This window comes from Lacerta agilis, chromosome 12 (genome assembly GCF_009819535.1).
Source record: "Lacerta agilis isolate rLacAgi1 chromosome 12, rLacAgi1.pri, whole genome shotgun sequence".
In the NCBI taxonomy this organism is placed as follows: Eukaryota; Metazoa; Chordata; class Lepidosauria; order Squamata; family Lacertidae; genus Lacerta; species Lacerta agilis.
The window spans coordinates 46,307,107-46,368,054 of NC_046323.1; the positions used below are offsets into that span (position 1 = coordinate 46,307,107).

General features: G+C 43.7%; 1 protein-coding gene across 3 annotated transcripts; it reads right to left on the bottom strand.

Annotated features, from left to right (window-relative positions):
- Positions 1-36,229: 36,229 nt before the first annotated feature.
- ACTR3B (actin related protein 3B) lies at positions 36,230-60,524 on the bottom strand. Of its 3 annotated transcripts, none has more exons than XM_033165340.1 (12): positions 60,418-60,524; positions 52,751-52,806; positions 52,150-52,274; positions 50,913-51,023; positions 50,487-50,582; positions 48,931-49,038; positions 47,281-47,424; positions 45,952-46,125; positions 44,303-44,395; positions 39,877-40,002; positions 38,439-38,522; positions 36,230-37,220 (listed from the first exon to the last, which is right to left on the bottom strand). In XM_033165340.1, exons 1-12 carry the CDS (start codon positions 60,459-60,461, stop codon positions 36,915-36,917), a joined length of 1,467 nt encoding a protein of 488 aa, XP_033021231.1. In that variant the 5' UTR covers positions 60,462-60,524; the 3' UTR covers positions 36,230-36,914. The 3 variants fall into 3 exon arrangements, 2 of the variants coding, with proteins under 2 accessions (XP_033021231.1, XP_033021230.1); XM_033165339.1 differs by having other exon boundaries at positions 36,230-37,224; XR_004427663.1 differs by lacking the exon at positions 36,230-37,220 and having other exon boundaries at positions 39,877-39,986.
- Between the last annotated feature and the right edge of the window lie 424 nt (positions 60,525-60,948).

Below are 60,948 nucleotides of genomic sequence, written 5' to 3' on the forward strand. Positions count from 1 at the left end.
GAAAATTTGGAAATAATTTAGAAGGGGATATTTTTAAAGGTCTAACACCGTATATTGCCACGCTTTACTTTGCTGCATGTTTTTTGGTTTTAATTTTCTTCTGGGGCTCTCTCATCAAAAAGTACTTGCCCCAAACCTGGATCTAGGCATCCAGGAAATTATCATTTTATTCTTTAGTCAAATTATCAAAACACCAACAAACATCGTTGGGGGCTTATCCACACTTACCTTTTGCCCTGTTCTTTCCAGACACGGGTCTGCACTTAGAAAGCTCTGTCTCCGAATATTTGGGGGGTTTTCACCCTGGAGCTCTCACCATATAAACCTGCTCTTTAGTCCTCAATCAGAGCAAACATCAATTTGGGTTTCCTGCAGATTCCCATTTGCTCTGACTGAGCAAAAGAAAGTGTGCTTTAACACAGAGCTTTAAAGCTCAGACTGTGCCTGGAAAGAGTGGTGGAAAGGCAAAGAAGAGCTGTCTTCTTTTTGATTGAAAAACAGGCAAAATTAAGACACCTGCAACTTCAAAAGAGTTTGTTAAAAGCTTTGCTGCTGGCCTTGTAGATGCCCTTTCCATAACCACCCACATTTACATTCCCCGAGAGAAAGGCACAGCCTCTTTGAGTGAATTCTGTGATTTTCTGTCTGATGGGCTTTCATTTCACACTCCTTTGTTTTAATTACATTTTAAGATTAAGTGTGTGGATTGCAGTTAGTTATATCCAGCGGATATTGTACTGATTAGAAGGGTCATCGCAAAGAGGACTGGAGGAGAAGAGAAAAGGGCCAATTTTGATGTAATTGTTGGAAACAGCCACTGGAGCATGAGCAGTCAAGCATAGAGAGGGATTTAATAGAAATCTGGTTTGATTGTGATGAAGGGGAGAATTTGCTGAATGAATTCCTCAGCTCAGAAGTTTGGCTTCCTTTCCCGTCACTTTAAAAGTATGGTGTTGGACCAAAGAAAAGCTGAATCTGCAAGGCTTCCCCTGACCTTCCCGATTTCAATAACGAAAGGCTGACATTGCAATGTTGCCGCAAGTCCCTGTATTTAAAAGAAGTTGTAACCAAGGCTGCAAGTTTGCAGATGTGTGCATTATGCAGCATTGCATTTAAAAAAATGTGTAAATTGGGAGACAGTCACACTAAAATGCTGGCAAATTTTCACAAGCACTTCTTTTGGGTGGGGAAAGAAAATCAGAGTCTGGTACTGAACAGGTGTGATACTAATGCTAGTCAAGTACTGGGAGTCCAGGTCAGGTGATTTGATGTTAGATTGGTACCAGCAATTGTGGTTTGTCACATTGATGGAGAAACTCAATAATAAAATTAAAGCACACAGAATCAATAAGCAATCAGGTGACTTTTATGATATGTGGAATGGCTTTATTTTATGTGCAAGAGCTAAGGAACACAGTTATCAACTCCCCCCCCCCCACGCACATATTCCTGCAGAGAGGCACTCTTGGATAATGGCACACAAACTGGACACTAATGTGAGAGCTCTACGTTGTGTTGTGTTGTATTGAATCTCTTTTGCACAGAAGAAATCCAATAAAGATATCCAAACAGTTGTGTTTGGCACTTCTGTTTTCTTTGTTGAGTTTTCTCATAGACTTTTTTTTAAAAGTACAAAGAAATGGCATACAGAAAGAGAAGTAGAAGAAGCAGCCAACATCAGCAGTGAACACTGAGGCACTTAGGAGGTTTCAACCATCTTGTACAGGTGTGTGCCCTCCTATGTGCTGCATCGCCACGCTGCCCAGAGAGAGGAGACAGATGTGTTTGACGCTTCTGCTGCCCAGAGAGAGAAGACAGGTGCACAAGCAAGTGCCCCTCACAGCTGGGAGAGAGAGAAGGACAGGGACACCCCAAAACCTGGGGGGAAGGATGTGGGGTGTTTTGGTTGCAAATGAGGCCAGGTGGTTTGTTGAAAGAAAGTGGGGTGGTTTTAGGTCTGGCTAAAAAGGCCTAGGATGTCATCCTAGATCAGGCATAGGCAACCTTCGGCTCTCCAGATGTTTTGGCCTACAACTCCCATGACCCCTAGCTAACAGGACCAGTGGTCAGGGATGATGGGAATTGTAGTCCGAAACATCTGGAGAGCCGAAGGTTGCCTATGCCTGTCCTAGATGGAGAGCCAGTGTGGTGTAGTGGTTAAGAGCGGTAGACTCGTTATCTGGGGAACCGGGTTCGCGTCTCCGCTCCTCCACATGCAGCTGCTGGGTGACCTTGGGCTAGTTACACTTCTCTGAAGTCTCTCAGCCCCACTCACCTCACAGAGTGTTTGTTGTGGGGGAGGAAGGGAAAGGAGAATGTTAGCCGCTTTGAGACTCCTTTGGGTAGTGAAAAGCGGGATATCAAATCCAAACTCTTCTTCTTCTTCTTACCTTGGCCCATCCCACACCGAGCACCATCGGTCCCAGGCAATGAAGACTCTCATGTCCTCATATCCTAGTGACCGAAGTTCCTGTCCATCACCCACTCTATTATATAATGTTGATCCAGCAAAATCAACCAACCAGGCCCTTGTCAAGTATTTCTTCTTTGAGGCAAGTCCATGCGTAGCCCTGTAATGTCAAAATAAAAAGAGTCTGAGGAATAGTGTTGCTCAAGGCTGCACAAATTCCACTGCAATGGGAAGTAGAATGAACATGGTAAAAGGCCACTTATTTGCAGGAGTTAATTATTAATTGTGTGCCGGAGCCATGACATTAGCTTGTAACAGATGGGAGAATAAAAGACCGAGTAGCTCAGATCTGCGTAAGATTTGTCAATGATGATCAATTGGATACTTTTATATTTGGAATAAATGCAAAAGGGAGGGCACGCCAATGCTTGAGAACAATCCCTGGGAATCGCTGGCTACGTGCCCTTGCAGTTTGAACCCAGGTGCACAGAAGGTAGTGTTTTGAGCATACCCTCGATCATTCTCACATGATCCAACATGGCGGGAATAAGTGGAATGGGACTGTGTAAATGCGGAGCCCAACCAGTAATTTGAATTATAGCCAGAAGACTATAGTATAGAGAACTACTTCCAAAGGTCCAAATGGTTCTGTTAACGTGAGTTGAATGGAGGACATGGATATGCATATCTGCAGCCACACCCACCCATGAACATTGTGCATGAACTGGTAGCATAAGAGGGAGAATTGTATATTGCCCTTTCAATGCAACCCTGTAAACGCAGGGATGGGGAATCTGCTGCCCTCCAGGTCTTGTTGGACTACAGTTCTCAACATACCTGACCATAGACTAGGCTGGCTGGGGCTGACAGGAGTTGGAATCCAGCAACATTTAGAGCAGGCTTCCTCAAACTCGGCCCTCCAGATGTTTTGAGACTACAGTTCCCATCACCCCTGACCACTGGTCCCGCTAGCTAGGGATCATGGGAGTTGTAGGCCAAAAACATCTGGAGGGCCGAATTTGAGGAAGCCTGATTTAGAGGGTCACAGGTTCCCCATCCCTGTTGTAAAGGAGTCTGAGTCTGAGAGAGAGTGGATTGCCTCCTGAGTTAAAGGCAGTGATTTGAACTAGGCGCTTTCTGAGTTATCGCCTCTTACTTAGGAAGCTGCCTTGTACTAAATCAAACCATTGGTCCATCCAGCTCGGCATGGTCTGCTGAGTTACAGACAAGGAGTATTTCCTAGCCCTTACCTGAAGATGTCAGGGGTGGGGGATAGAACCTGGGACCTTCTGCAAGCAAACACAGAGCGACAGCCCTTCCCTTTTACAGTGCAACTCTGCGTTTGCCTACTCAAAAATAAACCTTATTGACTTCATAGAAAATTCTTTCCAGTAGCACCTTAGAGACCAACTGAGTTTGTTCTTGGTATGAGCTTTCGTGTGCATGCACACTTCTTCAGATTTCATGCACACGAAAGCTCATACCAAGAACAAACTCAGTTGGTCTCTAAGGTGCTACTGGAAAGAATTTTCTATTTTGTTTCGACTATGGCAGACCAGCACGGCTACCCACCTGTAACTGGACTTATTGACTTCAATGAGACTTACTCATGTGTAAGTGTAGATAGGATTGCAATCTCAGGCTTCATAGCCAGGGTTCTAAATTGCATGGATCCTACAATAGTACGGCACACTCCTCACTGGAAAAGTTCATCCTGCAATATGGTTCATCCCTGCATTCCCGATGCATGCATTCTTTTGCCTTGTTTCCTAAATAACTGAACAGAGCTTAGCCATCAGTCTCTAGCAAGCACAGTATTGTCGTAAGACTGGAAGGTTGGACTGGACCAGGCTAGTGGGCCAAAAGTGCTGCTTACCTTTGTTCCAGCCTGGTGGCCAGTCACACCCTGGAACTACAGTAGTTGTACAATTGCTTCTTGATCTAGAAACATTTGGGAAATGGTTTTGTTAAGTTGTGGGTGGACACAGCAGACGACACAGTGATTTCCAAACAGCTCTTGTTTATTCTCAGGCTGGAACAGAAGTGAGCTGAAGGCCTCAGCAGCCTGCTTATATAGAACTCAGCTACAAAGCAACAGTAACAACTTTCCGCAGTTAACCAATCCCTGAACATCACTTTACAATCCTTCTTTTGCATATGCGGACCTGAGTGAAAACTGCAGCAGAATGAACTATATACACACACCCCTAGTGGCCTAGGGTGAGAACTTCAATACATAACAGGTTTGGCATAGGAAAAACTCGTCAAAGAAGAGGGAATACCTTCTCTCCCCAGCTAAGCATGAGATTATGCAGGTGTCTGTGCATGAAGAGAGATTGAGGGTTTTGAGACAAAGACTAAGAAGGATGCAAGCAGAGAGCTGTGTTTGTCTTCTGAAACCACTTTAAGATGTTAAGGTGTTGCCCCTAGAGACCTGGAGTGGAAGCATTCTCAGCTGCCTGCTGAGAATGTTTAAGCTGGCCTCCACCTATACCCTGCTGGCTTGCAAATAAATTCTGATGTTGCAAAATGCCAGTAAGCCTCTAGTGACTTTCCAAAACCAGAACCAAAGCTGGGTCGGCGCTGCAATTGTGGAGCTTCTCACTGGTTTGGAAAGTGTTATGAGCAAACGGTATTCTGGTGTCTGCTGCAGCAAGATCATTTTCTTCAAAAGATACGACAACAGTGGGTTGATGAGCATAATAAAAAGCAGTGGGGGCTGCTTGAAAACAGGGGGCCGAGTGCAAAGCCCCCCAAGAAGACCGGTCCTGCCTGGACCCAGCCATGGCAACTTGTGCAGGCTCACTTTTTTGGAAGTTCTACTTTTTGCATTTGAAGCACCACGGCTGGCGATAAAAACAAATAGACTTGCGCTAATTAAATCAATAGCCCAAGCAAATGAGTTTTTCAAGTGGAAGTTTTATTAAGCCTTATTTTATTTTAGTGGGAGTCTATTACGAGAATAAGGGGCGAGGTGTGGGTTGCTGCCGACCCGGTGTTATTAGGCTTCTCACCCAATTAAGGGTTTTATAAAGTATGAGCGCCTAGTTAGACACCAAAGGAAAAGCAATAATGTTTTAAAGCGAGAGAGAGAGACTATTGAGATTGTCAGCATGATGTCCCAGCAACATCCACAGCAGCCACTTTCAGCAGGAGGAAACAGATGTGGCATTGAAAGCGAATGAATGGGTCCAGCGCAACCAAACATGGTGCAGCCATTTCCCACATTTCCCTGTTTTGGATGGGAAAGGATTTGCGACAACCAGTGCCATAGACCTTACCCATTGAGCCACTCCCTGTTTGTTTGTTTGTTTGTTTGTTTGTTTGTTTGTTTGTTTGTTTGTGTTTCATTTATATCCCACCTTTTTCTCCAAGAAGCGCAAGGTGGTGAACGTAGTTCTTCTCCTAATTTAATCCCCACAACAGAACATATGCGAACAGAAGGAGGAATGCGGAGAACTGAATTTAAGACAGGGGAAAAGAAAAACTGAGAGAAATTAGAATCGGCAGGTCCATCCATCCTGCACCTTCGTGTGGGGGTGGTTTAAAGGCCTGGTGGCATGAGGTATTGGAGAGAGAGAGCTTTTGCTACTGTGGTGCAGCATAACTCTGACCCCCCCTCAAAATGGGAGGGAGGTGTCCATTTTGCAAGGCAGATGAGAGAATCAACTGTCTCTCCGAGGCATTGCCCCCTCGGCCATCACAAGGTCGCCTTTGTCGCTTTATATTACGTTTAATAAAAGCCCTCCATTTCCCGGGAAGGTGGTTTTTTTTTTTTTACGACAGAGGCTAATACTCCTTCAGAAAATCACCTGCTTGTGTTTTATCTGTTTAAATTTAGCAGCCACAAATTCCTGCTCAGAAGATAAAGCAAGGAAAATAGACCCCCTTTAAAAAGGCAATTGCTTTTTGGACATAATAGATGGCGAAAGAGCGACCAAGTCCTTTGTCACCCAACTTTTGACATCCCTCCGTCCAGTTCTTAAGGTCCTTGTTTGTAATTCAACTTGGGTGGCGTGGGGTTATGTCTCGTGTTTCCTATTTTGCCTGTCCCTTGGTGATACAGTGGCTTTTAGATTTGAAAAAGTAAATCAGAGACCCCACTGAGTTGCCCACTGGGGTGGGGGCAAAATGTGTCCTGTCCTGTAGATGCTGACCTCCAAATCTGTGGAAGTTTCACAGTCCTGGGAAATTTCACACACATTTTGATAGAATATGCACCCCAGTCTGCATGGGATTGTGGTCCCTTCATAACTAAAGCTCTTATGAAGGCTGTTATCTATCCATTCGTTCCATTTTCAGCCCACTCTTCCTCTAAAAAAAACTAGCATATGTGAATCTGTCTCCCACTGTTTTCTCTCAAAACAATCCTGTAAGGTCGCTCAGGCTGCAAGAGGGCAATTGGTCCACAGCCACCCAGTAAGCTTTGTGACTAAGGATTTGAACCCAAGTCTCCCAGGGTTGGCCAGCATGTTAACCATCAAACCACACCCCTACAACTGTCCTTCTTCAGATATTTCACTTCTGTCGTGTCTACCTTCCAGAGTGCTTCAGAATACCTTCTCTGCTAAATCATCATCACCTTTCCCTCATAAACATCAGAAATTAATTTGAGCCAAATTTCACCCTTGAATTCTTTCTCCAGCATCAAAGATCAGCCCAGGGCCATATGCAGTCATAAATAATGATGTGCCACTGAGCATGCGCAAAGGGCGTTTTCCTCATTAGCGAGTTTCTAGCAATCAGCCTTGCATATCTGGAATCAGAAGAAAGGGGTCTCATGTGTGAAAGGGTGTGATCTGAGCCACTTCCCCCTACTGTATTATGGTTGCAAATGTCCATTTACTCCAAGATGCTGCCTCTTAAACCTCCTGGTCAATGATCTCTGGTAGGCTAGGGACAGAGGTGAGAGCTGTTTCCTGGTCCTGCTGGATCTCTCAGCAGCCTTTGATACCATTGACCATGACATCCTTCTGGACCATCTAAACGAGTTGGAAGCTGGGAGCACTGTTATGCAGTGGTTCCACTCCTTTCTCCTGGACCATGTCCAGAAATTGGTGTTGGGGGATGAGTGTTCAGACCTCTGGGCTCTCACTTGTGGGGTGCCTCAGGGCTCCGTCCTCCCCAAATGCTTTTCAACATCTACATGAAGCCGCTGGGAGAGATCATCAGGGGGTTTGGGCTGCGTGTTCACCAGTATGCAGAAGACACCCAGCTCTACCTCTCCTTCAAACTGGAGTGTCTGGAGGTGGTTGGAGGATGGATAGAGGCTAACAGATTGAGGTTGAATCCTGACAAAACAGAATTACTGTTTTGGGGGAACAAGGGGCAGGCGGGTGTGGAGGACTCCCTGGTCCTGAATGGCGTAACTGTGCCCCTGAAGGCCAGATGTGCAGCCTAGGAGTCATTTAGGATTCACAATTGTCCATGGAGACACAGGTCAATTCTGTGTCCAGAGCAGCTGTATACCAGCTCCACCCTACCTGCCTGCATACTGTCTCGCCAGAGTGGCGCATGCTCTGATTATCTCCCTCTTGGACTACTGCAATGCGCTCTACGTGGGGCTACCTTTGAAGGTGACTCAGAAACTACAATTAATCCAGAATGTGGCACCTAGACTGGTGACTGGGAGTGGCTGCCGGCACCATATAACACTGGTCCTAAAAAATCTTCATTGGCTCTCAGTGCGTTTTGGAGCACAGTTAAAAGTGTTGGTGCTGACCTTTAAGCCCTAAACAGCCTCGGTCCAGTAGACCTGAAGGAGCGTCTCCACCCCATCGCTCAGCCTGGGCACTGAGGTCCACTTCTGAGAGTCTTCTGCTGGTTCCCTCAATGCGAGAAGCGAAGTTACAGGAACCAGGCAGAGGGCCTTCTCAGTAGTGGCGCCCTCCATGTGGAACACCCTGCCATCAGATGTCAAGGAGATAAAGAACTACACAATTTTTAGAAGGCATCTGAAGGCAGCCCTGTATTGGGACGTTTTAAAGTTTGATGCTTTATTATGTTTTATATATTCCGTAAGCCAACCTGAGTGACTAGAGAAACCCAGCCAGATGGGTAGGGTATAAATAATAACATTGTTGTTGTTGTTGTTGTTGTTGTTGTTGTTGTTGTTGCCGCCACTAGATGAATATCCACACATATTTCCTAACTGAATCCAACTTCCTTTAGACCTGAGCTGGCCAGCTTTGCCAACTCAGCATCTGCAATATTCCTCAGCTGCTCCCTGGACAGCTAAAATACAATATATTGACTGGATCTAACAAATGCAGCGACTTAATCAGATTAGCTAAGAAGACTGCGGTGAGTTCCTCCAGAGTAGCTCCATTGGCTTTGGCAGGATTGCTCCCAGATAATTAAGTGGTTTGATGGCATCGGCCTAAACATTTCAACTCAAGTTAAGACATGCTTTCTGACAGCAAATCCAGTAGAGAGAGAGAAATAGAGTCATTCGTTTTTGCATCAGTTCAACAGACTGGCTTGGAGGTAAAGTTGCCACTAAGGAAGATATTTTCTGGTTTGGATGGCAATGTGTGCAAAGAGGCCTTCTCTGAAAGAGCTTCAGCCATAGGTGAAAACCCAGATTCCAGCATGCCAGGGGAGGGGAGGGGGGCTTAGGCAAGGCAGAGGTGCGCCATTGCCATGGATCATTGAATATTCCTGTAGAAAACCAACACAAACTGTAATTATTTACACAGCAAAGCATATTCAGCTGTTGAAAAGGGGATGAGGGAATAACACACACACACTTAATTTTTTATTTAAAAATAATACTTAAAATGTAGCATTTTAAAGATTATATATGTGCATTACTGGGAGCCTGCCTCAGATGTGCCCTTTTTGGCCCAAATTTGGAATCAGGTTTTGCAATATGTGGGCAAACTAAGGACCAAACTACTCACTAAGGCCCTCATCTGCACTATACAGTGGTACCTCGGGTTAAGAACTTAATTCGTTCCGGAGGTCCGTTCTTAACCTGAAACTGTTCTTAACCTGAAGCACCACTTTAGCTAATGGGACCTCCCTTTGCCGCTGTGCCGCCAGAGCACAATTTCTGTTATTATCCTGAAGCAAAGTTCTTAACCTGAAGCATTATTTCTGGGTTAGCGGAGTCTGTAACGTGAAGCGTCTGTAACCTGAGGTACCACTGTACATTTAAAGCAGTATCGTACTGCGTTAAACAGTCATGCCTTCCCCCCCCCACCCCCAGGAATCCTGAAAACCATAGTTTGTTAGAGGGGCTAAGAGTTGTCAAGAGACCCCTGTTCCCCTCACAGAGCTATAATTTCCAGAGGTACCTGCAAAGAGGAATCAACAGTTAAACCACTCTGAACATTGTATCTCTGTGAGGACAATAGGGGTCTCCTTAGCATCCCTAACAAACTGCATTTTCCCAGATTTTGGGGGGAGAAGTCAATGTTGTTTGAAGTGGCTGGATGCTGCTTTAAATTTATAGTGCAGGTGGGGCCTAGGTTAGGTGTGTGATTTGTTGGTGGCAAGGAAAAATAGGTTAAGAAAATGAGAATTCCTGGATGCCAGGATCCAAGTTTGGGGCAAGTAGGCCTACTCTTTGGTGAAAGAAAGAACCCCAGAAGAGATTTAAAATCATAAGATATGCAGCAAAGTAAAGCATGGAACTATAGGCTGTTAGAACATAAAAATATACCCAAAACTTCCTTCCTCCCTTAGCATAGAGAAAATCACAAAGTTTAAAATGGTTTACTTACAAACTGTGCAAAGGTCAGATTCATGTGCTTTTCCGTCAGAGATCAGTCAGATATCATAGGCAGTGTTAGCTTAGTTACAGTGGTGAAAGTTCCTAAATGATTGGTATAGGAACACAAGAGTGGCTTGTAAGAGCCATGCAGTTTGAGCTTGGAACAACCAGATCAGATCTCTTTACACACTGAGCTTGACTGGGGGTTAGAACAATAGGGTTGATTACCTATTTCCTCTCAGAGTAAGGGGAAATGACTTTGCTAAGCCTGGCAGGACAGCTTACTCTATCATATTAACCCCTTTGTGCATTAATTAGACTTAAGCACGTTGGTTGCATGAGGCTGTTTATCCCACATAGTTTGGCATTGCTAGTTAACATGGGATGGAAGCTGCTGTTGGCTAGCAGCAGTGGCAGCTCTTCTCCCATGCTGAACAGAAGAACCAGAGACCACAGTCTGCAAAGAAAGGGTTAAGCCCTGCTCCTTGCACGCCATTTTCCCTGTAGTGATTGGGAGATCTTGCAGCTGTTCCTTACATTTAAAAAAAACAAACCACACACATCATAGTACAGTAAAATTATTTATCATAATGCTGTGTCTGGCTGGAAGTCTAAATTAGGAGAAAGAGGATCAAAAATTAGGCAGTGTGTTATTTTCTACTCAAATAGCACTAAAACTTGCAGAGTGTTGTTTATTGTGAGAAGTTTGCAATTGCACAAAAGTGCTGGCAAGAACAGAATACAGCTGTTCAGCCTCTCCCAAAATGTAATCTCTGCTCTTCTTACTTGCTGTCAACAAGAGCTACTCCCCTCAGGCGCAGCCAACATAGCAAACAATCAGGGATCCTAGTTCAGCAATGTCTGAAGGGCCACCAGTATCCTGCCCCTGTTGCAATGTGTCATCTTAAAGCAAAGGAAGCCAATCTGGCAGCCTCCGAGTGCTCTTTCACTACAGCTCCCATCTTTCCTGACTGAGCCATGCTGGCTGAGGTTGATGGGAATTGCTGTCCAAAATATCTAGAGGGCATCAGGTCAGGGTAGCCTGCCCTAGAGGGAAAGCCAATAGTTCAGAAGGGAGATATGCCATTACGAAGATCTGAATGGACGGCATTCCTTGGATCTCCTGATGGACAAATCCTTTCCCAGATGCAGCTGTTGAGCCACTGTGAGAACAGGATGCTGGACTAGACGAATCAATGAATGAATCAATGAATGAATCAATGAATGAATCAATGAATGAATCAATGAATGAATCTTTATTTGCGTCAGCCATCAGCCATAGCAATAAAACAACAATGTGATATACAAAGAATAGAAATAAAAAGTCAATTATATCAAATACATTTTAGGGTTTTGAATCAATAGTCAAATACAGTGGTGCCCCGCTAGACGAATGCCTCGCTAGACGAAAAACTCGCTAGACGAACGGCATTCGTCTAGCGGAAGCTGCCCCGCTAGACGAAAAAGTCTATGGGGCTGCTTCGCAAGACAAAAATTTTTTGACTTCTTTTTTTTTACGTTCAGCGGAGCACGGCTGTCACGGCTAGACGAAAAAACCGCTAGACGAAAAAATTCGTAGAACAAATTATTTTCGTCTAGCGGGGCACCACTGTAGTGGATCTTATTCTGATTGCCTCAGCTAAAAACCTTGCAACCTTTGCTGTCACCTGCTCATCTTGATCTGCCAAGAGAAAGGACACTGTGGCAGTGGTTGGGCGACCCAGAATAGACGATAAAAGAGGGTTGAGAATCTCTGTCCTCAAGTCTTTATGAAGAGTGCAAGCCAGAAGGGCATGCGCCACCAATTCGGGACTGCCATCTCCACAGGGACATAAGCATTTTTTGTGTGGAATCTGTTGGAATCGTCCCTCAAGTACAGCTGAGGGCAATACAGAACATTCAATCTTGCAAGAGTAAAAAGCACGTCTATATTTTAGATGCTGGACTAGATGGGCCACTGGCCTGATCCTGCAGGCTCTTCTTGTGCTCTTTACAGTCCGTCTTTTCCTGAGAGGGGGTTCTGTCCCAGCCACTAAGAGCACAGAAATGAATGCACACCATTACTTTTATGAGGAAGCAAGGAGGATCCTGATGCCTGTCGCTCAGTAATTAACATGCAGCATAAGAAAACAGCAGGGAAATTAGAACTTCTTGGTGCATTCAATCATGCTGCCAGGAGATTATTCTCTGGGTTTTTTTTTTTTCATTCTTGTTGAAGACTCAGCACATTAGAGATAGAGGCTCGATCACGTTAGAAGGAGAGAGAGCTGCCGCGCTCAAATGAATATGTGTGCAGGCATTACAAAGTTCGTATGAGAAGGAATTACTTTTGCATCTGCTTTGGTTCTTTGGAGGCTTCTGCAGCAAAGCCCCTCTCCAGGCACAGTCAATGGCACTCGTTCATTTAAGTCAGGGATCGCCAGCACCACTGCCATCCTACGACTCCCATCAGCCAAAGGCAGCATGGCAAGTGGTCGAGTATTATGGGAGTTGTGGTCCAACCATGTCTGGAAAGGTTACAGGTTCCCTTCTCTTGACCTATGCAGAAGGAAGCAAAGAAAGAAAGAAGGAAGCAAACATATAATTCACCGGCGTATTAACCAGAGGAAGCAATGCAATTGTGTGAAAATGGAAAATAATTTTCAGACCCCAAAGAACAGCCCAGTGAGGCTTGAGCATGCTCAGATGCTACAAAATACTGCGCGACTCTTGGGGACTTTGGAGGGCGCATGGAAACTAGGGAAGGGAGACTTGAATGGAATACAGTGGTGCCTCAGGTTACAAACACCTCAGGTTACAAATGCTTCAGGTTACAGACTCCGCTAACCCGGAAGTAGTACCTCAGGTTAATAACTTTACCTCAGGATGAGAACAGGCCCCATTAGCTAAAGTGGTACCTCAGGTTAAGAACGGTTTCAGGTTAAGAACGGACCTCCAGAACGAATTAAGTTCTTAACCCGAGGTACCACTGTATCTTAGAAAAGGGCCTGGTTGGCTGGAACCCAGAACAGGAGCCCTCCATGCTACATTTTGTAGGAGGCCCCCCCGAGGAGCAAGTGGCGTGGAGTGATTAAAGTGCTGGAATGGCTTCAGCGTTAAATTCCCACTCTGCCATGAAGCTTACTAGGTGACGTTGCATCGGACGCCATTTCTCAACTACCTTACAGGGTTATTGTGAAAATAAAATCAGGTGTGCATGTACACTACCCTCGTGGGAAGAGGAAGGATAGGATAAAAAAAAATTGTGAATTCCAAACAGGATTTGGTTGTGAGTACAAAAGTATATACATGTTTTTAACCTTCTTTACCATATACATGTTTATTAAATGAGTATAAATCAGGCATGCATTTATTGATGGCCCTTTGATCTGATCTGCAAGGACATTCTTATTTGCAAGTCTAGTGTAAAATAAAGTTACGTGGATGCACCTGTTTGCCCTTACCTTTCACAGTTGAAATGTATTTATTCAGAACTCACCTTATTCTTATGACTGTGATTTGTCTTGAGCTGTTTTTAATGTTGTATTTTAATTTTTGGGGACTTGCCTTGGGAACTTAGGATGAAGAGTGAGTAATAAATCAAATTAGTAGTAGTAGTAATTACAAGACAAAACACCCATACCCACATCTTTTTACATGTGCTGAGAATTTACACCTTCTTTCACCCTTCCTCAGAATTGCTCATCTTCTAATTGCTCAGCCCCTTTTCCCCCTGTCTGTGTTGACAATGCAAAAACACCCCCAGAAGGAAAGAATGTAAATGTTGTTCCATGTGGGCTGTTGTTTAATTCAGGTAACAGATTGGGAAAGGCATCTGTTCGCGGCCTCTCTCTCTTTTATTAATGTTACATAACTTGTCTGTCTCCCCAGCGTTATTTACACTCGAGTGTATGCGGTGTGTCTTGTAGATAAAGTGCAGGCATTCAGCTTTTAACTTTTCCCTATATATCATTCCCTCAAGCCTGTTATTAAGAGCGACTTCACCTCATCCAATTTTTAGTACCTCCCACAGGATGTCATAATATCCCAGCCCAAGGGATGCTGTGGCACAGTTTAAGCACTCTGTCCTCTTGGTATAAGAAAAAACACTTTGATCTCCTGGCTTAAGGAGATGTAAACTTTGGCTCAGCTCAGGGAGAGTCACTCTTCCATCTGGAAACACAGGTGAAAAGGATAATGAGGTGTGGCAACCACGTCCAAGAAATCAGGAGTGTTTCCACCATCACTCTCCCAACCCGTCTAGTAATGTTGCTTGTTGCCTTATGCTTATACAGAAACAGCTACTTTCATATCACGTTCTTAAAAGCAAGCTTGCATCCTATGTCCATTGATCTATGAAGCACTTGGAATACGATGTACAACTCTGGCCACCTGGAAAAGGATCTTTCAGAGCTGAAAAGGACATAGGTAAACTCTGGAAGTCACTGCCACAAGATGTAATCATGGCCACCAACTTGGACAGATTTAAAACGAGGTTAGACAAATCTGTTGGCGGTTACTAGCCATGGTGTGTATTTTCTCCCTCCATCGTTGGAGGCAATATGTTTCAGAGTACCAGATGCTACGCTCAGATCCTGCTTGCAAGCGCCACTGTGAGAATAGGATGCTAGACTAGATGGGCTTTCTGTCTGTTCTAGTTGGGCTGATGTTCTTCCCTAAATGTAAAACTCACTACTGTTTATTGATCTATAACAGGTACATCCAACTCCCAAGAGACTGTGATCTACTCTGAGTATAAAAAAAAACTGGCGGTGATCTACCCATTGTCATTGGAGGGAGGAGGAGTGTGCGTGTGTGGGGTGGGTAGAAGGGGAAGATTGCCCAGAGTTGTTGAGCTTTTGGGGGGTAGGATTGCCCAGAGTTGTAAGAAGCAGATGTAAATCTTGCATACTATCCTGAAGCAAGGTCAACTGGTAACTGGTATGTGTATGTGCTTAACTCAGAGGAACTAGAGACTCATTTGCTCACTCCCACCCAGGCACTCCAAACCATCCCTCCTTTCAGTCCAGCTGGGGGCTTGGATTGGGTCCCTCCACCCAGCCCTGCTGGCCTCCACCTGCCGAACATTCTGCTGGGCCCCAGCTGGCCAGCCTCCTTGCTGTGTCACGTGATGGCACCAGGCTGAATTCGGGCACTGGCACAAGTGGGCAGTGCTGTGAGTGCTTTGGTGACCCCACAGCTCTGCCAAGTAGCAACCAAGGTTTGGATGGCACCTGAAGTTCCTTTGTTCCAGGATGAAATGGGATAACCTTTCACTGAAGAAAGGTTGGGTAACAAATGTCTGTCCATAGCTATCGATAGACGTTTCATTACATGCAGAGGAAGAGAGTAGCGGAGCAGGGTTATTCCATTGCTGGAATGAGCAGCCAGCTGCCTTTGCTTCTTCCCCCTCATCAGTCAGCTAGCAGTAGCAATTACATCAGATCTGTTTCTATCCCTGCTTATCATGATAAGAACTGTAAATTTAGGAAGGGTGCCTGAATTTGCTTTGTTCCCTCCTCCCTCCCCATCTCCTTGGTTTAATTCCTTTTCAAATGCAGTTGTACCTTTGGATCCCGCAGGAATTGTATTGGTCTGTAAGCTGCTCTGAGAACCTTCTTGGCTAACAAGCAGGGTAAAAGTGCTTCAGATAATAAATAAAAAGTGTATCCCGTGCTTTTTTCTATAAAAAAAGTTTAGGGGTACTCTCAAAACAAAATAAAATAAAAAATTCCTTCCAGTAGCACCTTAGAGACCAACTAAGTTTGTTCTTGGTATGAGCTTTCGTGTGCATGCACACCATATCTGAAGAAGTGTGCATGCACACGAAAGCTCATACCAAGAGCAAACTTAGTTGGTCTCTTAGGTGCTACTGGAAGGAATTTTTTTTTTTTTTTTTTTTTTTTTTTGACTATGGCAGACCAACACGGCTACCTACCTGTAAGGGGTACTCTCATTTTGACTCAAGAAAATCACCATTTTATAGTTCAAATCGGGAAAAATAAATACAGTAAATGGACAAAAGTACAAAGATTCACAAAATGTTTAGGGGTATGCGTACCCCTGCAACCCCCCCCCCCAGAAAAAAAGCACTGGGTATATCCTTTCTCATCACAACAGTAAGGAGTTGTGCTTTCCCCATCCCAAAACCTCTACATGGAACTAAGCAGAACAATTTTATGTTAACTCCCAAATCCATTTCACGTTGCCAGGCTGTTTTTACAAAGCAGGGTCTTCTTGAATTACTAGGCCACAGTTGGGGAAACGGTTATTTATTATTTTAACATTTGCATCAAAAACCAAGCTGTACTTAACATTCACCAAGCCACCCAAGGTAATGTGAGAGCCCAGGGAATGATGAGATTCTCGCTTGGGTTGCAATTTATCCCCCTAAATCACATCAGTGGCACAATTTATAACCGGTTTTATTGTATTTACTGTTTTAATATGGCTAAGGTCAGGCATAATGGGGAGGGGGAAGTTTACTTTGGGCTTTAAATCAGCAATGAAGCAAAGATCGAGCTGTCACTGACCAAAATTTTCCTCCGCTTGGAGCAGCTCAGATTTATTGTGGCTGGGGAATTTGTAAATGTATGAAGAATCGGCAACTTTGTGCATGATTTAACGTGCATCAGTTTCATTATCAAGGAAAAAGCAAGCAAGCTATCAGACTGCAAGGTCTGTGTCTCCTTGCTGCTAGCGGAGCAATCCGCAGAGGCCAGGTTCTCTTTATATTCAAGGAAACGCTACGGCATTGAACTTTAATTAGTGGTGAAATATAATCCTGGCTAAGTCAAACAGGACTCCTGTTTATTCTTGCAGAATTCAAATCAATATCTCCCCAACTCCCCATGTGCCTGTAATTCCTATTTAGTGTTTAATTGTATCTATTTAATTTTAACTGCTGAAGGCCTCCCAAGTGGAAGGCAGCAATGACTCCTGCTGTTGCTAGGAAGCAGCTCGTAGACAACAGTGGCACATGCGTAAATGGGACAAACGTCTCTGGTGCCATTTCTGCCACTGTGAAAAAAAATCCACAAGCCTGGCACCAGAAGCAATCCCAAAGGACCAATTTGCACTGTGTTGTGTTTTCAGCATCAAGTCCTGATTAAGATTCCAGATCCTCCAAGTGTCCCTGTTTTCCAGGGACAGTCCCAGAATTACAGAAGGCATCCCAGTTTCTCAATTAATACAGGAACGTCTCGCTTTTCCTTAGGATGTCCCTATTTTCATCAGAGGAATGTTGGAGGGTAGGGAGTTATGTGACCCCAGAAGCCAATGAGATAAGTAACTGGACTTTAGAAGACATCTGAAGGCAGCCCTGTGTAGGGATTTTTTTTATGTTTAGTGTTTTATTATGTTTTTATATATTGGAAGCCACCCAGAGTGGTTGAGGCAACCCAGTCAGATGGATAGGGAAGAAATGTTGGAGGATATGAGATTCCACCCAGCTGTTTGTGATGCAAATGGGTTATCTATAGCCTGGTGGCAGGGTTCTTAACACACGTCTGCAATAGGGTTTCTCCAAGAGATGCGGGTGGCACTGTGGTCTAAACCACTGAGCCTCTTGGGCTTGCCGATCAGAAGGTCAGCAGTTCAAATCCCTGTGACGGGGTGAGCTCCCGTTGCTCTGTCCCTGCTCCTGCCAACCTAGCAGTTCGAAAGCACACCAGCGCAAGTAGATAAATAGGTACCGCTGTGGTGGGAAGGTAATCGGCATTTCCATGCACTCTTATTTCCGTCACGGTGTTCCGTTGCGCCAGTAGCGGTTTAGTCATGCTGGCCACATGACCCGGAAAACTGTCTGTGGACAAACGCTGGCTCCCTCGGCCTGAAAGTGAGATGAGCGCCACAACCCCATAGTGGTCTTTGACTGGACTTAACCGTCCAGGAGTCCTTTACCTTTTATCTCTCCAAGTACAAAGGAAGTCTTAAATAGATACACCAAACCAAGTTGCTTATTATTATTATTATTATTATTATTATTACTATTATTTCTTTTATTTATACCCCACCTGTCAGGAGCCGAAGTCAAAAGTCAGGCTCTTATTATGTTCTTATGACACATTGTCTGGGGAGCACCCAGCTTCTGATACCTCCTCCTCCCAGTCTGCTTTCTCTTCTCCCTCGGACCACTCTTTAGCCTCCTTCCCCTGGGGGTTCCCTTGGGGGTTCCCCAGCTGGTGCCTCCCCCACTCCTCTGCAGCCAATCAGAAGCTGTGGAAGTCCCATCGGACGTTCGGGTTCCAAAGAACGTTCGCAAACCGGAACACTCACTTCCAGGTTTGCGGCATCCGGGAGCTAAAACGTCTGAGTACCAAGGCATTCAGGATCCAAGGTACAACTGTATTTGAAAAGGAATTAAACCATGATGGAATTAAAACCATGATGGAATAAAAAGGATAAAAACAGCACAGCACTATTAAAAGCCCTTTCCTTAAAAGCAGCCAGTTCCCCAAAGCCTGCTGGGAATAAAACAGTCTTCACCTGCCAGTGGAAAGACAACAAGGAGAGAACTAGTCTAGTTCTCTTTCATTGCCTGGAAAATGTTCTATGTGCATTGCAGAACTCGGCATTATCCTGGGGTTTAAAAGTTTTGTCAGTGCTAGAGCCCAGCAACAGAGCTTTGTGAAATAATAAAGAGGGGGGGGGATAACCCCTCAAGCATGTACAGAGTGCCTTCTCGCCACTGAGTAACACCTGCCAGCTTCTGTGCATCAGAGATAAGAGTTTCTGCAGCGGAGCACATGGTTTCCAGGAGAAAACCAAACTGCCATTTTATAAAAATGTAAAATAAGCAAGGTTGGGAATGACATTTTCATCTTCAGCTACTAAAAAGAAGATGGAGAGAGAGAGAGAGAGAGAGAGAGAGAGAGAGAGAGAGCGCTGAAGTGAAGGGTACCTCAGCGAGAAACGATGCTTCGGTCTCAAGAAGATATTGCAAAGGAGGATCCTAAACTTCCACCTCTTAAAAAATAATAAACTGCCATCTTCTGACTTTATTGGTTATCTCCTCCTGCCTCAGATTCTTTAGTGCTAGATAATAACTTCTGATAAAACTTCCTGTTTCGTTGAGAAAATTGCATTTGTCTCTGTACTTTATATTTTATTTCTTGTCTATCAACGCACTTCCAGCTACTCGGTCCCTTTTCACTGACTTTTTATTTCTCTAATGGTTTTGTTACATATCCAATCTATCTGCCCGGGAACTCTCTTATCTTCTACCTTTTTTTTTTCTTTTTTCCTCCTCATTTATGAAAAGGTCATATTCTCCCTTCATAAAGAACACAACACCCAAAATAAGTGTGCACGCAATGCCCCCTTTGCATTATTCATGCCTCTTCTAACATGCAGAATCTGGATTTTTCAGGGACCAGGAACTGGGGTCGCAAACGGCAAAAGGGGGGGAGGGGGAAGCAGCATGGGAAGTAGCGTTAAGAGACCAGTAAGGTCAGGGGTGTGGTGTAGATAATATAAAGGAAAGGTTTTTACTCTTCTTCAAACCTTTATTAGGCATTTTTACAGATAAAACCACGGGGGGGGGAAGAATCATGTACAAAAACCTTTAAATGTATATAAAAAGGCAAGAGTCGAATATACATGCTGATTATATGTAATCTGGAATTTCTTCCTGTTAAGAAAATTCGGCTACCCCCGCAGTCACCCTTTGGTTAATATCCAACAAACAGAATCCAACGCTTCCACTGTGCAGTGGTTTCAAACCACCCAGGAGGGGGGGGGGCAGCGGAAAGGTTTTTAAAGACACCGAGGGCATAGCAGCACTACAAACACTGCATGACAGGTTGATTGGCATGGCTTCTCCAAAGGAATCCTGGGTAATTATTGCTGAACGTGTTAGACAGTCCTAGCCCCACTCCTCCCAGAACTACAGTTTCCAGAGTTCGTGGGGAGGGGCTGGAGGTTTATCATAGAATGGTAGAGTTGGAAGGGACCAGGAGGGTCATCTAGTCTAACCTAGGGTTACCAGACGTCCCCGTTTCCCGGGGACAGTTCCCAGATTTGCGAATAAGTCTCAGGACAAATTCTATCCCCAGAATGTCCCCGGACTTCATCTAATGTCCCCAGAAAACGCAGCAGCAGCAGCAGTCTCAGCAGCCCGGAGCAGTTGGCTATGGCTGGTTTCAGGAGCTGCTCAGAAGTCCCCATATGATGGTGGTGCAGGGGCTCTGAGATGCAGCTTCCGGGATGCCTCCCCCTTCCCTGACCCCAGCAACTAAGCTGTGAAGGGAGGCTTCATCGGAGCAGCCTCCCAACTCCTACTTGTGTGCAAGCAGGAGCGGGGCGGGGATCTCTCAGTTAGGCAACGGGAAGCCTCCCTTCCCAGTTGAGGGATCCCCACCCCCTCCTGCTTGCACGCAAGTAGGACTGGGATTGGGACTGCTCCGATGGGAAGGGAGGCCCAGGCAGGCTCATGGAGAAAGGAGAAAGAAGCCTCGGAGGAAGGGGAAATATGGCAGTTGAGGTCAAGGCGGTGGCTGCCCCTCTGCCACTGCCATCGCTGCAGGATTAACATCCTGAAAGTGTAGTATGTATGTATGTATGTATGTATGTATGTATGTATGTATGTATGTATTTAAAGTGTCCCTGGATTCATTGAAAAAAATCTGGACATCCCCCATCATTTTTGTGGAGAATGATCTAGAAACTTGCTTTTTGTCTTTTAAACAAATACTTTCTCACAACGTTATCGTTTGTTTTTCTGGATCTGTTATTCTGCCATGCAGTTGGAGAAGCACTTATCAAAAAGAGAAAGGTTTGCTTTTGCTCTTGAGCATTTGGGGGTTTGTTTTTCTTTTTAAAATAGTTATTCATTCAGGTTCTTAGTTCACAAGAAAAAAACAAAAACTTCACACAATAGAACTGCGGGGCAAAACACAGACATAAGTAAAGTTGGGATTAGTATGCGCATAAGTGGTGATTATCATTTACATTGTCCTTGAGCATTTGTTTTAGTGTTAAACCACTGAGCCTAGGGCTTGCGGATCAGAAGGTCAGGGGCTCAAACAGGGGCTCAAACAGGGTGAGCTCCTGTTGCTCGGTCCCAGTTCCTACCAACCTAGCAGTTTGAAAGCATGTCAAAGTGCAAGTAGATAAATAGGTACCACTCTGGTGAGAAGGTAAATGGCATTTCTGTGCGCTGCTCTGGTTCGCCAGAAGCAGCTTTGTCATGCTGGCCACATGACCCGGAAGTTGTACGCCGGCTCCCTCAGCCAATAAAGCAAGATGAGCACCGCAACCCCAGAGTCATCCGCAACTGGACCTAACGGTCAGGGGTTCCTTTTTTGTTGTTGTTCAGTCATTCAGTCGTATCCAACTCTTTGTGACCCCATGGACCAGAGCATGCCAGGCACGCCTATCCTTCACTGCCTCTCGCAGTTTAGCCAAACTCATGCCAGTCGCTTCGAGAACACTGTCCAACCATCTCATCCTCTGTCGTCCCCTTCTCCTTGTGCCCTCCATCTTTCCCAACATCAGGGTCTTTTCCAGGGGTCCCTTTACCTTTACCTATTGTTTCTAGAGTTGCAAAACAGATGCCACTCTGAAACCCATTCATAGAGGCGAGGCCTCTGCAGGTGACAGTTCTGAGACCTCTTTTCAATGTCAGGGCTTATCCCAAGGAAACATGAAATTCTGATCCAGGACAGAGCGTCTCTGAGCAACGGCACGAACTATGCATGATCAAGCATATTTAAATCCTATTGATCTTAATGGAATGAATGCTAAGAGTGCTGGACTTTGGCTGGGTCATTTAATACTTTGTTTATCTTAGGGTTTTTAGGATCTTAATTTTTGCATTCATTGATACAACCAGGGTACACAAGGTTATTCAAAATTATTTGTTCCGAAACATTTACTATTGTATTTCAAAAAGACAAAGATTGTCATATTACTCATTATTGCAATTTGAAATAAATTCGGCAATGTCAAGTTTTGTGCTTTTCGTTTTTTTCTACAAGACATCTGTTTTTGAAATGTGAAGTTAGCGGGGGGGGGGGTTGGAGGGGAGGCTGTATACATGAGTACTTGACATAGAAAATAACATCCATCATGAAAACAGACGCAACTTATTAAAATGCACAGTGCTGCCTGCTAGAGATGCAATGCTTTTAAAACAAATATTGTACAGTCCTGAAGGCTTCAGAGATGTACTGCGTGATTATTCATTCCTTGGCTTAAATTTAATTGGGTGAAAGAGAAAATGTTACATTTTAGAACGAGCCTCTAATGCCAGAAAGGGGGTTCCGATCGGCACAGCGACTTGGCCTTATTTTCTTGTTGTTCATTTTCAGCCTGCCAGATGGAATGTTCCTCAGCCTTTTATGGCTTCTATATCCATTTTATTAGCCATATGTTTTGATTGATCTTGTTATTCCTGACAAGAAATCAATTGAACCGGCGGAATACTGTGCCGGAATAGATCTCTTCCTTGATGGAACAGAACAGACTTACAAAAACGAAACAAAAAAAACAGTACAGTTACAACAGGCAATGCTTTCTAGGTGTTACCAAGACGCATCTAGTGACACAGGCCGCATTCACCCCAAACATTTAAAGCACTATGATACCACTTTAAATGCTCACGGCTTCCCCCAATTCTTTATGGGAGCTGTGGTGTATTTCATTGTATTTGTACAATGACAATAAAGAAATCTTATCTTGTCTTGTCTTATCTTAGTGCTTTAAGAGTGCTGAGAGTTGATAGGAAACCTCTTTTTGACTGGCCGGCTAAACCAGGTGAGGGTAGCCGATGGGTCTCAAACCCTCAGTGAGTTCCCCTGCATGTGAAGACAGGCTCTGGAGGTTTGAATGGATGAGACCAAGGACTCGGCTAGATTGGTAAAGAAAATGCATTGTATATGCATTATAACACTATAACACCAGATGGCACTGTGGAGTTCCATTTTTGCCAACCCGATTTGTCATACAAAGTTTACAGCACGTTTTCCTGAAACGTTTTTTTTTTTTATGTGTCTCATATAGGAGCCTACTCCAGGGTGCTATGGATGCCTGGGCACCCACAAAGTCACTGAGAAAAGCCAGGCAGGTGTCAGTGCTGCCACCAAGAGAGAAGCAGTTCAGCTCCACAGCCAGCCACTGAGGCACCTTTTTCCAGGGGAAGGGCGAACGCGGAGGCAGAGTCTTTCTGTAGAAAAGGGTGTCTTACTGGCTGTGGAGAGGAGAAGGAAGAGGAGCCGCCTGTAAGGAGTACCATGAGTATTTGCAGGGGTCAGGCCCTGAACACAGTGAGGAGTTGCAGAACCAGGTGTTTGTCTTGGGGGAGTCAGGTGTGGCCAGATCAGGAAATGTGCCACAACTGGAGACAACCCCAATATGAAGATATAAGGCCAGCATTTCGCCCTGGTTCTGTGCCACAGCAATGTGGTTTATTCCCTGCTGTTGCCAGTTCCTGCTCCTTCCTTCTGTTCTTTCATTCTAGCCTCATTGAGTTTCCTAGGGTAGAATGTGCATGTAATGTGACTATATTTGTGACAATTGCATACAAAAAATGCATAGTATTTGGGGAAAGTGCTTTGCAAAAATGCGCATGTTAGACAAGATTCGCACTAAAGTGCTTATGAACTTTCAGGAGGACTTTTGTTTCAAAAACTGCAGGTTCATGTGGAAATGTGGAGAACTGAATTTACGATTTGAAAAATGAGGAACTGAGGGAAATCACCATGGAAAAATTTGCATATTCCCTACTAGTAAGCCACCTAGAGATGAATCCTGAAAGGCAGTATGTAAATTCTTGTTTAGGAAAAGAGTGTTGTCAGGATAATCTTATCTGACCCTACTTTCACTGCCTCGAGCTCCTCGGAGCAAAGTGGAATAGAAATCTGATGCACAGCGAAAGCTGAGAATTAGAATTCAGGTCCACTGGTGGAAGTCCAGAGCATCCAATCACTTTCAAGAAGTGGTAGCCTATGATGGATTCATTGAGCAACGTACTTGGTTCAGCAAGCAGTAATTTGAGTTACGGCCATGAATTTGGGCCAACAGACAATCAATGTTCCTTTCTCCATGTATTTATTTGTAAGGGAATGATTTATGTACTTGAGGGGAGAGTGGATTCATTCCCTTTGTACTCAGTATCCCTTGCAGTGTGTCAGAATTGCCTTCTGCTCAATATATAGCGCCTCTCAATTTCGGAACTTACTGACATCCCGTAAAATGGCACTTCATTAAGAATCAACCAGGAATAATCCATCCAGAACTATTTTTTTATCTATAAAATTTGAGCGGAGAAATATCAGGGTCACTTATCACTTTCCATCTAGGGAAGGGACAATGAAATCTTTATTGGAAAACCCTAGCTGGCAGGAATGCGTTCAATCTTGTCAGGGATAGCACAGCCACCGAAATATATTGCCTGAGCTTTACAGCGGTTACTCTAACCAAACATGCCACGTCAGCAAAATTACAAAGCTTAAAATGACTTTCATGTCAAAGTATCGCCGGGGTTTTCATTTCTCCATATTTTTGCCAGCAAAAAAATAAAATAAATTTCAATGAAGCACTTTGTATATGGACTTTGAAAAGTTGCCCTGATGTATCGCAGACCTTGTCGTGCAACGTAGGCCAAGATCAAGATTTATGAATCACCAAGACCTAAAGATTTCACACACACACACACACACACACACACACACACACACAATGTAAAGAAATCATCTTTCAAATTTCATATCACATTAGCCACTCAGAACCAGACTATGAGCCAAGCAAGACCCATTCAGTTTCATTCTCTCTCTCTCAAATACATACTCCTCCATGTATACATGTGGATCTTCCCAGAGTATATCAGTATCTATTCCATTTATAGTTTGGGCGCATCCACACAATACATTTAAAGCATATGAGGTGTGTATCCACCTTTTCCCCCACCTTTTTAGAATCCCACTAAAAATGTTATACGTAGGGTAGGTAGCGGGTAGCCTCCCATCCATGCACTCTGGATTAAAGTTATGTGCCCAACAAATGCTCTGCAGCATATGTGCAACGCACACTCATGAACACAATACGTTGATTTGTCCATCAAGCCCAGAACTGTATACTCCTGACTGGCACAGCTCTCCAACATCTCAGGCAGAGGTATTTTCTACCATCTGCTGTCTGGTCTTCTTTTAAGTGGAGATGCCTGAGATTAAACCTAGGACATGCTTCATGGAAAACATGTGCTCCATGACAGAGCTACACTCCCATTTCTTATATGGTCATTCCATTTTCTCCAGAGATCCTTGGGATCTACAGTTCTACTCCGGAGCTGAGGAATGCCTCGTGGAAAACATCTTGGCGCTCTCACCAAACTACAAATCCTAAAGTTACCAAAATGCATCTCTTAGGGGGGAAATGTGCAGAACAACAATGAATAGATTGGGGGGGGGTGATAACAGAAATGTGTTATACAAAGAGAAATTCACACCAAAATGCGGAATTTTCATAAGTAAATAAATCACAAATTACTGGAGAAATGTGAAGAACTGAATTTAAAATGGGAAAACTTAAAAACTGAGAGAATAATAATTGACCGATAGTGAACACTTTGGGGGGGAAAACCTCCAGACAGCCGCACCGCAGATTCCACAACCATCTCCCATAAGCATGCATGTGATTTTGCTGCAGTTTTGGAAGCCAGCAAAGTTACAGATGCTATTTGAGTCTTCTCTCGCCTCCCTCCCCCCTCCCCTTTTTTTTTTTTTTTTTACAATGCTAGACTCAATATGTCTTTTGCACAATGAAAGAGCTCCCTCTAAAGTGCTTTCTGTTAAATAAAGATCCCTCGAACACCAACCCGGAAATAACGCTTCGCAGGGCCGTTGATCCTCAAAGTTTAATTTGAAACTCTGCTCGTTAAGGGTGCAGCTCAGAGCCTATTTACCAGACGAAAGCCCCACTGTTTGTTATTAAAGCATTGCCACCGGTATCTCCTGCCATGACCTTTTGCGGGATTTGTTAGTCCTGGAAGAATAAACTAAAATATGACTGGAGACCCACACAAATTTTAAGATGAATTTTTATTTGTAATAACTCTTTTGTCCATGTCCTATTCACTTCTCACCCAAATACTGTTCTTGTTCACACACCCCATTCACACAAACAAACAAACACACACACACAGACCTCTATCTCTGTCTATCTGATTCTCTCACACACAAAAACACACATGAATAAGGCAACGATCACTAGGAACAGTGCTCTCTCCTTCCTTCTCACCACTGAATTCATCCAAAACCCCAGCTCTAAAGTGCTGACAGTCTAACTTTTCACTGCCATTGAAATCCTTATAAGCATTCTGTAACACCTCAGCTGGGGAAGGTATATTTTCAAAGAATTGTAGAATCAGAAAACTGCAGAGTTGGAAGAGTCTCCCATGGTTCATCTAGTCCAACCCCCTGTAATGCAGGAATCTCAATTAAAGCATCTATGACAGATGGCCACCCAACCTCTGCTTAAAACTTCCAGCGAAGTTGGGGTCCCTTCCAGCTCCACATGTCTATATGATTCTATGAAAGCAGCTGGGAAGTTCACCCACAAGACAACAATTCACACTGGGCTTTGAATTTTTATACACCTCTTCTCTAAAAGCCAAGCCCCGCAGAAAAGCTCGCTGGTGCCGAAAGAGAGGCTTGAAAGATTTGTTGCATCACAGTGCAGTTGGATTTTGGAGATTAATTGCAAAGATGTTTCATTCATCTACATTTTAATTAATGTGCATTGTTATCAGGATCTAAGGCTTGCTGAGGAATCATATGCACAGCGCAGAAAGCATTTTTGAAGACCATAATGGCCTAGCATCCCCTTCGCGCTTGGGAAGATAAAAGCTTCACTTTCATATAGGCTCCCTAATAGTCTCATCAACTGCAACTAACCGATTTTCTATTAAGGCCAAAAGGCAGCCATTAATACAGAAAATCATCTTCTATCACTTTTACCCTCTATAAGAAGTAATGTATAGATGCAATAAGAAAGTTAATTGGTTTCCTGTGGCTTGGGATGTACACAAACGCAAGGAGAAGAAAGACCCCCATTTCTATTTCTAATTAAAATTTATGAATAGGGCCATTGTGGAAATGGATTTCTGGCTTCTTGGGGCCGCGCCTGCTCATTCTGCTCAAACACGCATGTGCCCGCTGCCATCACTCTTCTTTTATCACCATGAAACTGTGGGTTTGCGTGTTATTTCACACATCTACCCAACAGAGAATAAGGGATGTAGAGGAAGCGTTTTTTGGAAGAAAGTTCTCAGGGACGTGGTGTCGTGCACAACACACCCAGCCAAGGAAGGCAAAGGGCCGTTAGTTAATTGATTGATAGGAGCACACACATACAGCAGCTCCTCAGGTGCACAGGGTACACACACACACACACACACACACACACACACACACACACACTTTTCTAGCATCTCCATGCATTCAACCTGAGACTTCTCCTGCATGGAAGTCATCACTGCACTTCCCTCTTCAAACCCCTCCTGGATCTTGGAGGCAGCAGGGCAGGGGGCAGTGTGGATTCAATTGACCTGCCCCTCACCTGAAAAGCCTTTTCCTCCGCTTTCGATGCATCCTACGCCCCCTCCTCTATCTCTGACTGCTCAGACCCTTCCCCTTACCCTGGCTCCTGCCTCATCGGGGGGGGGGGCACCAAACCCCATAAACCACTGGCCTCCTTCTCTCCTGGGTCAGCTTCCATCAAACACTCATCAGAGCCCTGCCACGTCTGTGACACGTGGAATTTACAAATGGTAACCTTCCTTGGCCCAAAGGCTCCAGGTCTTTGGTGCAGTAGAGAGTTCAGAAAGTTTCTTTCTCCTCCTGCATGCTGTCAGTGGCTCGTTTGCTCTTAAGTCCTAAGCCAATCATTGAAAATCAAAACTGGCAAGAAAAGAAAAAGCTCTGCATGGATAAGGGATGGAGAAACGTGTAAGAACTGCATGCCTGTGAGCAGGCCAACAGATGTGAGCCTTACATTTGTGGATTCGGTTGCATTCCAGCCACACAGAAGTCAGACATTTCTAAACACCTATCTCTCTTCATTCAAGAGAGCAGGAGGCATTGTCCCAGGTCCCAAGGATATATCCTAGCCAAGCTAAAACACTGAAGGAAGGTTTCAAGCAGGGCTGGCAAGAAGTGTGACCTATGGTTGAGGACCACATTTGGCCTGCGGTCTTGATGTTCTCCATGCCCACTGAAGATTCACACATGCAAATCCATTACCAGATGCTGCAGCCATCAAGTGAAGACTGCATGTGTGAACCAGTGCAGACCCACACCATACATTTAAAACACACCCAACACACTTTTAAATCACCTTGCTTCCACAAAGAATGCTAGGGACTATAGTTTCCCCCTCATAGAGCTACAGTTCCCAGACCCGTTAATAAGCTACAGTGCCCAGGATTCTTTGAGGGAAGTCGCAGGCTTTAAATATGCATTGAACGTTCTTTAAATGTATACTGTGGGTCTGCCCTCATCAGTCTCAATAATCTCCCATATAAGCAATTTGTTTTTGCTTGTCTGCCTAATGAAAGCTTTCCCCACCTCAAGGCTAATAGCAGCAGCAGGCAGATTTTAATTGGGATCACAGTGCAGGATAGGATTAAACCGCCCATCCCCACAGGCCACAGGCCCACTCCTGCAGCTCTTATTTAGAAACGGCAGCGGGAAGGGGGTGGATTTGACATGGTACAGGCAATTCTATCTATAATGTTACACCTTGTTGTTGGTGTTTAGTCGTATCTGACTCTTCGTGACCCCATGGACGAGAGCACGCCAGGCACTCCTGTCTTCCACTGCCTCCCGCAGTTTGGTCAGACTCATGTTGGTAGCTTCGAGAACACTGTCCAACCATCTCATCCTCTGTCATGCCCTTCTCCTTGTGCCCTCAATATTTCCCAACATCAGGGTCTTTTCCAGGGAGTCTTCTCTTCTCATGAGGTGGCCAAAGTATTGGAGCCTCAGCCTCAGGATCTGTCCTTCCAGTGAGCACTCAGAGCTGATTTCCTTCAGAATGGATAGGTTTGATCTTCTTGCAGTCCATGGGACTCTCAAGAGTCTCCTCCAGCACCATAATTCAAAAGCATCAATTCTTCACCTAGGCCAGGGGCGTAGGGAGCCGCTTTGCTGCGCAGCATCCCAGTTTGACTGCACATGTGCGGACATGCGCAGTCCACCCAAGATGGCGGGCGCAAGCAGCCGGCACCCCTCCCGACCGTGTAGCGGCATGGCAAGTTTTAAGGCTGCAGTGCGCGAACAGCAGCACAGACGGACACGAGCGGCCAGCAGCGGCACCCCTTCCGACCGTGCAGCGGTGCGGCAAGGGGGGCGGGGTGCCGGCCGCTCGCACCCATCTTGGTGGCGCCAATCGCGGGGGTGGGGTGCCGCCCCAAGTGTCACCCCCCAGGGCAGTACCCGGAGCAGCCCGCCCTTTGCTCCGCTCCTGATCTAGGCCACATTTAAAGCACTACAATACCACTTCCCCCAATAATTCTGTGAACTGTAGTTTGTTACTGATGCAGAGAGCTATTAGGAAACTACCGTATTTTTTGCTGCATACAACGCACTTTTTCCTTCCCAAAAAGTAAGGGGAAATGTCTCTGCGTTTTATGGAGCGAATGGTGGTCCCTAGAGCTGAATTGCCCAGGGGCCAAAAGCAGATCCTGCTTTTTTAAAAAAAGAAAGAGAGAAAAGGAGGTGTTGAAAGGCTCAGCAGTTGATCAGCAAGAGATTGGGAGAGAGATAAGACTCCCCGGCTCTCTCTGGGCCCTTGCCCAGGCCTCCATTGTTGAATGTGCCTGCAGAAGGAGGCTGTTTGTTTCCCCAGCCACATGTAACTGGCTGATTAGATTATCTTTCTGCAAACTGTAGAAAGGGCTCCTTAAAAATCTGCAGAAATGTGAGTTGAACCCCATAAAAATGGGGCTTTTCCTGTTGCTTTTCACCCTTTGCAAAAGCTTTGCTTCCCCCCCTTTGCAAAAAAGCTTTGCTTTTCCCCCTTGCAAAAAAGCTTTGCTTTCCCCCCTTTGCAAAAGCTTTGCTTTCCTCCCTTTGCAAAAAAGCTTTGCTTTTCCCCCTTTGCAAAAAAAGCTGCACAAATCTGAGCTGATCCTCAAAAAAACAGGGCTTTCCCCCTTTCCCCCTCTAAAAACTAGGTGCGTCTTATGTTCAGGTGCGTCTTATGGAGCGACTGCGGTATTTGCCTCCACAAGCTACAATTCCTGAAGTGCTCCGGGGATAGGGATTTACATTGTTGAACCACTCTGAGAACTGTAACTCTGTGAGGGGAACAGGGGTCTCCAGGCAGCTAGCAGCGCCCTGAACAAACTACAGTTCCCAGAATTCTTTGAAGGAAGCCAGGGCTATTTAAAGTGGCATCATAGTACTTCAAATGTATGGGGTGAACAGGGTCATAGTGTTTGCCTTCTTGTCAGGGGTCATGCTGAGACCGCTGGCTAAGAAGACACCCAACTTCCCAAAGCTGCTCAACGAAGTTCACTGGGCAATTATTAGCATGAATAAGTCAGCTTGATCTTAAGTGACACTTTGCTAACCAAGAGGCGGTTTTGTTTAAAATTAAAATAAACATGGGGATTTGGGGGAAGAAATGTAGACCACCGTGTTGCGTCTCCAAAGGTGTACATAAAACAATTTCACGCAAGGACAGCCAAGCACAACATAATTGGGCACAGCTAAGGGAAACTGGATTACTAAAATGTACTAAAGGGACAGCTACAGCCTCTCCTTCTAGCCTAGGTGGCAGCTCCTTCACACACATTTGCCCTAGTTTCCCATTCCTGCAACAGGCTTCTCAGATCTAATGCCAGTATAAAGTTTAATCAATTAGGATTTGTTATGCATCAGTTATCAAAAACTGTACAATCCTATTGTGGGAGATTAACAGCCCAACCGAACAAGTGCATATTCTTGCTAGTTATCATGATAAGGGGCCAATAACCACAGAGCTGTATTGCTGAGAGGCAAATACTCAGACCATAGAAATGCCATTGGTAGAGAGGGCTCTGTATGATGTCATTTCCCCTCCTCTCCTGGGGAGGAAGAAGCATATTGTATGTTATTCTCTTTCCCTTCCTGTGACCAGGGTTGGATACAGACACACATGTGGGCGTCTGGAGGGATAAATTGCTATTAATATATCCTCTTCTACCCATTAAATCAATCACACACTTATTACACACATACAAAATCTAAGGAAATTGTGTGGGGTTTTTTTAACTGCAATTAAAAGTTTTCACCTGTTTTATCATATCACTGCCAGTTTGTAGCTACTGTAAAATATCTCATAGCAGACCTGTGTCTGGAGCTTAAGTTGACATTAATTCATTAATTCATTCGGTGAATGAATAGGTACCATATGTACTCTGAAATTTGGACAGGGATGTAGGATCTACCTTTATTTTTAACAGAACTCTTTAACCGCGCCACACCAGTCAGCTAACAGAAACCCAGCAGCACTACACAACCTTACGCAGCTGTTCATAATGGAAGTTCCCGGCACCATTGAGACAGTAATGGCACTGCTGGCTCCATTATAATATCTTTTAGCAGGGAAATTCAGCTGCAGTGAGGCAGATTCTCTCTTCCACCTGGAGCTCCCTGTCCGTGCATTGTCAGAACAGATGGTGCTGGACAGATGTGGATAGTAAGACACATGCAAAAACCCTCCAAACCTCTCCTCTAAAACCTCGAACAAGAAGGCACAGCTCAGTCATGGAACATACGTATGTGCTTGAGGCAGACAATCCCAAGTTAAGAAGGGACACCGCCTATAAAAGGCATTTTTTAAGAAGTGTATTGGGTTAACAAAGTTCATTTCTCTGGAGAGCAGCTGCAATTCAGTGTGGTGTAGTGGTTAAGAGCGGTAGACTAGTAATCTGGGGAACCGGGTTCGCGTCTCCTCTCCTCCACATGCAGTTGCTGGGTGACCTTGGGCTAGTCACATTTCTCTGAAGTCTCTCAGCCCCACTCAGCTCACAGAGTGTTTGTTGTGGGGGAGGAAGGGAAAGGAGAATGTTAGCCACTTTGAGACTCCTTCAGGTAGTGATAAAGCGGGATATCAAATCCAAACTCTTCTTCTATTCAAAGTGGACCACTGTATTCTGTCAGACAGGCCTATGGTCTGAGAAGGCAGCTTCCTCTATGTTCACTCTGCATGATGGCAAAAGACTAGTCAAAATATTGTAATTAGCATAATGACTAGTATCAATGTTGATGCATTCTTAAGAAGCCTTTAAAAGATCAAAGCACGGAATTTTTTTTTTTAAGAAGGCTTTAGTGGGTCATACTTTTAGAACGTATTATGATTTGAATCTGACTCCGCTGTTCTAATATAGATGAGAGGCAGCTCAGCACTGTGGGCAGCCGGGGTCAACCTAATGTCCTTCTGATTAAAAGCCACCTTTCTTGGGAAGCAGCACAGGGCATCTCCTTATCGCCACTGAAACGCAAACTGCTTAGCGGTGAACTGCGTGTTCAATGCGAACCGTTTGCAAGCCCCACACAATTAATCCTAGCTCATCAGGGCACGGGCAGAATAATTACAGTATAGGCAGCACCAAACCCATTTAAGAACTTTATTCCACAGGGCTGTAATTATAGCCTGTCCCTAATCCTTTAATTGCCACTAGCATTTGATGTGTTGCGGGCGATACCACAGGATAAATGGGGGTGGAGGGGTCTCAGCATAGTCCAAGGAACCAAGCAGAGGAGGCAGCAAAGGCAAGTAGTTGCCTGGTAAAAAGAACGTATGACAGCCAAACGAGACACGGGTGCTGGTGGTCTCTTTTTATAAAATGCGAACAACAACCACTGGGGCAGTCAATTATTAGCAGGGGTTAACCCTTTCCTCCCTGATACAGTCCTGATTGAAATTGCTCCTCTGTAGCTGCCATTTGCAATGGGAGGGAAATCTCCCCGCTCCTATTGCTATCAATAGGAGTTTGCATGGCAAGATTTTTCTCCGATTCCCGCTTACATGCTGCAGCCCTTTGTGCAATATCCCAAATGGTTCCCAATGCTCAATAGTTTTTTTTGGGTGGTGGGCATGGGAAGCTGCAGTGGGTGGGACATGCTGTGTGCTAGTGCAAAGCTGGCACTGGAAATGAACACTTTCCCCCTCTTGTAATATTGTTAATTCTGCAGGTATGGCTAGCGTGGTACTGCTTGTAAGATGCAATGGAATGGGGCTTCCATAGCCAGAGGCACCATAACTCTGTATAAGAGAAGGGCTTCTGCTTTCATACCCTATTTGTATGGGTATGAAGAGGCATTTTGTCTTGACTGCAGCTGGAAACAGGATACTGGGCTACCGGCCTTTGTCTGGCACAACAGGGGAGCACTTATACAATTCAAAAACGGAAGATGACAACTGGATCATGAACAGTATGTGTACAATATTTCAGTGTCTATCTTTATCCTCCCTTTTCTCCCTCAGAAGGATAATATTCCCAATGGATACTTAAAGCCCAGCACACCTTCATACATTTTGCCTTATGATTGTCCAGGTATCTTTAGGTGATTTCCCATTATATACAGCTACAAATAAAATGTTTTAAGTGTGTTTTAAGTGCAATATACAATGTGAGACTAAATGGCGATGGCGAGCCTTATGGAAAATCAATGTATTTTAATATATATATATATATATTGAAAAGGCATTTTCAGAACGGCTTTTATATGTGTGTCGATTCCACCTTGCTTTAAGCACTGAAGAGCAGAACTGAAAGTCTGCACAAATTTGAAATCTAGAAAAAACCCCAGAGTACAGTGGCCTCAGGTTACAGACGCTTTAGGTTACAGATGCTTCAGGTTAGACTCCACTAACCAAGAAATGGTACCTCGGGCTAAGAACTTTGCTTCAGGATGAGAACAGAAATTGTGTGGTGGTGGCGTGGCAGCAGCGGGAGGCCCCATTACCTAAAGTGGTACCTCAGGTTAAGAACGGACCTCCAGAACAAATTAAGTTCTTAACCCAAGGTACCACTGTACTGATTTTTGGATTTTGAAGCTGTGCTAAAGGATACTACTTTCTAGCTGGGCAATAATGCTATAGTGTTAAATACAACTGAAAAACAGTGCTGGTCTTTGTGTCATACATCTAGTACCCTTTTAGAATGACTCTTATTTGCCTGTTATCTCCACACCCTATATTTTTCATTTGGTTGTTTTTTTCACAGTTGTGCTTTTTTTAGGTATTCTACTGGAGATTAATTTAGGCTATCCTCTAAAGTGTTTGCAGTCTTCCTCAGTTTTGTGTCACCAGCTAATCTGCTAAATGTTATATCCCCTCTCCTCACCAGGCTCACTAATGAAGATACTCCACCCTGACCAGACTATTGCTGATTACGGTACTTCTTTCCAGCTTGGTGTCAGTCAAGCTTTTACTACTTATTGAAAATATATTCTCAATCAAATGTACATGTGAATTGTTGTTTTTATGTAGTCTACCTTTCCCAAACTGTGCTACAAGCGTATTAAAGTGTTTCTTGAAGTTTTTGACTGCTTCGCTTTGCTCCCGCAAAACTCCTCTTACCTTCCCTTGCGCTTGCACGAAGTCCTTAACAAAAATGCGTTAAAACAAATTCTGTTCAGAAAGAAAAACTGACATCGCTGGTCACAGCCGTACCAGACTGTATTACTTCATTTCACAGCAACTCCGACATTATGTAATGCTTTTCAATTAAACAGAAGATTATACATTCCTGCTTCCATCCCTTTCCCTAGTGGTTTATGAGTAAGCTTTTCGCTCTGGCATCTTCAGACACTCGTTTGGCAGAACTGCAGGTTTTTATTTTTCCAGATGAGAGAGAACAGCATGATCATAAAGAATGAATTATTTACAGGAAGATCAGCACTTCAAGTCACGTCAAGGCTTTGCTAATTGTATTTAATTGAAAGTTCCATAGCGAGACATATGCACAATATTCTTCATATTTATAACAAGGAAACCCAAGACTTATTAAACATTTACTAGTGAGACAACCCAATGGATAGCCTGGTGGGATGGAAAGCCAGCTACCTCTAATTAAGCATTTTTAAATAAATAAATAAATAACCCAGCTCAAATTTGTTGACGATAAACTATTTGGTGTTCGGGAGTTTGCATTCTTTTAGGATTGTACATTAGACACAATGGGTTAGATCCTGTCCAAGTTGGTTGCACTTAGTGCCTACTGAAATCAATGCAACTTTCTACATTGATTTCCATGGAAACTAAGTGCAATGAAGTCAGGATCTCATCAAGAATATATGCGTTGGATGTGTTAACCGAGAACACCAATTCACCTGAGATTTGAAGGGCAAATGCAGGTAATTTCTTCTAACATAGGACAGGATTTCAAAGCTCCAACAACTTGGACTTTGTAACTTTTCCTGAATTCTTATGGTTGTTACTGAATGTCTTCAGCCCATGTTTTATGAAGAAAACCTTTGTTACGGGAATTATACAAGTATTATTTCCCTGCTTCTTGCATATGACCAGAGAAAGACCCAAGGAGGAGCTCTGGAGGTTTACCACCTTTCGCATAATTCCCACATTTTTGCATAAATATACAATAAAAGGCAGTGGGGAGAGCAGACTTGTTTACAGTCATTTGCACTCAGTGGTTCCTTCTGCTCACACAACCGAATTTTCCCTTATCCCTGTACCTACTGCAGACCTTTTTGCCACATCCAGAACTATTCTAGAGGGTCCCCTGACCCTCAGGATCAACTTTTTGGGGGTGGCGATTAAGTGGGTAGGAGGGACCAGCAAAAAATAGTGTGGGGGGGGCACCTTGCATGAGTGGAACATGCTTTCCACTATTGATTACAACCCACCATGTCAAAGTGCCAACCTGAGGTTATGTACGGTATATACTTCAATATAGCAGCGCCAACCAACTAAATCTTCCACATTCTTCTACTGCTACTGTTGGTACACGAGAGATTATCAGTGGCACTGATCTATTTATAGTCATAAAGCTTACACCTGCGACCCCTGGGCATGCTCTTTCCCAAACGTATAGGGACAAACTAGCCCATTCTTGAGCAAATGTGGAATTTCCCAGAAACGGAACCTTCAACAAGAAGCAATTTAACCACGAGAACAGTTATCTGTGTGAACATGTTCACAGCTTTTATTTGATCAGTAGCCAACTACTACTTACTAGTCCCCAAATTAAAAAAAGAAAACACGAATTAATTAAATAAATAGCAGTAATAAATCTCATACATTACTTTCAGAGGCTTAAAAATTCATCTCACTCACATAAAAACCAGTACCGTTTTCAAAAACACACTTACATACTCAAACAGAGCCCCCTGGGTTGCCTTTCTCAACCAGAATGTTGCATCACTCCCACAATCCTCATGCATCGCTAGTTCTTTGTGCTCACTCAGAAAACCCACCCGATAATTGTCATAAAATACAAAATTCTCCAAAATAAAACATTTATATTGCAAGGTTACAGTACTTTTAATTTTTCTACAAACTAAGGCCCCATTATACAATCTCATCTGTTCAGGGAAGACCATGAAGTCTCAACAGGATCCACTGAAATCGAAGGGGTAATTTTCAAGCATAAAATCTCCTCCTTACATATTGGGCTACAGGGCCGAGATCAATGCAGGAAACTGTTGAGCACTCTTCCCTGTTCCAGAAGTTTTACAGCAATTTTGGCTTCTTTTATTCTTGGCCTCTGTTTATCCCTGCAATTCCTGTTTCCACCATCTTCCAAACAGGAGCTGCCCCATACGTCTAGAAGCTAATGCTGAGGAGAGTCTCAAATTGTTAGCATACGTGTGACTTTTGTTCAAAAGGTTCTGGGTTGTCCATTTCATTGCAACGCATGATTCCACTGCACACAGTAGGACTGAAGTCTTCCTCCCCAAGGCAAGCGAACATCCACACTTGTGTTCTGATATTTACACAAAGTGCTTTCTTCTCCTCGCCAGCAAAAGGATCTCCATTAGACACAAGAGCAGGCACCACCACACGACGAGAATTAAGACATAACTCCAAAGACAGGATTGTGGCGGCAAATACCAGGACCATATTCCTCATAATCTTTCTTGGTGTGACATACTTCAAAGAACTCTGACTAGGAAAACAAACAGAGAAAAGGTGCTGCATATGAAGAAGCAAACAAACCAAGATTAATAACAAAGCATACTACAAAGCAAGTATGAAACAAGTGTGAACAAAATAGAAAATTCTTTCCAGTAGCACCTTAGAGACCAACTGAGTTTGTTCTTGGTATGAGCTTTCGTGTGCATGCACACTTCTTCAGATACCATGCACACGAAAGCTCATACCAAGAACAAACTCAGTTGGTCTCTAAGGTGCTACTGGAAAGAATTTTTTATTTTGTTTCTACTATGGCAGACCAACATGGCTACCCACCTATAACTGAAACAAGTGTGGTAAGTGCAAAATAAGATCAATCAATGTACAGTGGAACTTCGGTTTTGGAGCGTTTCGGAAGCCAGATGGTTCGGAACCTGAATGCCGAAAACTCGGAAGTGAATGCTTCCGTTTCCAAATGTGCCTTAGAAGTCGAGCAGCTTCCAAGGTACATTTCTCCATTTTCTCCATTGAAATTGCCAGCCGCCCATTGCACCTCAGTTGTCGAATGTTTTGGAAGTCGAACCTCTTCCGGAACAGATTACGTTCAACAACCAAGGTTCCACTGTACTCTAATTCCCCTCTTGGATGTTGGATTGGAAGCAGTGATAGTAGCAGAGAGATTGGACTTCGGAAACAACAGTGGCCAGTTGTCTCGGTTTCAGACATACATATATACACAGCACACACACTCCAAAATGTGTTGCTACCCTCAACAGCCCACATTACTTAATAATACAATACAATTCAAGAGAGATCAAGGCATATCTTCCTACAATTCACCACAAATTATGCCAGAATGAGTAAATATGAATGTAAAATTTCAGATCTGGCCTGCAAAATTGAACAAAACAGAAAATAAAAGTGGTGCCCTCCCGATATTTTTGGAGTAAAACTCCCACAACCCTTGACTATTGGTGATGCTGGCTAGAGCTGATGGGACTTGAAGTCAAACAGCATCTGGAAGAAACCATGTTGGCTACCCCTGAAACAGAAGACAGAAGAACTCCATGTGATAATGCAAAATGAAACAATACCCAGCAATGGAAAGAACACCAAATGAAAGCTAATCTAATAATTCTCCTTTCTCTAAGGAGAATTATGCCACTGCGCATGGGATTGGAGGAGATGGCCTCCAATTATTTTCCAGTAATGTTATTCTATAACAAAGTGTTTTCATAAGAGACATACTGTTGATGCAAGCATTGATCCTCCAAACCAGACTGCATAGCGCTGCATATGGTGACTTATCACTTGAACTTCAACAGGTTTGGGCTGTAAAAGCAAACACAACCAGCAGTTTACCGGTATATCATCAAAACACAGCATGACCTTGATTATCTGAACCTGGTCAGAGGAGCAACTGTACCTTAACCCCAGATGGTTGCTATGAGAGAAGGGAAGGAGAATTCTGAATGTCCAGCTATGCAGAGACAAACAGGTGTACTGAAGCTGATAAAGATTACTTATCCAGCACTCTTGCAGCTTGCCCTGTCTGGGTCCCACACCCTGTTGCAAGTTCCCACCGCTTCAAACACCTTCTACCTCCTATCTTGCATAGTTGGCAAATGCCAGATCCAAGCATCTCAAAACACATTCTTAGCTCCCAACCTTCTTGCAAAAGGATGCTAGAATCACAGCATTGTCATCTACAGTCCAGAGGGGAATGGACAAGGGAATGCATAAGTATCCCTGCTTCTATCATTTCTATACTGAGGGCAGTGGCTCCATTTTGCAGGTCTAAATTTTCACAACAGTACCTCCAACTGCTGAAGAGACCTAGTTCAGTTATGAACCAGCAACACCTTGCAGCTGTGGCAAAAAGGAAACTCTAGAGAACAGATATTGGAGGAGTGAGCTAAAATGCTTGGGGGGGGGGGGACAAAGAAGCAAAGCTATATCTGGCGCTGCTGAATGTATATGATGGTCAGAAACAAGATCCTCCATATAAAAAAAATATTTATGTTTATCCTGGTGATGGCGAATAATTGGTGGTATAAGGGAGGAAGTATAATGGAATGGCATAGTTATATGGGGCATGTTGATTTCTTAGAGAAATTAACAAAGTACAAACATTAAGGAGGATGACTTTACAGGTAATTGGTATGACTTTTTGCGGCAGGCTTGAATTCTCCGAATATAGCACTTGTTTTGGTGACCCATGGCACACTGTGGAGAGACCCATGAGGATAAGTGGACTATTAGTTATTGAATATGGGGACTATTTCTGTATTTCTTTGTATTATTGTATTTATCATGTTATTGTTCTGTTTTTGTTGTTCAAACAATAAAAATGTTTCCAAGAAAGAAAGAAAGAAAGAAAGAAAGAAAGAAAGAAAGAAAGAAAGAAAGAAAATTCTAGGGGCCTTCTGAATGCTGTGATTCCTTTGGATTCAGAAAAATCCAGAAACAGTTTGAAGCAGTGCTGATCACATCACCTCCTCAAGTGCTAGAGCCAGTTAAAGCCATTTCCCCTTTGCTGCAGCATCTCAGGTCTGGGCTTTGGCTTCACTAGATGCTTTTAGTACACTAGTAAAAATGTCATCTGATTTAAAGGCCTCATTAACAGAGCTACATGAGCACTTGCTTTGCTCATTCAGGCATTTAATAGATAGTAAAACCCGTTTACCTTTATCCGACCACCACTGAGCTCTTCGCTGGTTTTCAGTCGAGCATCTACGACCCTCTTCAAGTCTCTCTGCAGCCGGCGCCCAAAATCCCTGAACATCGTGGATCCTCCTGAAAGAACCACATTCTATAGGGCAAAGAAATGGAACAGTTTTTGCCCTTTAGGCTATATGACCCAGGAGCAGCACTGAGCACATGGCCATTCTGAGATAAAGCACCATGTGCACTGCCACTGGAGGAAGAACAGGACACAAATATGCTAAAGCCACGTTACATTTGGTCATTTGGAAAACTGGTCATGCCGGTGGCCCTTCCTGTAGCCAGCTTACCAAGCTAGCAACTATAAAATACTGCAAGTTTACAACGCGCTCAAGGCTGTTTTGGAGTTATGTAAATCTGCCTTAACAACGCACACACTTTGAAAATGAACATGGAGTTGCTTGAGGAAAGGGATTACAATCCTGAAAGACCTGCCCTGCCTCAGTAGACACAGTCGAAACAAAATAGAAAATTCTTTCCAGTAGCACCTTAGAGACCAACTGAGTTTGTTCTTGGTATGAGCTTTTGTGTGCATACACACTGGTATCTGGTATCTGAAGAAGTGTGCATGCACACGAAAGCTCATACCAAGAACAAACTCAGTTGGTCTCTAAGGTGCTACTGGAAAGAATTTTCTATTTTGTTTCGACTATGGCAGACCAACACGGCTACCCACCTGTGTCAGTAGACACAGAAACACACGCAGGGTCAACTAAAAGCAACATTAATGCAACAGCAGTGGTGGTTTTTAAAGGTATATAGCAGGACTGAGGGGGTGGTTCCAACTGGTCCATCTAGTCCAGCATCCTGTGCTCACGTTGACCAACCCACAATCAGAACTGAAGCACAAGAGCAATTTCCCATCCTGAAGTTTCCAGCAACTGGTATACAAAAGCATACCACCTCCAAGGTCCATGGAGGCAGAGCAAAGCCTCTATCATGGCTTGTAGTCATTGACAGAATTACCCTCAAGTACGGTAATTGGTCTAATTCTTTTTTAAAGCCATCCAAGTCAGTGGCCATCACTGCCTCCTGTTGGCTTATCTCATACATAGGGTGATTTGTGCTCATGAAGGAAATTAACCTCTCCCTCCATGCCCAGTTCTTCCAACACTTGATTGTTTGTGTATCTTCAAGTCTTGTATCTTCTGCATGTTTTCCTTATTCTTAAAATACATATGACTGGGGGAGAGAGGAAGGCACTTGGGTCTCCCATAGTAACAGCCTGTATCTTCTTGGACAGACCCTGACTTTTGAGTGTCATGCGTCTTAGTGGCATTTTTTTAAAGTGCTCTAAAAAGTACATAATGTTTATGTATTGTGTCCTAATGATGAGAGTCTGTCTGCGCCCAAATCTTCATTATTCCTCCCCCTCCCCCTTGTGCTGACCCACTTTCATATCAGCAAAAGAAGCTGAGCTACCCTGCCATCATTTCAGCACCTTGCATGCTGCAATCTATATTCTCCAGCTTTCACTGTGCTGCACAAGAACATAGTCCTACCATGAACCAAGAGCAGCTTTTGAAAAAGAACACCAGTTGTAGTCAAAAGAAATACCATATTTAATTATTAGGCAGTGCAGCCAGGTATGTCATGTTGACCAGACAGTGCCACCTATCTATCATGGTCAGTTTTTAAGCTAACCTCTTTAAACAGCCTTAATGGTTTGAAGGCATTTCTTTAATCAGTCTTCACAGTTTAGGACCTTTGTTTTTATCCAGCAGACAGTAGGGATGTGTGATAAATCACCATATCATTGAATACTGGTACTGAAATAAATCATGGTAAGTGTTTCAATAAGACAATATACCAGTGGCTGGTAAATCACTTAAACTACTCTTAAAACTAGTTGAAAATATATTAAATATATTATATGAAAGTTTATTTAATGTTTTTTATTAAATCTACTACTTCCTTGCATTTTAAGGCCTTCCATTGCCGCAGGAAGGTCCTCGGCTGCTGCGGGGAAGTGCGGCACACCCTCCACTGCTGTGGGGAAGTATGGCAGGACCCTCTGCCACCACTGGGAGGCTCAGCAAGGCCCTTCGCTGCCGCAGATATACATCACAATATCGATATCACGATACTAGATTCAGGTAGGTAGCGGTGTTGGTCTGACGCAGTCGAAACAAATACAAAAATTTAAAAAATGTCTCTAAGGTGCTACTGGACCATTTTTTTATTTATTTCGATATCATGATATTAACTGGTGATATATTGTGATGTTGAAAACCAGGTATCGTCCAGCCCTAGCAGACAGCCTTTAGTCCAGCAAGCTAATAGAGTTATTTAAGTCAAATATATTGATTTTCGTCACATTTGGACTTCAGAAAAGGAAAGCTTCCCAAACAGAGGAGCTTGGTAAAAAAGGGAAGTTGGCAAAAAGAATGGGAATAAGATCAAATCTCTCCAGAACGGTGTTGAGTGAGTGAGTGCAAAACAACAACAATAGAAGCTCAGCTAGAATGCATACTGCAGCTCAAGAAAGGTACCACTGAGAGCAAGAGGATGCCAGCATGGCTAATGGGCAGGGTGAAGAAAGCTAGATTAGGAAAAAAGGCTTCTATCTTCTGAACAAAAAAGGAACATAAAACTCTGGCAAAAGAAAAGGAAGCAGACAATAAGGCATTCAAATTAGAAGAGCACACCGTGAAAAGAAAATAAGGGCCACCACTAACAAAATGTTTTAATACATTATGAGAAGCTTGGATTCTGCTAGGGAGGTGGCTGGACTTTTGGACAAAAAGGGAATCAAAAGTGTGCAAAAAGGAGGAAAGTGAGATTGCAGAGAAGCTGAATTCTTCCAATCTGTCTTCACGGTGGAAGATGTACGACAGATCCCTGTGCCTGAACTAACTTTCTGAGAAAGGGAATCTGAGGAACTGAGGCAAACAGTTATGACAAGAGACAAAGTTCTACGCCTTACTGACAAACTGAAATTTGAAAAATCACTGCATCCAAATGGCATCCACTTGAGAGTTTTTAAGGAACTCAAAAGTGAAAATTGCTGATCTTCTAACAAAAATAACCAGACACCACCGCTGAGCAGGCCCATCGCACATGTCCCATCTGCTGTATTTCAAGCAGTGCAATGGTAACAGAGCATAGATACACCCATGGTGTTTTTCAAAATCGCATCAGTCACCAACTATAATAGTATTTGATCACTGAAATTTCTTTTTTAGAAAGAAACTATTGATATTCATTCATATGTTTCCTTTAATGTTCAACCTCCCTTGTTCTAATACAATCAATTACAATTCCAAAAATAAAATACTATTTAAATTGTGCAATTTTAATTTTATTTTTAAAAGATAAGAAAGTACCCAAAACGAGGGTGATTAGAACCCTGTACGGTTGGGGAGAGCTGGGACACTCTTGAGATGCAGAATGCAGGTGATCATCTTTGATTACTGCCTCACATGGCCAGCCATGTTGAAAAGAGCACAATTTTGTCAGCTGAGTGTAAGAGAACATTGACTGATGCTCAGAAAGCAGCATAACAGGGAAAAATATGGAGCACTGTGGGGAAGATCTAAGTAATTTAATCCCAGTTGGAAAAGATTTAAGAAAGAGAAACCAACGGAAAGACAGAAATTAATAAAAGCAGACTTCAGCTAGGCTCCCTGCTATGGAGAGTGCAGTGGGACTCCCAAATACAGTGTTTAGCATTTAAATTACTAACATACCCTAGAAATACAAAAAGGAAGAAGCCAGCAGGGAAGGAGCAGCAATCTTTGTTATTACCAGAGTGCTAACAATCAATTTCTTCTCAGAGAATCCACATGACAATAAGGCTCCCGTTTTCCTTCAGTTCTTTCCTCTCAGGGTTGCCTCCCAGCTTATTTTCCTTCAATTCTTTAGACACATCTAGGGAAGTAGCCAAATAAAGCCCAGAAACTGGCATCATTAATGCATGAATAGCCAGACAAGCTAAGGGCTGCATCTTCAACCTACACATAATTAACTTGTACAATTCACAAACATAAATGGGGTTAGGTACAGGATAGAATTCACAAACAAAAGCTAGCTACCAGATTAGGTGGCTTTCCAAACCTATTACAGTACAGAAAAATTCACGGAGGGGAGAGGGATCCATCTACAGTCATTACTGAAGCAGAATCTCCACAGGCAGTGTATGTCTGAAGAGTCTGCTATTTACTAAGTTTCTGGAATATGGCCGCTTTACAGAGGCTCCTCTCAAACTATGTCAGAGGTGGCTCACCCGTGGTCCTCCAGATGGTGCTGGACTAGAGTTCCCTCCCATCATTCATGACCACTGGCCATGCTAGATGGGGCCGAAGGCGTCCAACAATATCTGGGGGACCAAATGAATATGCATTAGTTATCCCCCTCCCCAAAAAAATAAAACACCCCCCAAACTGTACCTTATATAAAGGGCGCCGAACATCAATGGGGCAGTTCTGTACAACGTCATCAACCACATTTGAAATGGATTCCATGAAGTCTGGATTGGCAAACTAAAAGAAATGTAGGTAGAAACACAGGTGATGGGTTCATTATATGCACACACAAGCAAGGCTGCGGGGAAAAGGCTAAAGAGACATGGTTTAGAGGACTACGTTAGCCCACTGCAACAAGAAACATCTCAGAGTGCTGTCCCACACTGAAGACTGATAAGGTGCTTTTGCAGACAACAGCCTCCTTCATCAGATCCACCCAAAAGATAGACCAAGTTGACATTGGCAATAGCACCTCCTTACTACTTAAACCTCACATGTGCAGCCACAGTAGTAATGAATACCGTTTGTCTACCACCAGTTTGTCCCACAGATAATCAGTGGGTGTTAACTTTCTTTTTCATTTTCATTCACTTTGTTTGTATGTATGTCGTTTGATCCACACATGAAAAAATCATGCTCAAAGCAGCTTTCAACAAAGAAAGCAGGAATGCATTTTAAAAAAACAACAACAACCCAGTACTAAAACAATTTCATAATAACACAGGGGAGCAATAAGTAACTTCTGTAATACATTGGCATCAGTGCAGCCACCACAAACTCATCTGCAACAGTTATAAATTGACATGATAGGTTAATATCATATCATGGAAGAAGTGCTTCCTCCATGGCTTATACAACACTTAATACCCATTCCTAGTTGTTCTCAGTATAGAGAGTATACAGTATAGAGGTTAAGGGCTAACTCCCTCGTAAATTCTACAGTGTTGCATGGTAAGCTCCCCTAAACGAGAAAGCATAGAGAACTGTTAATAACAGTAGTGTGTGTACATTTAATTCTAATGCATCTTACTATGATTCAGCCACAAGGTGGTGCTCTCTCACAAGAAGTGCCATTACATTCCTTCCTAATATGACTAGTACAATTATTACTTTTAATATTATTGTTGTTGTATAGAGTGTTAGAGGCGGGGGATACATTGTGCTCCTTCTGGGGTAGTCTGTCCACCTGTGGCTCTTAGAAGCTGTCAGCATGTGACACTGGACACACACTAGAAACAGCTTCAACTGGCTGCTTAAACAAGGTGAGGGTAGCTGATGGGGTCTCAAACCCTCAGTGAGTTAGAGGCCTCCCCTGCATGCAAAGACACACTCCGGTGGATTGAGCGGACAAGACCAATAGTGGGTCTAACAGTCAAGAAGGCAGGTTTCTGCACATGCAGAAGTGATGGGCAGATGGGGCTAGTCAACCTAGGAAGGGAGTCCATCTAGGAGAAGGAAAACTCTGATTATAAACCTCTTATGCCTTGCAGGGTATCTTCAGGAGAAAAGGATAAGGAGTTAACCCTACACAAATCCAGAGTGGAGTCCCTAAGGTGCTTGGATGGTGCCTTGTACACCTGCTTCCAGCAACTCCTGCAGCCAAGATGATGCTAAACATATTGCTTTCTTTGTCATCTGGGCAGCCCAGGACCTCCATACTGGCTTGTGTCCCAGAGAGCTCACTTCAGGGCCACAGTGGTTTGTTTTCAACCGCCACCCTCCCGGAGACAAACTCCATTGTCCCTCGAGAAAGATGGATGCCAACAACATGCACTACTACAGCAGACTCTTACCTCTGGATGAAAGAAGATTTCTGGCCCAAGAAACCTTTCATAACCAACATCTATGATAAATTTATTTTTGTTGATTGAATTGATGCCTGTATATTGCTTTATCCACTTGCGTGGATCTGTATCATACTTGGCAAATTCCTTCACTATGTCTGGACAAATATAACAGTACTTTTCCTATGAAGAAATACAAAGGTGAAGAAACACAATTATTTTATTGAATTAAAGGGATAGGCCATCTGGATGCAATAAGGTCTCATTTCCAATAAAGCGTAATCTGTGGCCTTAGACATGCAATTGAGAAGAGACACAGCAGCATCCAAATCAGTAGGAATCTGCCACCCTGTCTTAAGAATGCTACCATCAACTGCTTATGAGCAAATGGCACTCTGTGGTTGTAAAAAAGCACTCTTCTCTCTGGCTGATCTGCAGTTGAAGAGAGAGAAAATCCCCTGCAGCACAGCAATATGGGAAACACCAGTGGGAGGGTCTCAACCCCTTGAAGCCCATAATAAGCACAAGTAAAAAAAAGTGGAACTGCAGCATATCTGACCGCCTGTTTACACAAAATACGATCTTTCTAGGTCACCCAGTAACGTTAGCTCCTGCAGGCAATTATGGCCAGAAGCAATTCCCATACGTGGCCAGTGCAGAGAAAAACATAGCTCACACGAATTGCTTGCAGGCATGCCTGCGATCGCCTCATGTGACTGTACAGCCAAAGGGCTTATGCCACTGAAGTTGATGCCCTTCCCTACGCCAGGCAAGTGGGACAGATCTAGCTGGCTGGCTTTGCTCTGGTTGTCAATAAGCACCACCTCTCCCTTTCTGTTATAAGGAAAAAGAGGACCAGAACTCTGAGGGCACCTTGTTGGAACACAACATATAGAACCATTGCCCCAGAGGAAGAAATGCTTGCCAAAAAAAAAAAAAGTTTGGGGCTTTTGAAATCAGTTTAATAAAAGTCTCGACTCTACACCAGTTTTGAGTTTCACCTCTTCTTGCTTTCTCAGTCACCACTGCCCTAGTTTCCCTTTCGCTACTTATTTTTCCCTTCAACCCCCTCCCTTATGGCACACAAAGGGACAAGAGTGTGTGCAAGATGACAGGAGATTATCCTGCTCACTTCCTTCCCCCAAGTCCCCAAAACTCTAACTAGCTCTCTATGCAAGGCACTGTTGTGCTGCAACAAAGAAAGAACACAGCCACTAGTAATAAACAATTGAGAAAAGATGGGGCAGGGGGAATATATTACTACAAAGTTGTTATATTTCAATGATTCACTGGCAATCTATTTCTGGACAGGCTGGTTAGTTTCACAAAAGTGTTTACCTTTATGGCTTTAGCTGTCTCCAATGATTGTTCGGGTGGAATTCCCACCTCCCTCTCCCTTAGGAGCTGTTGAATGAAATATGTAATATCTCTACCTGCAATGGGGATGTGTTTGATGCAACTGCCAATTACATAACCTTCTGCCTATAGGAAATGGAGAAAAAGGGGTTACGAGTAGTAGATCCATAGCAACATGTTCAAACATATGCTGCTACTTAGCGTTTATAGCTCAAGAGAAGCCATACCTATAGCACAATCCTATACATACGTCTATAGCACAATCCTATACATACATACATAAGCCCCATTTAGTTCATTGGGACTGTACTCCCAGGTAAGTTGGTATCAAGCATTACAGGAAAGCCAGTTCATACAACCTCTCTTGCAGGTGACCAACTTTTTTCTCCCTCAACTTGGATTGCACTGGGCCCACAGCAAACCAGATGCCACCTGCTACAAGAAGCCAACATTTGGCACTGCTGTCACCTAAAGCATAATATAGTCAGGCATGTGAATATGTACTCATGAAAAATGATCAAGACAACCCATTTGCCAAGTTCATAGTATAAACTGGGATGGAAATAAGAAGGGCCCTGGTTCAAGCAAAACAGTTGTGTGAACCAGTTCTTACTTTCATGCTCTAAATGGAAGTTTAGCTTCTTCAGGGTCCCAAAAGAATTAAGCTGCAGTGACAGAAGCACAGTTGAAAGCATGCCCTAAGGGAGAAGCAGCTATTTTAATCAACCTGGGAAGGGATCCAAAAAGCTACTTTTCATGCACCCAAAGGTTTGCATGGGCCCAGTGGGGATTTTGCCCTTTTCTTTCATCCACGTCACCACCTTGCCATACTGCACTAGAAATTACTGCAATGCACTCTTCTTCATGAGGCTGCCTTTGAAAAGCATTCAGAAACTACAGCTGGGGCAAAACGAGATGCCCTTTTTGGGCTTCCACAGATGGAGCACACTAGCCAAGCTTTGCATAATCTCCTGTTCATTTCCAGCTGCAATTCAAAATGCCACCTATTACCTACGAAGCCCTGAACAGTTTGGGATTAGGATACTTGAAGGATCACATCCTACCACATGAATCTGTCCTGCCACTGCGTTCAACATTCAAGGCCCTTCTCCATGCTTGACACCTTCAGAGGCATGTGTGGGGCACAGGACAAGGCTTTTTGGTTGCAATACCCAGACAATAAAACCCCCATCCTAAAGGGAGGGTTTTATTTCTCCAGGCATTTGGCATGTGTTGATTTCAAAGTGGTTTACAATAAAACAAAAGAGACTTTTGTTCAAGAAACAGGAATCAAAATTTCATTTGGGTTCTTTGACTTAATGTATAGATTCTGAGATCCTAGACAACTTAGTTTCTCCTATACAATACCGTTTTTATATGTCCTTATTTTCAAAAGGCAGGCAAGATCTTCACATGCTTCACTTAAAAGCATGGTCTTATTTGAGATCAAATCAGTGTGTGTCTACCACATTCTGAGACTAAATGTTAAACGCGTTGGTTTAATAAATTCCCTTCCTTATTATTTCAAAAATTCACATAATTACCACAGCTGAAAAGCCTGTGCTTTTCAGCTGTGGTAAGCAAAGCATATAATGTTGGATATACATGATGCAGAACACATATACCACTTACCACTGGAATGACATGGGTCACACCATCACCACTGTCAACAACAGTTCCAGTTAAAGTACGTTCCCCAACTTGCCGTGAAGTCCAAGACGCAGCTAAAGCCAACACGGCCTGCACAGGGTAAAAGATTACAATCACAACCATTCAGCAGCCATAAAACCACATCCAAATTTCCAGCCAAAATAGCTGCTAGGAACTTGAGCTATGAAACAGGAAGCCTTCCATTCAAATCCATCTTAAACCAAGAGTTAGCCTGAGGGTCAGACCAGCAGCCATGATAATTGCATGAATGTGGGGCAGCAGTAGCTCATGCAGCAGTGAAGGTGAGGTACCTCAGCCCTCCTGGCTTCCAAACACAGCATGAGGAGAAGGGACAAGGCACAGGGAGCTCAGCACTGTGTGGTGCAGCAGAGCTAATCCATCACCTATATATCTGCCCAGCACCAAGCTCCTTGTACCTTGCACCTCCCCTTCTGGTAAGCACTAGTGCCACACTGTGTTCAGAAGCCACAAGGGCACTGGTACTGATGTGGGGAAACATATGGGGATAATAATGCCAGCATTAAAAGGCCTGTTAAAGGGATTGCCAATACAGCAATACATTAAGCACTTTAAACATTGGGAAGGAGTTAAGTGTTGTTGTTGTTGTTGTTGTTGTTGTTGTTGTTGTTGTTGTTTAAAAAATCTCTATCTGCTATATAAAGCAAGCAGAAAGGTTGCCTGCTGGGACACCTGGGGGAGCAGGGGAGAGAGACAGAGAAAGACTTCATATGATGCCACTTCTAAGAAAAGTCTGTCCCAGTACCATTAGATGTAGCTTCTTGAAATGCAAAGTTTAGAGCTTAAAGTGTTTTTATCAACAACTTTCCAAAAACATAAGTAAAACAAGAACATCTAGATTGAGTTGTAGCAAAATCAGAGGTAAACAGCAGGAACATAGCATGCATTAAAATCTACATGAAAGGGTAGTTCACGTACAAAACAGATACAGGAATTCTCTATTGGTCCTGTTCACCTTCAGTTTAACAAATGATCCATTTGCTTCCTCCTCTACCTCATTGGCTATCCTATAGCTGGCACTCTACCTAGCCACATTAGATGGAGAGGTGAGGCCACAGGACCCACTCCACTGGTTCAGCTGAGAGACCCATCGACCCACATTTGGCTCTTCCTCACCCCTCAAGTGTTTCCGTTTAAGTTGATCATTATAAAAACATCATAACTTCAAGAACTGGTGCTTGAGTTTGCTTGCTTTCATCTTCCCTCCCCATTCCTTTGATGTTCCATCCTTTAAATTGCAAACCTATGGGCCGCAACTATATTGTTTCTCACTTATTGTTTGTAAGGTGCTTTTTGTAAGAAGCCTTTTTGGCTGAACAATAGAGTAAAAAAGCACTAAGTAAATAAATATGGATTTTATCACATGTAGCAAAAGTTTTGACCTACAAATTAAACCAACCTTCACACTCTAAAAACCTTAATTTAGGTAATACGCGCAGAGACGCCCATACTTTATTCTGTGAAGATATTGTTCACTGTTAGAGAGATTCACTGTTTACCTGAACCGCAATGTAAAGTCCTGGCACATTAAAAGATTCAAACATGATTTCTGCAAGGTATTCTCTGTTCTCAGGAGTATTCAGTGGTGGCTCAGTCTGTTTTAAAAAAGATATTATTAAATTATAAAAGCATAAAACACATTTGATTAAACTTGGCACTGACACTCGGGGGGGGGGGGAGAGAAGCAGTCCTGTTTTTATAAAGATATGTGAATCTAAGACAGCCTTCCCCAACCTGGTGCCTTCTAGATGTTTGTACTGCAATGCTATTCAGCCCCATCAGGGACAATGCATTCCAAAACATCCACAGGGGAGAAGACGAGGAATACATACCTAAGAGAACATGGGACTAACTATTTCCCAGTTTTTTAAAAAGTTGTAAAACGTACATTTAAGAATGGCAAACCTTTCACCTGTTCATCTTACCATCAAGAAGTAGTGATCTTCTGGTTCAGCTCGAAGATATTTAAAAATAACCTGCTCCATGAATCTTTCCATAAGATCCCAGTCTTCCACAATACCATGACGTATAGGCCACTGAAGCAAAGGTAAATGGAAAAATATCACACTACTGAACAAGCATGTCACTTTTGCATAATATGAGTAGGTTTGTATTCTGTTGTCTCAATCCAGCAGACACACTGCACACAAGGAACTCATCATAAGCAGGGCCTGCCCCAATTGGCTTCAAATAAGAAAAACAAGTCATGCCTGAAACTGAAATGCTGAAGGGAAGAGTCCCTTTGCATGCCAAGTTTTGTTTACACATCAGAATGCAAAGGCTTTCAGCTGGCAAATAATATGAAATGGTCAAGGCAGAGTGTGCAAATACATATGTACACATCACCTTGATTGAAATGAAAAGGAAGTAAGGACTAAGGGTTGAGCTAAAGGCTTCACAGGTTTTAAAGGAAAGTGGCACCAAGTACTGGGAAGGGCTTCAAGCATAAAGGTAAAGGGACCCCTGACCATTAGGTCCAGTCGTGTCCAACTCTGGGGTTGCGGTGCTCATCTCGCATTACTGGCCGAGGGAGCCGGCGTACAGCTTCCGGGTCATGTGGCCAGCATGACTAAGCCACTTCTGGTGAACCAGAGCAGCGCACGGAAACGCCGTTTACCTTCCCACTGGAGCGGTACCTATTTATCTACTTGCACTTTGACGTGCTTTCGAACTGCTAGGTTGGCAGGAGCTGGGACCGAGCAACGGGAGCTCACCCCGTCGCGGGGATTCGAACCGCCGACCTTCTGATCAGCAAGCCCTAGGCCCTGTGGTTTAACCCACAGCGCCACCCACATTCCTGGCTTCAATCATATGGGGCAGCAAAAGAGGAAGAGTGGAGGTGATTAAACGAGCAAGATACTTTTGCGTGGTAGAGGATAATCAAGTCAGAACTCCCAAATACTGTACCCAACTCTCCTCTGTGCATTGGTCATACCCACTCTGAGGTTGCTACATCTTAACAACACATCCATAAAAGAAGTATTGTGGAATCAGATTGGTTAAAAACATAAGTGTCCTCACTAAACTGCACTGTGCTACATCTTGCAACAGCATTCAGAGCTACATCTTGCAAGAGCAAAGATCAGCCTGCCCCACAGCTTCTTCCTTCCTTCCTTCCTTCCTTTTCTTTGAAGGGTGCTTCAATTTTTACTCCAGCCTTACCTTTGTAGCATAGGTAGGTTTATCTACGGCTTCATCTCCAATGAAAAAGTCTAGATCATCAATTCCTTGAGTAAGCCTCCTCTGTGCTTGGTCACCAATCTTTGCCGATTCTCTTATTGCAATACCTACATTAAAATAATTACAAAAGGCCATGCCATTAATACCTCCCTTTTCTAAACTCTAAAATCCTAGCCAAATATGTACAATTTCACAGCCAGGTGGCATCTGCAATTCAGGATATAAATGGACTGGAAGACTCGCACAAAATTATTCAAGTTGTATCCATGGTGTCAGGTAAAGAGGAAGTCCCTTGTCTGCTAAGGCAGATCCCTGGCAGCAACACAATGGAGATAGGCAGGAAACAGAACTTGTCATAGCAACCAGAAACTGGTCTAATGGGGGCCGGACCTGGCAAAGAAGGAAAGCAAGCTTTTCTCTTCAGTTATCCACTAGCCAAGCACAGTAGTGTAGTAAATACCATTTCCGAAAAAAGAGCAAAATGTAACCCACCCAAAGAAAGCTGAGCTAGAGAGCTGAAAAGCAGTCACCTCTCTTCATCAATCAGCACATATTTTAAAAACAAAGAGTAAAAATTACTTACATGATGGGATAATGAATTGTGGTTCTGTATTCCCTGCATAACCCAGTTTTGTATACCTAAAACAAGAAAGTGAGTATTCAAATGCGTATTGTGGAACAACAAAGCTGCTGTTATACAAATGTGCTACACAAAATATAATTAGTGACTCACACAACACTTAGTGTTCAGACTAGCCTTGTGTTGTAACAACCCACTTGGTAGCTAAAGGCGATCAGGTATATTCCCTGAAGGTCAGTAAGTTGGCTGGCAAAGCAAGGATAGGTCCCTTCAACCAGGCAAGAACCAGTAACCATTTCACCAGGCTACAGTTTAACCCTGTTCTTCAAGAGGCAACCTGAGGACCCCATTAAGGACTGCTATGCCTCTCATAAGATGCTAGTAAAACTGAATTACTGTGTTGTGAAATGATACATGTCTAAAAAGTCTGTCACCAACATGAAAAGTTTGGAAAGCTCTGGTCTATGGTGTACTCGGGGCAGCATCAGGGCCAACTTGAGGGCCAGGGAAGGGGAGCTGTTGTCTATAGAAACTCCCTCCCTCCCTCCCTCCCTCCCCCTCTCTCTCTCTCCAGGGTCTCTGTCAAGTTGTGGGGGGATCTAGACTGTGTGTTCCTGGCACTGGACAATCAGGACAGATTAAAGATTCTGCTGGTTTACCACCCACCTTGCTGCCCAGCAGTCTCCCAACCTGACCTGACAGAGCTGGTCTCAGAGGCGGTACTGAGGACTCGCAGACTGCTGGTTTGGGGGGGGGGGGACTTCAACATCCATGCTGAAGGGACTGGTTCTGGGGTGGCTTAGGACTTCATGGCTTCCATGATAACCATGGGGCTGTCCTGACATGTCAGTTGCCCAATGCAAGCCACACTCTGGAACTTGTTTTCTCAACAGGGCAGGAAAAGGGTGATCTGAAAGTGGGGGGATCATGCCAATCCTGGCCCAATTGCACTGGCTGCCAATTCATTTCCAGGCCCAATTTAAAGTGCTGGTTTTGACTTATAAAGCCTTAAATGGCTCAGGAACACAACACCTCAAGAACTGCCTCTCCTCATATGAACCGACCCAGACCTTGCCATCATCATCTGAGGCCCTCCTTCACATGCCTCCTCCATGAGAGGTCCAGAGGTTGACAACATGAGAATGGGTCTTTTCTGCAGTGGCTCCTCACTTGTGGAATGCTCTCCCAAGGGCGCCAGGCAATCATTCCTCTTCTCCCAGGCCTTTGGTTAATTAAACAATTATGTGGGGCGGGCATTATTTTTTCTTTTTATATTGTAAACCACCTTGTGATCTTCACATGAAAGGCAGCATAGAAAATGAATAAATAGCAATAATAATATACCTCCACTTTTGAGAAGTTGTATTAATTTACAGCCGAGTCCTGAGCATGCTTTCATGGAAGTAAGTCCCAGCAACTTCAGTGGGACTTGTTCCCCAGACATGTACCTGCATGTTTAGGGGCATACCTTTAACCCAAATGCAGCAAGGCTGCAACACTACCAAGTTATAAGGCTCCCAAGGAGACCTTACACTGCTGAAACTAACAGTCAATATGAAATGTAGTTTGACTTCAACATCAAGGCACATGTCATTCCAAACAATCTTAATATAGATCACTCTGACATGTGAAATCAGGGGCATGTAAACTGATCACTAGGGAAACTTGTCAGAGAGAGAGATGATTTATACAACTGAAAGAGAAGCAGAACCTGGCAGACAGTGCGTTTAGGTAGATATTAAAAGTTGTATAATATGAAGTAGGGTAGCCTACTTTTGCTTTTGTATTTTTTGTGATTTCTCTTTTGCACTTCTGTAACTTTTTTCTGTTTTTCTGACTTTTTTCGTAATTTCCTAATTTCATTTGTAACAATGTATTAATGTGTGTATGATTATTTGACTATACTTTGGATTATATTTTTAAGAATATCTCAATAAAACTTATTTTTAACTATAAAAAAAGAAAATTTATTCACTTTTCGTTTAAAGGCAAAAAATAAAATAAAAATAAAAGTTGTATAATAACTGTTGAGAAAGGTAAAAAGAAATGCAGTAAAATAAAAAAATTCAATCATGGTCTGGGAATGAGATACCTGTACAGGATAAGTGATTATTAATCAAAGGATCAAGCAGTTGCTAAAACCATTTTGGGTTCTACTAATGAAACACATGCATGTGCTATTAGCATACTCCCATGCCTGCAATCTAAAGGGCTCATCTGAAGAGTGCTTAGTGTTGCCACCACTATAATAATGGGGTGTCTAGAGGGCACTATCTTATCTCCAGTGCTGGCTAATATGTATATGAAGCCACTGGGAGTGGCCATTTGGATTTTTTGGGCCAGGGGCCATCCGTATGCTGATAACACTCAGCTTTATTTCTCCGTAACATCTTGAGTCGGGAGAGGCCATGAAGTCCCTGCATGGGTGGCTGGAAGCATTGGCGGGACAGATTTGGGGAAACAAGCTGAGCTTGAATCCTGGCAAAATGGAGCCACTATGGGTGAGTGGTTTCCATGTCTGAGACATTGGTCAACTCTCTACCCTGGGTGGGACTACACTCCCCCTGAAGGGCCAGGAATGCACTCTGGGTGTGCTTCTGGATCGATCTTTGTCACTGGAGGCCCAAGAAGCCTCAGTGGCTAGAAACACTTTTTACCAGCTACTCCTGGACCAGGAAAGCTTGGCTACAGTAGTTCATGCACTAGTTATTGCAAGTCTGGATTGCTGCAATGTTCTCTATGTGGGGCATCCCTTGTGCTGGATCCGGAAGCTTCAATTAGTGCTGCAACACAATTGCTGGCAACAGTGAAACCCTTGCAGCAAATAATTATCTTTGCTCAGAGACCAGAAACTGGTTGCTGATTTCCTACCGGGCCAAGTACAAGGTGGTACAATATTTATTTGCTTGTTTTATTTATTTACTATAATTTATACTCCACTTGATTTTTGTAAACAAACAAACAAACACCTTCCTAGTGGTTTACAAGAAACAAAACAGTAAAATCAAGCCCTTAACAGCTTGGGGCCAGTTTACTTGTGAGACCACCTTACCTCATTTGACCACTTTAATCTATGGAACTGGCACTGTTATAGGTGCCACATAATACTTGTTCTACATATATAAGAAATCAATCTTCTAGTGCTGCAGCACCCAATGTCAACATACAAATGCATACAATAATGATATGCTTATTTCCAGAACTAGAAAAATTTCAGGCGCATAGTTTTGTGTGCAATTTGACATTTTTCGTGACATTTTTCAAATTAAACTCATTTTTGTCCTATGAAAAAATTACACAAATGCTCAAATTATGGGGAGGTTTTTTGGAGTTTGGGTGTGTGTGAGAAGTGAGTGCATTTTAATGGCATCTTGAAAACATCTGTTAGGTTTATCCACCAATTGCTTTTTATAGCTCAGTCAGTAGAACATGAGACACTTAATCTCAGGGTTGTGGGTTTGAGCCCTATGTTGGGCAAAATATTCTTACATTGGAGGGGGTTGGACTAAATGACCCTCATGGCTCCTTCCAACTCTACAATTCTATGAGATCTCTGACTGCCCCCTCCAAGCAAAATGTTAGCTAATCCACAGCCTCGCTTTAGCCTGTGTCTCCTCTGCTCTCCATGTAATTTGAACATTGGCCAAATACCAAGGAGAGCACCTTCTCCACTGTGCAGTCTCCATGATCCATCAAGGAGGCCTGCTTTGTACCAAGCAGAGACAGGACAGACAGAAAGGCATTTTTAGTGACTCCTCCTCTTATGGAACTTTTTCCCACTTGCCACATCCAAACCAGCATTTGTTTTTAATTTTTTTGCATCAATGTTATCTCTATTGGAGCTGCTTTCCAGTGAGCAGGTTTAAATAAGCAGATAGATGAGAATTTTTACTTTACTACATATTTCAGCATAGAGCAGACCATAAAACCAAAACAAATGGATCTTCCAAATCGTTTGGAAGAAGGGAGGAGGGGGCGAAAAAGGTTTCAGAGAAAAACACTCTCCTTCCAATAACTCGTTTTCATTTCCTAAATTAACAAGAGTGTGTGTACATACTACAGATGCCATCTAAAAGAGCAAACTAGTCTCTGGAATTCTACCCTAAGGGGAAAAGGTCAATTCCACCTGTAAGCACCAAAAACCAACATCTGACATCAGAATACTATGGAAAAAATTAATTTGCGTATTTTAAACTGAATGGCCCAGATCACAAGAACTGCACAACTAGCTATGTGTGTCCAGCAGGGCTTTGGACTCATGTTTCTCAAACCCTGGTCCCCCACTTTGCATGGCAAATCTTTCAAAAGAAGTAATGTTTTAAAAGTAGCTTGTGTTGTGGCCTCTAAAAGCCAAGTGCTCTATGGGCACACCCAAGCCCTGAGGGGGCACTAAAAATAGGACAGATCCAAGCCTTTTTCTCCTAGACTTTTACAGTCTGGTTAGAGTCGTTTATTGGTCATGTTACTTAAAAAGGAAAGTCTAAAAATAAAGACAAGGGGTTGTGAGGGAAGGGCATTGGAAGAGGCATTGCTGTTAAGAAGCATGGTGCTGAATTTCCAGAGGGGCAGTTGTGTTAGCTTGCTATAACAGCAGTGAGTCCTGCAGCACCTTTAAGTCTAACAAATTTATTATGGCTTAAGTTTCAATGGACTACAGTCCACTTCATCAGATGCATGATGAAGAGTTGTGGGTATAGTGGTTGTAGTAGGTTGTAAACAATAAGGTCAGAAGGAAATTAAATGCAGAAAAACAACAATTCTGTTAACAGTGGTCATCATAAAAACAGTTGTTGTTGATAACACAGACATACTGGCATTGGAAAACCAATTTGCACTTAAATGGTTTTTATTACACTTTTCCTCTATTCCATATGCATACTGAAGATACAGTCAAAATCAATCATCTTCACAATGTTTTGTGAGTTTCATACCCTCCTGGCAACAGATGGAGACTGTCAATCAAATGTCTTGGCAAGAAAGCACTGGTCAATCGCTATACAATTCCTACCATATGGCACATGTGCACTTCCTAAGAGAGTTCTATCCAGTGTTACTCAAATTCAGAACAGACCAACTAAAATTAATAGATATGTTAACTTACATCATAATTATCAAGGATCTGCCTCCAAGTAGAAATTGTTGGCTACACCCAAGAATCCTGCAATCCAGGAACTCTAGGTTGATCAGCCAGCACTTGCCAGAAAGCCTGGAAAGTGGCAGGTCTCCAGCATGTCAGCCAGACATATGGTAAGAGCTGGTGGGTGGGGTTTGCCTTCTTGGCAAAGCTTGGCCAATCATACACTTGCAAAATGTGAAGTGTGTGAGGAGCAAATTGGGCAGGGCTTTCAGGAGGGTGTGGCAGAATTTGTAGTTGTGGGATTTGGGGATGCATGTGTTCTCGAAGCTACTAACATGAGTTTGGCCAAACTGCGAGAGGCAGTGAAGGATAGGCGTGCTGGCGTGCTCTGGTCCATGGGGTCACGAAGAGGCGGACACGAACTGAACGACTGAACAACAACGTGCAAGAGATGACTTCAAAAAGAAGAGTTGTAACTTGGTAAATATTACTCCAAACACAGGAAGAACTACATTGTTGTCCATCTTGTTGACCATATACAAAAAACCAAAAACAAAAAACTTTTACACTTGTTACAGAGAGGTGGTAATTTAAGATGATCCTCATCTGCAGCACTAGAAAGTGACAAGCTGCACATGTCCAAGTGCTACAAATAACCATTTATTTTAATTAGAACTAAGTGTGACCAACAAAGATCCAACCCTATGGTTTTAACCTTCCCCCACCATTACTTTTCTTTTAAACCAATATGGGTTTAAAAACTTGATTCCCCCCCCCTTTTACAAGAAAGCTGCAAGAGTTATTATAAATCAAAGATTTATACAACCTGTAGCACACAACTGCAGGTATGCACATACATTTCAAAAAGTATTCAAGGAATAGATAATTGCAGGCTTGTAACACTGATAAATTTCAAGGTATATAGACAAACCACAATGTGAGAATCAACTACTTTAGCATGTATGACCAAAAGCTTCTGTAGTCACCAATTTCTTCTACAGGAGGTTAAGCAAAAAACGGGATGGGGGACTGGGTGGGGTACAAGGGCTTTACATTCTGGCTTAAGAGATGCATTTTGAAATGAACTTGTGATTTAACCCTGTCATTTGCACAAGGGAGCAAGTGAGGAGAGAGGGGTGGATATGGCAGGCAGTATACCTGTACACATAAAACACTTTCAGCTTCCTACAAGGAACTCCTTCTCCATCTACATTCGACCATTACAAGCCTGTATGCACAGATGGTGCCAAACAAATTCCAGAAACTGACAAAGGTGGTGTTGGGGAGCCTCAACCATGCCAGCATATTCTCAACATCTTCTGAATATACGCATCAATCATATCAAATATATGAAATATGAGGTTGGAGGTAAGTTTAAGAGATAGGAAAGCTGGCAAAATGATGTAACTGGGAGAAAATCCACAAGGGACCAGAAGAACAAAAGGGATGACAGTAGGGCAGAAACCCAAGAGAGGCAAACATTTTAAATATGCTAAATTGCGGGAATGGCAGGCAAAGAATCCATGGACTGCGTGCTGAGCTAAGGGTGCCTCAAAAGCATGGTGAAGGTCAAACCAGGTAATACACCATTAAAAGAGAGCATAAAATGAAAGGTGGTTGCTTGCTTTGGAGATAGCCCTGGTTCAGGGGAGGGTGTGCTGTTTGTGTAACACAAGGTTGGCACAAATTAGCAAGGCAGGGGTGGGGAGAAGTATTATGAGTTCATTTTGGACACTTTGAAAGCACTGGCAATAGAGGACAAGAGAGCAGGAAGGGCAGAACAGAGTACTCCTCTGCCTTAGGATTTCAGACTCCTGGCACCTCTGTTCATAAGAGGGGAACCTATATAGAGGCTTGCTTCTTAAAGCTGTGGAGATGGAAGGGGCATTTCTAGAGGAGATAAAGCAAAGCAGCTATTATTATTTTTTTATTTTGTATACTGCTTATGTGCCAAAATGGCTTCTTATTAATAGAGGGCATCAAGGATAGAAGGGAGAGCAAACGGACCCTGGTGGCAACCCTTCACTAATCTCTTTTGGCTCTAAACTGTTTTCAAGGAATAAATAGGCCATTAAAATCTGACACTATAGCAGCAGGAAGGGGAGAAGAGGTACCAAGAGAAATCTGACATCCTTTGGGGAAGGGAACATGCAGGAGGAGGTTAGCCTAAGAGCAAGCACCCCTGGGTGGGTGGAAGAGAAAGGCGAAAGGGCGAATATGGAATTTGGGGTGGGGGTTGACAATGAGAACACGTACCCCCACCCTGAGGAGAACGGGGTCAAATACTAAGCCGTATCAGTATTTGGGGTAGGGTGGGGTGGGAAGATACTGGCAGGGAGAGATAGCCATGGGCAACCCCGAGACGGAAAGAGGAGATCAAGAGGAGAGGCAGCGAGTCTTTTTAGGGGTGAAAGAGAATGTGAGAAGGAAAGGGGGTTATAAATGGAAGGGCCTTAGTGATGGGAGGGGGCGCTGGCTCCTGGGGGGCGCCCCAGTTCTCCGAGAGAAGGTGCCCATTCTGGGGCGAAGGAGAGAAGGGTTTGGGGCGGGGGCCGCCGCGAAACGCCTGAGGCCGGCGCCCGCCTTCACTCACCCGGTGCCGCCGTCCACGACGCACGGCGGCAGGTGGTTCGCCATTTTCGGGGAGGCGGAGGGGCCTGGGAAAGCCCACCACCAGAACCAGCAGCCGCCGCAGCCGCCACAGCAACGCTCCGCAGCCGACGAGCCTGACAGCGGCGGCGGCCGCAGCAGCAGCACGCTTGCGCCAAGCCCCACGCTCCTCCCGCCGCCACCCCCCACCCCGCTCCTCCGCACCCGCCGCGACGGTTTTAAGCGAGGCGACGCAAAAACCACCCACCGGCGGCGGCGCCTCCCCTGGCGGCCATTTTGGGATGTGGCCCAGGCTAGGCCTTTGCCCTTGGTGTCAGTGGTCGCCTAGCAACAGGCGCGGCTGAGGCTGGAAGGAGAGGAGAGGGCCGGCCTGCCAGGGGAGAAGCCCACGGGCGAACAGCGGGAAATGTGTCTCGTGTTGTTGTTTTTGTTTATAAATAAAGTGACATTTTAAAACGAGAGTGTATAGCATGACCCGTAATACTGGCTGTTCCAATCTATCTGGGCAACCAAA

Coding starts and splice junctions, on each gene's coding strand:
- ACTR3B (XM_033165340.1), bottom strand. CDS start 60,461: ATGGCGAACCACCTGCCGCCGTGCGTCGTGGACGGCGGCACCGG. Junction 47,425..48,930: donor TGACCCATGTCATTCCAGTG/GTAAGTGGTATA, acceptor CATTTCCTATAG/GCAGAAGGTTATGTAATTGG. Junction 37,221..38,438: donor GATCAATGCTTGCATCAACA/GTATGTCTCTTA, acceptor TTTCCTAGTCAG/AGTTCTTTGAAGTATGTCAC.